Source organism: Panicum virgatum, chromosome 5N (assembly GCF_016808335.1).
Source record: "Panicum virgatum strain AP13 chromosome 5N, P.virgatum_v5, whole genome shotgun sequence".
Lineage (NCBI taxonomy): Eukaryota > Viridiplantae > Streptophyta > Magnoliopsida > Poales > Poaceae > Panicum > Panicum virgatum.
Genome location: NC_053149.1, coordinates 36,919,239 through 36,991,327, shown reverse-complemented (window position 1 = coordinate 36,991,327; position 72,089 = coordinate 36,919,239). Strand labels below are relative to the sequence as shown.

General features: G+C 47.3%; 1 protein-coding gene and 2 long non-coding RNA genes across 3 annotated transcripts; 1 reads left to right on the top strand and 2 right to left on the bottom strand.

Annotated features, from left to right (window-relative positions):
* Positions 1-38,708: 38,708 nt before the first annotated feature.
* LOC120676109 lies at positions 38,709-47,900 on the bottom strand. The gene is made up of 2 exons (XR_005675671.1): positions 47,741-47,900; positions 38,709-39,070 (listed from the first exon to the last, which is right to left on the bottom strand). It is a non-coding gene; the product is annotated as an uncharacterized LOC120676109 (long non-coding RNA).
* On the top strand, positions 47,386-67,994 carry LOC120676108. The gene is made up of 5 exons (XR_005675670.1): positions 47,386-47,584; positions 47,684-47,834; positions 66,705-66,797; positions 67,498-67,583; positions 67,750-67,994. It is a non-coding gene; the product is annotated as an uncharacterized LOC120676108 (long non-coding RNA).
* LOC120676107 lies at positions 61,222-61,788 on the bottom strand. Its single transcript, XM_039957330.1, has one exon. The coding sequence runs from the start codon at positions 61,786-61,788 to the stop codon at positions 61,222-61,224; it is 567 nt and encodes a 188-aa protein (XP_039813264.1).
* Positions 67,995-72,089: the final 4,095 nt, after the last annotated feature.

Here is a 72,089-nt window from a genome sequence, read left to right as displayed (position 1 = left end):
GGTGAAAACACACTTCATGAGTAGGGAAATACACTCCTCAGTTCAAGGCAAAATGCGCAACTACGTACAAGGATCAAATGGCCAACTAAATAGCCTCACATGAGAAGGAATGCAGCCCACAAGCAAGGTGACACGTCATCAATCCGTGGCAACACCCTCTCAACGAATTAGACGCATTCACGAGGATCCACGGGCCCACCAGAGCATCTAAACCACCTTAAGAGGGGCCCACACCCCTGGATATGACATGGGGGCCCACCTAGTAGCCTCCAGACCAAGTTTGAGGCGGTTCGACCACCTTTTCCGGTCGGCCGACCAACCAGGTCGCCCGACCTAAGGTCGGTTCGCCTCGGCCTCATCTTCCACGTGGAGATCCCTCATTCGATGCCAAAGGCGGTGCAAGGAGGCACCGGCTCAATCCTCAGCCGAAAGCACCATGTACCCCCTCTATAAATATGAGGGGAGGGGCTCCATTTCAACACAGCACCAAGTTGGAGTTCACATCCACCAAGTGCAACTCTAAGCCTCCTCTTTGGTTTAGAGTAGTCCTAGCTTAGGGAGAGGGTAGAGGTACTCAGGAGGGGCGCCGGTAATCGGCGCTCTTCTCCATTTTGTACCTCTACGAGAGTGAGAGATTAGTTCGGGAGAAGTGCTAGGGTGTCGGCTCTCTGCTCCCAGCTTGTACCTCTACGGATGCTGCTACATTCTTTGGGGTTTAGTAAGTATTCGTGATTCCTATCTCTAGTATTTTACTTGGTACAGTAGATGCTAGTAGTGCTTGTAGTTGAGTGAGATCAGTTCTCTTACTCGCGGGTTCGTCGCTCTGTATTCAAACAGAGTGCTGTAGTTTGCTACGGGACGTCATATATAGTTAGACTGCAGTAGTAATCAATAGCGTAGGCGTGGTGTCTAGGCTAGGGGTTATCCTTCATTTGCCTTATATCCCACAGTTTGTTAGAGGTAGGCCGTAAGTGGTGACAGCCCTATTGGTCCTTCGTAATCCTCCACGTTCGGATATAGCTTAGAGCTGTTGGCCGGAGTCGACTGGCAGACCAGTTGTAAGCCGGTGCCCGAAGCGAGTATTGTGCCCGAGAGATCGACCTTTAACTCAGCAGTAGCGCTATCTTAGGAATCCTCTCTACCCTTCTATCTATCTTGGTGTGTCCTTGGACTGACTAGAATAGAAGAGAGTGCACACACGTTCGCTGTGGATTCGATAACCCTTGGAATACTCTGAGGTGAAAGCTACAACGGTATCCGTGCACTTGCGGATTTATTCGTGACGCTAAAATACCCAACACCTGCAGCACAGCCACCTGCCGCCGACGTACGGTGGACGTCGTCCACGTCCATCTGGACACCCAGGAGCCCCCAAACTTGCCGCTTGGCACCCTATCTGGCCGTTCCCCCGCTCGCCACGCGTCCCAGGCCTCCTGGCAAGGCGACACGCCGCCCGCCATGCGCAGCGCCGCCTCCTCCAGCCGCCATCTCGCCACTAGGCGCCTTCGGCCTGGTTCGACCTTCCCCAGGCCCCGTTTTGCTTCGCCTCTAAGCCCTCCAGTCTATAAATAGGGGCAAAACCCCCGCCGTCGCGCGACCCTCTCGATTTCCCCTCCCTCCGCCGTCCGCCATCACTGGGGAGCTCGAGCTCACGCGGACAGGCCACCCCCGACCCACATTTCCCCATCTGACCTCACCAGCAGCCTCACCTAGCTCCAGTGAAGCTCACGCACGCCCAGAACCCCACCGGAAGCCACCAATCGCCGCCGCCCAATCACGCCGCCGCTGGTGAGCTCAAGGCTCGCCATGGACCGGCCGATTCCGGCAGCAACCGAGCACGACAGCTACCCCAACAGCTTCCTCACACTCTCGCGATGCTCGTGCGCTCGACGTTCGACTACCCTGAGCCCTCCTTCTGCCACAATGCCGATGACCCGAACACCACCGCCGCCATCCATGCCGGCAATCTCGATTTTTACCACCCCCAGCACCAAACGCCGGCATTGGTAGGTAGCTCTCGAACTCCTCTACCCTGCGTGCCTCCTAGTCGTAGCACTGGTAAGCCCTGCCTAGTAGAACACCACCAGCAAGGTGCGGCTGTGGAGAAGGCCAGCGAAGGACCCGGTTGCATTTTTTCTTTTTCGCTTAAGGGTCTGAGTGCAAGTTTCTCTGAGTTTGGCAGTGAACTTCAAAAATACATAACAAATCACAGAAAATCATAAAAATGCAAACTAAAATGTTCTGGAACCCTTACAATGAAATCTACAAGTTTTGTTACATGCAAATCTACAGAGTCCATACACTTTTTAATCTATGAAAAAGAATAGAATAAACACCTAATGTATGTTCAGGAAGTTTTGCTCACTGTATGACCTTAATTTTTGGATATGTTATTCCTGGTAGAGTAATAGGCTTATGTTAGACCTATTTGAATATGTTAACTTCCTTAAATAACAAGGACTCTTAGATCTGCTAATGAACTTCATGATTTAATTCTGGAAAACACGGACATGATCTAGCTTTGCAATTTTTCCTGGATGCATACGTGACCGAAATCTTGCTGATCCATAAGGTTAAGAAATGTTAGAGCTAGTTTGCTATATATTATGTTTAATGCTGGTTTAATCAACTTAATTCACCATATATAGTTATTTTGCTCAGAAAAATCTAGATTTATTTCTGGTGCCTTGTTTTAGTTCTGGAATCATGCCTGCAAAGTTTGAACTCTATTTACTGAGTATTGCTATAGTTATAAATCATGCTTAGTATATCATAGCTAGGATTGTTAGTTTTGTTCTGGGTAAAATAGATCATATCTGATCATGATTTTTGGATATATTCAAAGTAGATTCTTAGATCTCGAATTAATATGCAAGCTCATTTAAAGTTAAATGCATAAGTAATTAATCTAGAGGAAATAATGCTTGATAATTTTTCTGGAATATCTTTAGAATATATCTAGGTTCTGGTAAAATTTTGAAATCCATAATCCTTGTATAACTCTCTGTGGAATTTATCTTTTTTGATAGCTTGATGGTTTTGTTAATTTTGTAACTCCTGATGCATAAGTATATAAAATCTGAAAAATTTGCAGTACCGAGTTGATGATATGTTGATGCTCCTGTAAATTTTGTAGCACCAGAAAACATGCCTATCATTCTGTGCAAATTTGTGAACTCTTTATAGTGATCTGTTTGCATGATTTTTCATGATTAAATGCTTTATGGTTAGATGCTGAAATTTATACAGTAGATTCTAGATTGTCTGAGCTGTTCTACATTAAGTTTTCATCACTAGTTCATGAGTAGGTTTTTCTGTTATGAATTTGTGAACACATGCTATGTTTTAATTCTAGAAATGGAAACCACCCCACACACTCATTCGTGAAGATACTTAGTTGTAATTACTACTCCATAAATGACTGTCCAGTAAATAAACTCACAAAGATCATCATTAAGTTAACTTTTTATTGGACTACAACTTAATCGTGAAGGAAAGAAATCATTTATCCTATTGTAACCATGAAAATCTTGCATTGCATATAGACGAGGTTAATCTCGCCGACGGTGATTACGAATTAATTCTAGCAGATTCTCTTGCTGCGTCGGAGGTTAATCTTAACTGTGCTAATGTAAACCAAGACCTGGGCCAAGCCCCAGAGGACTCTCAGTTTGACAGTGCCCAAGAAGGCAAGCCCCGGTGCATAATCTCATTATTTTACGCATTATATTCATCTAACTATTTGTATATCTTGTAATAATTTTATTGCGCATTTATATTTTCTAGGCGTTGATCGAAAACCTTAGATGCATGATCCCTAGGTATCTATGTTTGATATCCAGATCTTTTTATCGACTAGTTGCCCCGCTAATTAGGAACGGTAGAAGTCGAGTGGTTTCCTGCCTCTCGCGAGCATATAGAAATTGACTGACTTTAAATTCCTGCTGAAATATAAGGACAACGGGCGGGGTTGTGTAGTTGTGATACCCCGCTGGTGTAGTAAAAAATGGTTAAGGTTGCGGTGCATGGCTCATTTCATTAAGCGTTTGAAAGTACTAGCCACATGCCGAGAAATATAGTAATCGGTAAGCTTAAGTACCTGATCGGACTAGCACATGGAACGTTGGTAAACCCTCTTGGTAGAAGTAGGTTTAATTTTTGTCTGGACGTACGTGTGCAGAGTGGTCGGACTTTGTAGTCGGGGAGGGCACCCCGTGTCCATGGACTGGAGAAGAAAGGGGAAAAGTAGCATGGGCGAAAGCGAAGTCGATCCCCATGCGTGTGTGTTAGGTTCCCCTAGCCAAGTTGAAATTCGATTCGGAATCGTCCGCCTCTCACGGCATGAGATTGCTTAATGTTTTCGGTCACACAGAGTAACAAGTGGAACATGATGATGCTAATCCTGCTGTTTGATTAAATGGTTGCTCTACCATGTTTGTGTAGAGTTAGATGCAAACTTAGAACGGTTAATTCAATTAGAGTATGGCAAAGTTAAAATCTGAAAATAAGGATCAACTCTTAGTGGCGTTTTTGGCAAAACAAACCCCACAAACCAAAAAGCCTTGCATGTCTAGTTATTGGACTATGGTATATCTGGTGACGGGTAAGTCTTGCTGAGTATTAGTATACTCAGCCTTGCTCGTGGCACTGTTTTCAGGTACTAACTTCGAAGATATGATTGCGAGTCTGACTTGGCCATGTACTTTGCCTCCGGGCTGGTCTGTTGAGTGGGATGGCCCTTCAGCTGGTGCTGACCACCCTCCCGCTGAGTGACGCTTTCGTACGGGCTTTATCGATGCGTCACACCTTTCGCTAGTCGTCGTTTACTTCTTCCGCTGCAATAATGAGACATGAATAATTTGTGTAGTTTGAACTTCTGTAGTGCTTTGCTACTTTGAATATGGTTTGTAATGAATTTACTTTCCGCTGCAAAACTCTGATGATGTAAGAAATGTTCTGTGTTGTAATCTCTGGGCTCACCTTCGTGTGAGTGTTGTCTGTGCATTCCTGGAAGAGCGTGGCTTTAATCGAGGCTTCACTCGAGGAACTACCGGTACGTGCCGATTTGGGTCAGAGTTGCCTAGCAACAAAGATCAGTGCACCCGGGCCCAGTCTTTTGGGTGGTTCCGCCACACCCCAGCTCGGAGAGCAACCCCAATAATCATCAATACCTCTGTTCAAAGTGCTTTCAAAAGATAATGAAGCTATGACCGATTTTGTGGTGGATACAGGACTCATAAAAGCTCAACTATGAGGGGAGGATCCTATCCGGATTCACCCAGGGGAAGGTAGAAAAGAATTTTATTGCAAAAGCCTCTTATTGGGCCAGAGTTGCTAAATATGCTACTAACGAGAATGTATGAGTTGCATCAATGGTATATGAAGCAATCTGCAGATGGATGTGTGATGTTCGCATCTCCAGTTCAAGATAGCCATTTATTTCGGGGCTAGCTGATGAACAGATTAAATTTATTAGTCTTTGGTTTCTATACCATCAAGACGCTCTAGACAATCCCTCGTTAATGTATTTGTTATGTAAACTCTCATTTCTATATTCTAGCTCTACTACATATGTGTTTTCACATCCCTTCTTTTATTTGTATCATGTAGGATGAAGCGTAAGAATACTGAAGAAAGAGGTACTATATGGCTTCATGGACCGGGATATTATAAACAAGAATAGTCTACTCAAATGACTGAGAGCAAAATATTTAGGGCCTTGGATAGCCAAATATTTGTACATTCATTCGATTGTTGTACAACTTCAAGGGAGTCCTTAGACTCTTTTTTCATCCCTCCACTTTGATAATAAGTATATCCTGTCAGACCCGGGGCAGCGGGACTGTTTATAGGCATAGAATATTCTAGAGTAAGGTATAGCTCATGGATGTACCTTATCTCTCTTGTAACTACCCAAATAGGCGTAGAACTAGCTATAGTACAAAGGAAACTACCCGATTGTGTTGTAGTAGGACTCCAACTGTACTCGGCTAGGACTTTCCATGTAACCCTGTCCCCCCGGATATATAAGGGCTGGCAGGGACCCCCTCAAAACATCATCAACACCTAAGGCAATACAAATAACCACACAGGACGTAGGGTATTACGCAACTCGCGGCCTGAACCTATCTAAATCTTTGTGTTACTTGCACCATCGAATTCCAGAGTAGTCGATCCCTACCTACAAACCTTACTGCTAAGGATATCCCTAAGAAGGCTTGGCGGTAAACACCGACAGCTGGCGTGCCAGGTAGGGGACTCGGCGAGTTCATCGGCGATTTCGATAGCCACTTTCGCTTTCAGCACCATGGCGCATCCTCAAGGCGCCACCTTCGTCTTCGGCTTGTGGGTCTATGTCGCCAATGGTTTGGGCGGCTTTGACAGCCACCTAACCAATTCCCCCACGCTGAAGGCAATCACGTCAGAAAGCTCCAACAAGTTCGCCGGATCAGATGATCATGGCGTCATGCTGCTTCCCGACCTCGCCAAGGAGATCGAGATGAAACTCGAGGACAACTCGAGTTCCACTCGGACTCATATTAATCTTGATCCGAATTCTACTCGGATTGAGACTCCTCTTGCTCAACCCATCTTCGGGTTGTGCAACACATCATCCTCTTACAAACAAATGATCAGATCCATCTATGAAAATAGCTTGGATCATCTTCTCTACGTCGAAAACCACTCAGTCACCGCTGGCAGGGAGGCACCTTTTTTTCGACGTATACCCAGATCCAGTTGAGTCGTCTCACGACATCCTGGATTTCATCACCAATGCGCTGGCAAAAATTCAACTCAAGTCTTGCCAAGATCATACACTCGCAGAACTACTCGATAACCTTCGAGAAGTTGCCAGCATTGATGATCTTTTGTTCTAATATGATACTCCCCTTGCAGCAGAGAGGAAAACTGGATCTGGAGAAACCATGCTAGCTGATTGTGAATTAGATCTAGAAAGCTTCTCACCCGAACACCTAGTTTCTGTCATCAACCAGCAAGGAGGAGGTGCTCCTAGCCAGCATGACCCTAATAAAGCTTTGGATCATATTTCAGAAGACAATCTGACCCAGGACGCCCCACAAGATGAGGACGAAGCTACCCGCACAGCTCGTCGGGCGAGAAATCAATGCAAAGGAGAACGCAGGGTTCGAGCTGCTGAGTGTGCTCGCCTTCCCCCGCGCAACCTTAACAACGAATTCAACAATGTCACGATCTAGTCTTCACTACTCCAATCGCCGCGATGATAGAAGCAACCCTACGACTCATGTAGATGCCTCACGTAGATGGAACGCGTCATAAACCTTGCCAAAAATGCTGTTGAACAACTCGAGAGACAAAACCCGTTGTCTTCACTTCATGGCACCCGGTCAAGGGCCACCGCAACAGTTATACCTCAAGCAAGCCATACCCCCGGAGGCCATCACCGTCAACAACAGCTGGAACAACAAAATCAAAGAAACCAAGAGGACCAGGAAGTCGCAAGCATCCATCATCCCAGGGGCGGCCAACCACCAGCAAACCAAGCTCCTGGGCCTCAACTGAATTGCAGCAACAACCGCAGCAACAACAGGGAAGAAGTAGCCCATTCCATAGTGGACGCACGGGACATCATCAACGTAAGACGCAGATTGCAGCTTGTAGATAATTCCGATCGCTTCCAAGCCCTTAGCAGAGTATTTGACAACGTCGAGTACCCGAAGGATTTCAAGCCAACGAACATCCAGAAGTACGACGGTAAGCAAGACCCTGCTCAATGGTTACGTTTATACTCGACCACTGTTAGTGTTGCAGGAGGAGACACTAACACCAAGGTCCTCTACTTCCCGATGGCCCTGGAGCCCGCACCCCTCATGTGGCTCGAGAGCTTGGTGCGTGAGCCCATACACTCATGGGAGGCTCTCAAGAAGGCCTTCATCGACAACTTCCAGGGGTCTCTACATCGAGTAGCTACTCGACACGCCTTGTCCATGTGCAAACAGGAGCAAGGCGAATCCATCAGATCCTACGTCAAGCGCTTCTTCGACACAAGAGCCACCATCCCCAACGTCGCCGACGACGACGTCATCGACTACTTCCAAAGTGGCATTACTGTCCAGTCTCTATACCGTGACTTCGTGCGCAATCGACCCAAAATGGTAGTAGAGCTACATGACATGATGCAGCGCTGGGCAGACGAAGAGGAGCAAGAGCATAGCCATTTCTCGTGCCATAACAATGACAATAACGGGAAGCGTCACAACAATCGTGGAGGGCCTAGTAACCAGCGGGATCCCACGCGCAAGCGCAAGCCCGACGATACTGTCGGTACCATGGATCGCACTCCGCGTGGTAAGAAGAATGGAAAGCTGCAGGATCAGTTTGACAAGATCCTTCACAACAAGAGGTGCCCAATCCATCCCAAGAGCAATCACTCGATGTGGGAGTGCACAATCCTACGCAAATCCTTCCAATCAACACCACCAGATGCTCCTAAGAAAAAGCAGAACAAGGATGATGAAGATGACAAGAAAGACCCTGACGGGTTCCAACAGCCACAAAACGTCGTCAACGTCATATTTGGAGGAGACCCTAGCTTCTCCAAGCGGGCCTAGAAGCTACTACTCAGAGAAATCCTTTCAGTCGAGCCAGTAATTCAGAGACCATTAAAATACAGTGAGGTCCCCATCACCTTCTCCAGAGAAGATCAATGGACCAGCTTCTCCAGAGAAGATCAAGGGTTTCGTTCTCGTCGGCGACAACTAGTACAAGCGCTCTGCCTCTAGCATCCTCATGAAATGTGTTACCCTTGAAGAAGGCAAAGACATCCTCAGGGAGATACACGAAAAAGTTTGCGGCAATCATGCCGCATCAAGGATACTAGTCGGCAAAGCCTACAGGTCAGAATTTTTCTGGCCAACGGCTGTATCAAATGCAGAAGACCTTGTCAGACGATGTCCCGGCTGCCAATTCTTCGGCAAAAAGACGCACGTCCCAGCACAAAATCTGATAACAATCCCTCCGTCATGGCCGTTCGCCTGTTGGAGTCTCGACATGATCGGACCTCTAACCATAGCTCCAGGAGGATTTAATCATGTGCTGGTAGTGGTCGAAAAGTTTACCAAGTGGATCGAGTACAAGCCCATTGTCAAGATCTCGTCAGATAGAGCGGTGGATTTCATCTCCGACATCATACACAGGTTTGGATTTCCTCATACCATCATCACAGATCTTGGCTCTAACTTTACATCGCAGTCTTTCTGGGATTTCTGCGATAATTCTTGCATAGAGGTCAAGTACGCTTCAGTGGCTCATCCTCGGGCAAATGGTCAAGTAGAGTGTATCAATGGCTTGGTACTCGATGGCCTGAAAAAGAGATTCTATGATGCCAACTCCAAGAAAGGCGGCAAGTGGATTCAGGAACTACCCCATGTGGTATGGGGGCTACGAACGCAGCCTAGCAAAGCGACTGGACAATCTCCCTTCTTCCTCACTTACGGGTCAGAGGCTACACTACCTGCAGGTATTATGTGGAAATCTCCAAGAGTAGAAGCCTATCAAGAAGGAGAAGCAGATGGAGCTCAAAAACTTGAATTAGATTCAGTCGAAGAAGTTAGGATCAATGCTTTGACCCAATCGGCTAGGTATCTTCAAGGAGTCAGACACTATCACGATCATGATGTCTAGCAAAGATCTTTCAGTATAGGAGACCTTGTTCTACGAAGGATCCAAGATGAAACGGGACTGCACAAGTTAAATTCCAGATGGGAGGGACCTTTCATCGTAACCAAGGTTACAAGACCTGGATCATACATAATTACTGATGCAGATGGTAATGAGGTTCCCAATTCCTGGAATATCGAGCACTTGCGCAGATTTTATCCTTGATCCAAGCAACATGGTGTTGTCAGTTGATCTCTTTAATAAATCAAGGGTTTTCCATTAACTGTTCGACTACGTTAGAGGCAGATTTCAACCTGGCAACATCATATTGGATTATTCTCTAACAGATTTTTTCCAACCAGGGTAATCTCTACATATTCGTACCGACTTGGATAACCTTATCAGGATAGCTTAAACAGTTTTCCATGGGGATAACTATACAAGCCACATCCTCATCCTCATTATAAGGACAAAAACCTACTCGCTAGCTTGAGAAGGTATATGGATACCTTTAATAGTTTGTCCAACTTGGGTAACTCGACGAAGTTCATCCTAACAGGTCAAATATAAGGAACTCCAGCCTTGTGAAAAAGGCAAAACTACTCGCTCACTCGAGTACATTTTGGATACTACTAAAATTAGTACTACTAGGGTAACTCGACGGGGTTCACCCTAACTGGTCAATCTTGGTAGTTACTCCGGTCTACATGATAGACACCCTACTCGCTGGCTCGAGTAGGCCTTGGTTATTTTCAAGATGGTTTCATCTTGGATAACCCGACGGGGTTCATCCTAACAGATCTATCTTAGAAATTACTCCAGTCCTTGGCCAGGACACCCTACTCGCTTGCTCGAGTAGTTTATAGATATCTCTATAAAGTTTTTCTATCTGGGTAGTCCGCGGGATTCATCCTAATTGATCAACTATGGAGATTACTCCATGTGAGCATTCTACTCGACTACTCGAGTAGTTTGTACTTATCCTACGGTATCAGATCATTATACCAACAGGATAAAAGCAATACATACAAAGACAAGATCTTACAGATGATGACAAGAGCTGTTACAAGCAGATTATTCTGCCAAGTTCTTCAAAATCTCCTCAGTGATTACTTCTGACTCTTTACAGTAGCTTCGGAATTTCTCATCAGAGCAATCAGGAGCTATTCCTTTAGCTATGGGAGCTAAGTTATGTTGAGGCCAGTACGACTTGACAACTCCAATCATATGGGTCAGATAGTTCTTGGAGGTGGCCGTCATGACATCGAAGAATTTCTTCGGAGCTTCTTCCAGACGCTCTACCAAAGACTTACTACTCGACGACTCCTCTTTAGAATCTACCATATCTACAATGGCCTAAGCTGCTGCTACTAGTCGAGTATGGTCACTTGAAGAACCTGATAAAAGGACATCTCAATGATTACCCAATCATTGACTAATTATTGTCAAGATAAGGATCAAGTACTTACAAGCTTGAGCAGACTGCAGTTGTTCCTGGAGTTTGGCTTTCTCTGCCTCCAGATGCTTGATCTACCGCTTTATGTCACAAAGTTCTAGATGATGCTTTCGGTTTGCTTCATAAAATTTGTTCTGGGCAGCAAGGGATTCATCAAGGCGTTTGGCAATTAATGCATTTTGCTTGGCCAAGGTATTCCAATTATCAACAGTCTTATACAAAGCCTGTGATTTCAAGAAGGACCGATTGGCAACTTCCTACAAGTGCAAAGCAAGATGGGTTAGATGTTATCAACTACTCGACATAGACAAACAGCAGCAGAAAGAAGGTTTACCTTGGTATATTTAAAGCTCCACTGCATACAATCTGCGAGCTTCTTTACATTGATTATAGACAATAATGGATCATCAAAGAGCTCCTTTCCCAGCTCCTCATGGGTAGACTGTGGCATGGACTGAAAGGGTACTACTCGAACAGCAGGATTTCTTGATCCTTCAGCTCCACCACTGCTAATTCCAGCAGCACTAGTACCTTCAGTAGCTACAGAACGAGTGGGGCGGCGGTGCTTCAAGATTCGGCTCCCCTGACGTCCCAGGTGTGTCTGCATTCGGGGAGTTAGCAGTTGAATTCTCAATTAACCCAATTACTAGTGACTCGGGGGCTGATCGAGTAGTTGTTTTTGGATCGTTCTGCATCCAGTTACGGAAATCTTGGATTTGATCCTTCCCATGCGCTAGAAGATATTGGATCCTAGCCAAGCGAGATTCAACATAAGAAAGCTGATGCAAACAAGATTTAATTTAAGAGGATCAGATTCTTACTGGCCACTGTCAAGACGGGGTATTTTCCTCAGCAACAAAGCTCCAGAGGTTGCCGTCCGTTTCTTGCTATCATCAGAAGGAGCAGCATCTTCCGAAGACGGAGGCATGCAATACCATGTCTTATAATTCTTCTGCAAAGAAAGCAAGGATTCATCAGAAGATCAAAATGCATATCTACAAGTACTCGACAGTGTTTATCAACACTTACCCAGGTATTTTCAGGAGGATTGACTGCAGAAAAGAGTGTTGGCAGTTTCAAGGACTTGTCAAAAGTATCGAGTACTTTACAACATCTCCTGATTACTTCAGATTGAGCCATTGCTTCTGGAGAGAGTCTAGTGGGATCTTTCATACCTTCATATCTAAAGGCAGGATGCTTCCAACGCTGAAGAGGTTGAACCCGACGGCTCACAAAGGAAAAGACCACATGGTCACCAGTGACTCCTTTGTTTTTAAAATTCGCAATGGCTCTAAGGATACATTCGACTTGCTTGCCACCAGGCCCTACACTCGACCAGTTTGCTTGGACTTGGGGGGCACCAGGAACTCTTTCTGGAAGCGGAGATTTGAAGTTCCCGACATGAAAACAGAAACTTTTCCACTCGGTTCCTTTACCCGATGGATCATAAACTAAGTACTCCTCTCGGGTCTTGGGACGGAGCACTAATTCACACCCCCAAACGACGTTGGGTTTCGCAGCATTTGGAATGGGTACAAGGGTAAAGAAATGTTGAAAAAGATGAAAGTGGGGAAGGATTCCAAGGAAACCTTCGAAGAAATAAGTGAATATAGAAAGATGCAAGATGGATTGGGGAGTCAGATGATGCAATTGGATTCCCCAATATTGCAGGAGAGCATGGAAAAATTCAGACACAGGAATGGCAAGACCACGTTCCACGGAATCACGGAAGATAACGGTTTCAAGGGTACCTTCGAAGGGATAATCTTCTCCTTCGCCCGTGAGCCATTGGATTACAGCTTGACTCTGGAGAAGACCCATATTCTCCAATTCTTGCACAGCTGCTTGAGACATTTTACTTTTGTGCCAGCCTGTCGAGAGATTTGCAACTGGTTCATCCTCGATCTTGGACTTGTTCTTTTTGGGAGCCATCTCTATGTCACGAGTTCATTCTCAGGGACTACGAGAGGGGTTAGTGGATGCCACAAACAATTGGAAAATGCAATTCTGAATTTAATGGCGGCCAGGAGTCAAGAGGATAAAAACACTAGAAGTTACTGCACGGGTTTATATGATCTTTGATGGCAATATTGTGAATACCTAGAAGTTCAACAGATGGTTTAATTTTCCGAGAGGTTTTTATCACATATTTTGCCACGAGTTTTTGATTCTTAAATCTAAATTAAGAGATTTAAATTCAAGACTCGGGGGCGGTGGGGTATGTATATCAGAGATTTATTTTCAATTTTTTTGAAAAATAATGAAGGAAAAAGACTGAAGTGACCCTCAGCCTGATTCTGGGATTCAACCTAAGGCTCGGGGGCTACTCCATATGGAGCGCGAGTACTTCGCGCGCCATATACGATCAACATTTCGGGGCTTGAGCACCTCACAGCCTCGGTGCAACTGGAAGTACTTGAAGGACTACTTGATGTATCTAAAGGAAGGACCAGAGGCAACCAGAAGGACGCTCTGACTACTTGAAGTACTCAAAGACGCCCTGCCAAGTACTCGACGCCTGTAGGACTCGACCACGAAGAGCTCGGGGGCTTGTCAGACCCGGAGCAGCGGGACTACTTATAGGCATAGAATGTTTTAGAGTAAGGGATAACTCTTGGATGTATCTTACCTCTCTTGTAACTACCTAAATAGGCGTAGAACTAGCTGTAGTACAAAGAAAACTACCCGATTGTGTTGTAGTAGGATTCCAACTGTACTCGACTAGAACTTTCCATGTAACCCTGTCCCCCGGATATATAAGGGCAGGCAGGGACCCCCTCAAAATATCATCAACACCTAAGGCAATACAAACAACCATACAGGACGTAGGGTATTACACAACTCGCGGCCCGAACCTGTCTAAATCTTTGTGTTCCTTGCACCATCGAGTTCCAGAGCAGTCGATCCCTATCTACAAACCTTACTGCTAAGGATATCCCTGAGCAGGCTTGGCAGTAAACACCGACATATCCAACGACATTTCATTGTATCAATAGTTTTCATTGAATCTTGCTCTTTATCGAGATTGATCGATCCTGAGTTGTGGTGTTTTAAAATTTGACTCTTTGAGAAAATCGATAACAAAATATCAAAACCTCATAGACATCCTCCAAAAACCGTGGGCTTGCTTCCTCAAAAAACACATAGGAGTCGCAGACAAGCCGTGCGATCCTGATATCAAACTTGACTTTCTGGTATGAATACATATCGCACATCTAGTGTTATTTCTTTAAACACTATTAGTATTTAAAAACCCATCTATATATAGTGTTTGAGATAGGCGCAAGGAAACAACTTATATAGCTACTATGTATGTGAATTCACTTGTTTTGCAGTGCAAAGAGAATAACACAAAAACAATTCGATGTATTTACAAATTTAATAACAATTTCTTGAATTTAATTCCGTATGTGTATTGATTTCAAATTATGTTTCTTGCATGTGACAGATTTGTTGAATGAAAGAAGACCTCATCGAACCGGAAAGAATCAGGGCAATTCAAAAAGCAATATGTGCATTCCTACTCGATAAGGTCATAAATCCCAAAGGAAAATTTTATGCAGATCATATGATAAGTGTAGGTCAACTCAGGTGAATGAAAGAAGACCTCATCAAACCGGAAAGAGTCAGAGCAATTCAAGAAGCAATATGTGCATTCCTACTCGATGAGGTCATAAATCCCAAAGGAAAATTTTATGCAGATCATATGATAGGTGTAGGTCAACTCAATTCAAACATGGACGACGATGAAGACCAGTCAGGAACATCTTATGTGGCTACTTGTAATACTTGATCCCAATGTGCAGATTTGAAGTACTTAAAATATTTGAAGTGTATATAAATTATATGTACATCATATATATATATATATATATATATATATATATATATATATATATATATATATATATATATATATATATAGTCTTTGCAATGCTAGATACGAATGCTAGTATACGCAAATGGATACGAATATGAATTTGAATTAAAACTAAAGAGGAAAAGAAAAGAAACATAAGCAAACAAATAAAAGAAGAATTTAGTACCGGCCAGGGGCGGAGCCAGCAAATGAAGCCACCGAGGCCAGCTCTCTGTCACAGCATTGTCAGCTCCACATATGAACAATACAAACAATGATGATTTTGCATAAAATCATCGATGTCAGCTGACATCAATCATTACACGTAGCTCCGCCCTTGCAACCGGCACTAAGTGTGCCCTTTAGTATTGGACGTCCCGACCGGTACCAAATGCAAGCGCCAGACGCAAAACCGGTACTAAACGGGGGTTTCCGCCCGGTACTGATACCCAATTCTCTGGCTGTGTTGATGGACAAAAGATCTGGTTGATGGAAAACAAAGAAGTGTAGATGGAACCGGATGACCTTTTGGACGCCACCACGGCCGATTGCAATGCATTATAGTCATGCTTTCCTGTTTCTTCCCATCCTTTTAGTTCGAGAGCTCGATCAGTGCACTATCATATTCTGATGCGTATTACCGACAGCGCAAGAATGTGTGCTCGAACATTCCCAAAGGACACATGACCTTGAACCCAATGAGATTGAGACAGGTGTTGGGCGCGGAGTTCACATATAATTAATCATGCATGGTATATGTAGCAGGACGACCGAACAATATATAGGCTGGTCATGGTCCGCCACTCTCAAACTAGAAGATCATTCTCTTCAACTTTGCAATGTTTTGAATAAAACTATTAAATATATAAACTAGTAAACAGTAGCAAATTTTCTTTTTGGATCGACAAAATTAAAGTAAGCAGTAGCACTACTGCTAGTAAAGAACTGATAGGTCACCTGCTTTTGAATCCATGGCCCGGCCCATGCGCAGATAGGTGTGGGTTCAAATAAAGTTGCAAGATGTGATCGGGTAGTTGCAGGGAGGCACAAAGCGCAGCCTAGGCATCATTCTGTTCCCTCTTCCTCCTCATCATTATTCCTGCAGATGGAAATTTTGTTTCTCCAGCATCCCACACTATACATTCATACCGAGGGCAAAAGTGATGTGTTGGGCCACTTGGAACCTGTTTTCAAATTCTATCTGGAGGTCAAATCGCCACCATGGCTCATGATTTCCAGCCACAAAAAGCGGGAACTGATGCGTATTCGGTCCACACGCAGATAACGATTCCTCAATGGATTGCAGATGCATCACGTTGGGTGTCCGTGTGGGGTCTCATTGTAGTCCACAAAGACTATATATGAACGAAATGGAATTGGAGGGGGATTATGTTGAAGCTTGGCACTAGCCAGGTCCTTTCTGGCTGGTCTCAAGCACAAAGCGTCACTGGATTCAACTAAGCAACAAAAGACTATCAGAGTGTTGCATACTAAGGACCACTAATGCAATGAGAACAGCCACTGGACTCTATCCATAAGGTCATTGCTCACCTTTAAGGACCACTGATGCAGTGAGACTCACATATACTACTTGGTGCCATGACTTAAATTTCTGCGAGTTGTACAAACTTAACATGCTGGGCTAAGATTGTGTTTCCAGAAAAAAAATGATTTGATGTGGTTTCTAAGGGCCGTGCGGCAGACAACTTTAATGTGCAATTGTGGATAGGTTATGCCAAATGCCATTGGGCCTTCCACAAAGTTATTCCGGCCGCCAAAGTCCCATTTACGGCCCACGCCACGATCAGCTGCATCCTAGCGCCTCCACTGCTCTCCCACGACCGTCGTCCCAGCCCTCTCGTCTCTCACACTCTGTCCCTGTCCAACCACGCACCATCGTCCCAAACTCTAAAGGTGCACCCGACTCGTTGCAGCTATATGCCGCGCGCGGACGTGCCTTCGTGACCCAGTGTGCTTCGACTCAAAGGTTTATTAATGAGTCCTCATGTTCCAGTGCCATCATATTACAGAAAAGTGCAGTCTAGGAGATACTCATTTTACGTTAAGTCTAGAGTAGCCCCCATCTAGGATGCCATATAATGCTGCCAATTAAGAAACGATGGTCTAATTGGTAATTATCTATAACTGCATCTCTTGCACTTACATGAAGGACGAGAGTTCAGGACATTTTGTTCATTGCAAATCTCTGGTCTTCTACACTTATTCATCCGTCACTCAACGAATTTAAACCTCATTGACCTATGACAATAATGGATAGACATACAATATTTTGTTGTAAAATATGTTATCGTACTTGTACTCATAGAGCTATTAATTAATTATCCACAATATTTTGACAGACTAGTACTATTAATTATAATAACTTGGAGCAAAACTTTATCACAGGGCTACAGGAAGCAGAGCTAAGTAGAAACTCGTCCATTGCCATGCTCCTTATTAATAAGCAATAAGAATCTCACAAGACAAACTGAAAAAAAAAAGATACGCATATCCTGTTCGAAAGTCTAAGCAACCAAATTCAGCATCATATTCCGAAAATACAACTCTCTATAAGCGAACTTACAAAATATGATACCCACCTCACCTTCATCTATTTCTCTGAACCAGAACATGCATCAAATAGCCCATAGCACTTCCACCATGTTGCCAATTACCCTGAAGCGCCTACTGCCACCATGCTGCAACCATGCTTGCCTCTCTGTTTTTTTTTTGTCTTTTTTCTGTAGCTGACTAGCAAAAAATCATACATAAACCTAGAAGGCAAGCTTGAAAAATAATAATTTTAAAGTTTTACTTTTCAATATCTCTCCTCTTATAGAAACCTAGAAGGAAAACATTTTTTTGCAGTAAGGTGGACATCAATCTGATTGTTGTGGGGATTTAGATAAGTAATTAAATAAATATGCATCAACACATATGGCAACACATATGTCAAAACTGAATTTGAGTGCACGCTAGGAACTCGTAAGTTGCAAATATAGTATACTGACAACAAAGCGGCAAAGAAGTAGCCTGTTGATAACCAATGGTGAAGGACCAGCACATTAATTCATAAGAAAGCGTATGTCTAGGACAAGAATACAGTCTCATCATTGCACTGAACTCATTGAACTCAAACCGATCTCTATACTGAACTCTAAACCTGAATATCCCAAGAGCAACTGATAGATATGGGACTGTACAAAACCAGCAAGCAAAATTGAAATGAAAAAATGTATAGCTTGTTCCCATTTCATAAAACATGTTGATGGCATCAGTTGTGGAAGCATCAATGCCAGCATAGGGAGTACAAATAAGAGTGCTGGTGTGTTGCAGGAGCAGAGGCATTGCAGTGGAACAAGAAGGCTATTGCTGTTTATTTGAGTTAGATGGAGGAGACAAGCTGTGGCATTACTCTGCTGCTCTTGAACCTGCATGGTGGGGAAAAGAATATAGAAGTGGCAAGAGGGGCCAAAGGATTTGACGGTTGCTACTGCTACCTATTGGGTTGGGAATTTGGGATGCAAATCGATTGGAGCAAAGGACGGTTGAGTTCGTGTTGCTTCGGGGAGGGGGGAGCAAAGGACGCTTGAGTTGTGCAGGGTGTCGATCTGCTGCTGCGATGCTGCCCCTATGCATCTTGTTTGAAGGGTAGAGCTACGTGGTGGAGCTGAATACCAGACAAGATAGGAATTTTCTATTTTAATACGAAATTATTCTGTAACTACGGAATAATACTCTAATCATGTGAAATACCAAAACTAGGTCCCAATCGTCTACTGGGTAGACCAAATATAAATTTTGTCCGTTTAGCAGACAGCAGACGAAATCTGCTATTTTCACCTAATGAGGCGAAGATACAGTATCCACTATTCAAGACCTTCTACTTTCAAATTTGTTTAAAATAGTCAACATAAAAATGTTGCACAAAATATGTATTTTGCAATGTAATAAAGTTCATAATAATAATTGAACAATGTTGTTGACATTTTTATAGTTCCTAAAGTTAAAAACAATTGCTGTTTTAAGACAGAATTTTTTTTCAAGTCTACGCTTTGTCATTACAAGTGGCTCATTTTGGACGTATATAAAAATTACATTACGTAAAATCTATGGAAAATTTTTTACCGAGGACGAGCAAAGACTAAGTATGGGGTGTTGTTAACGGCTTTCAAGTACCAATTTTAGTACATGGTCGTTTCATACCTTTGCAACCAAAGAGCTTGCACGGTACGAGGCGGGGCACTAAAACATTTGGGATTTACCATCCAAAAATCAGCATAGTTGTCGCCTTCAAAAATGTTGATGAATTAGTTTTGTTTCAACATTTCTTCAAGCGTGGACTTGCTGAGCGTTGTAAAACTTGATGCTTTGCACCTTTGGAAAGTACCAATTTTAATACATGGTCGCTTCATACCTTTGCAAAAAGGGTTGTGCGGTGCGAGGTGGGGCAGTAAAACATTTGGGATTTACCAACCAAAAAACAGCATAGTTGTCCCTTTCAATTAACCATTCTAGGTAAGCAACTATCCAACATCACACATTGTGAAATTAAATTAAACATACAACAATATTAATCACCATGATCATTGTTTCTGTTCTTACTTGAACCAGAACTTGATGCTAAAACTTGAGAGCAAGCAGAATGGTTTCTTCGAGGCGGGGTATTGACTGTTTTAGCCCATGCTTGAAGAAATGTTAAAATATTTGCACAAGGCAGGAGTGCGGGGCACACGTGTAGCCTCACCACGTCGATGTAAAATCTGTACGAATTACAAGGTTCTGTACGAATTACAAGGAACCTTGTAATACAAAAATGTGCTATTTTTTGTGTAAAACATCAAAAAGATGTTTAAATTTCTATTAAACAATAGCAACACAAAGCTGCTGGAGCAGACTAAATTTCATCCAATCAGTAGATGAAATCTTGTTTTCATCTACCCATCAGACGAAAACAAGTCTTTTTCATGCACTTTTGTCTACCGGTTTGACGAAATTTGATATTGTCAAATGATTGGATGAAAATACTATATTTCATTGCCTCGTCAAATGAAAATAGCAGATTTCGTCTGCTCAGAGGACGAAATTTATATTTCGTCTACTCAATAGATGATTGGGAGTTAGTTTTGGTATTTCGTAGGATTAGAGCATTATTTTGTATAATTACAGTATAATTTCATATTAAAATAAAAAATTGAGTGCGTGCTATCGGAGAAGAGCATAGCCGGTGGTGGCAGAGCTCGGTTGCGTTGTTGCTGCAGGGTTGGTCTCCGCCTAGGCCTCCTCCAACCTCCCTACGACGCGGCGGGCCGTATCATCGCCGTGGCCCGTGGAGCCACATGCAGGAGCAGAGGCTGTCGTGGCACAGTGCCTCCGGGAATAGGTACCCGCAGCTCCTTTTTGTGAGGTGGCTGGAGGTCAGGGATGAGTTGAGCTCACGGAGGAGGCCAAAGCTTGTTGGCGCAGGTCAGTAGCGGCAAATGGCGGAAACCTCGGGGAAGATGTGGCGGATGACCGATCCTGCACTCGTGGAGCACAACAACACTGGCATGACATTGCCGTGGCATCGTGTGCCATCGCACAGTGTGCGGTGAGGAGTGGCGGCGGGGAATGAAACGAGAGAAAGTAGAGCGAGGAATGGGGGAGGCTAGGGTTGAGGCTGCGAAGGGGCTTCTTTGCAAAATAGACTTATGGTGTTTCCTAAAATAATGATGACAATTATGATTTTTCACTTCTTAATGTTGGAATAAAGTTTCCTTTAGGGATATAATGAAAAATATTCATACGTGGTTTATGTGGCAGGTACATGAGTTGGATCATAGGTTACTTTTTAAAAACTATGAGGATCTTTTTGCAAAACTACCATGGAACACCAGTGGACACATGAAGGGCTAGCATGGACCACGACAGCTCTCGTGCCTCGAATCAGCCGTTGCCGAAGAAACCCGATACATAGGCTAAGGTAGCTACCCAATAAAAAAGGGCAAGGTTGACAAAACCCGAAACATGAAAGAAGGCATGATACATAGGCTATCATGCTTACATACATAGCTAGTGTAAGAACGAAATATCTGATTTGAAAAAAAGAGATATATTATTCAATGAATGTTTCATTCTCCATTCAAGCAGTAACAAAACAAACACGTGGGCATGAAATACGAGATGAAAAACTTTCTAGCCATGACCAATAAGCTGTTTGAATTAGGAGGGTTCTTTCAGAAGATTTTGGGGTTTAATCAAAATTTAGACTTTTTGTCATTCTGCATGAGTGCGATATTCTCGACATCTGTCGGAAGCCCAACCACAATGTGATTGGACACAGTCGGACAAGCGTGGTGCGTGGAACATAGAACATGCTCGGAAATAGATCAATGAGCATCGGCACATTAATCGAAATCTTGTTATCCGAAATTAGTCAAATATGCGAAATGGCACGTAGCCTAGTGGTTATAAGAGCCCCGGTAGCATCCTTAGGTTCTTGGTTCGACTCTCGTCCTTGGAAGCGAATATTCTGAAATTTAACGGCGTTGTGCATTCAGTGGTAGGCAACGTTCCCGTCGACAGCGAGGCGACTGTAGTGACTTCGTCAATCTCGAGGATTTGCCAGCTCGGTAGGCGACGTTCCCGTCGATAGCGAGGCGCCTGTGGTGACTTCGTCAACATCGAGGATTTACCGGCTCGGTCTTCGAAGATGCTCATAGGTGTAGAGTTTGTGTATGTGTGTTCAGAGGGGTGTGAGTGTGCGTGCGTTGTGAGTGTCTGAGTTGTACCATGTAATCTCAAAAAGAAATTAGTCAAATATATCAACTGTTTATATGTGTCAATAATGATTACATATATTTTGTTTAATTTATACGTAAAAGCAATTTGTAAAATATTTACAGATCTTACATTTTCTATCCGTCGATGTTCTATGTGACTTGTGAGTGCCCTGCTTCTTCGCAAGCTTTTACTGCAGTTGTATTTTTCTAAATCCATATTATGCTTTACAATATTGTTAGGAATTCCGATATTGTTAACTGGACCTGTATCAGTAAAACGATCTGGAAGTAATATGAAGCGGACGTAATGCCATCGCCTCATCGCTCTTCCGAGTCGCCACCATGAATGGGCAGTTTTTCAACACATGACCAAGGTCTAGCTCGTAGAGAATAGTGGGGCTGCAAGACAACTTGGGAAAACAAATTATAATAAGCACCTCTCTAGGGCAGCTTTTCAGTACATCAAGGCCCAGCTAGCACCTCTAACGGTCCATGGTCCGTTCAGAGAAACTGCATTGCTGCCTGTGTCGTTGCTTTTTTTTTCAGAAAGATCCTAAACATTGGGCTCAGCGTATATTCATAGGAAGAAGAGAATTGATCCAATTTATAAGTAAATCGGATTCGAAAACCCTAAACTCTATACAACTACACCTACAACTATGTCTGATTGGATTGGGACATCGACAGGGGCCATGTACACTGGTCGGTTGCATTCGGGCATCAACATGACCACATCACTCAACTTAAGAAACTGCCCGGCCATATTGGGACATCGACACGAGCCTCAACAGAACTCCGCCCGATCAAATTGGATCATCAACACGAGCACTCCTTTCACGGCCTTGCCTCCAGCCAAGCTCAACTTGTAGCACAAGAAGCAGCCAGTTTTCTCCAGCCACACCACCATAGCGTCACTAGCATTCATCGAAGCAAACTGACACCGGCACGCCACCACGGTGTAGCCGATGCACCCCTGCAGCTGGTCGGAGTGGGATTACACCATGACCACGTCTCCAAGATTGTAAATAGTGCCCGAGGGCGTTGCCGTCATCTTGCCGGCAAATCTGATATGTCTTTCGCCGATGATTGCCCACCTCCCAATCGAGCTAAGCAAAAAGCCCTCCCGCTGTGGCGCTTTGCGAGGCCCTTGCACCACCGCCTCGTCTGTGCGCAGCCGACTCCGCCAATACGCAGTCGCCGCACACACTACTACAGAATAGGCCTTTGTTCCAGGCCATTTGTCCCGGCAGCCTTTGGGCCCGGGACAATAGGTGGCTTTTGTCCCGGGTCCAACGGCTAGCCGGGCCAGCGGGGGACAGGGGCCTTTTGTCCCGGTTGGAGACACCAACCGAGACAAAAGGGGGGCCATTTGTCCTGGTTGGTGGATCCAACAGGGACAAAAGGCCCGCGTACCCTTTTGTCCCGGTTGGAACCACCAACCGGGACAAAAGGCCCCCATTTTGTCCCGGTTGGTGTCTCCAACCGGGACAAAAGTCCTTGGCCCCCTTATCCCCTTCCCTCTCCCCCCGCCCGAGCCATTCAGCTCACTTGTTTCTTGCTGTTCTCGGCTCGGGAGAGAGAGGAGTTCTTGCTCATTTCTTCACCAATTTGTGAAGATCTTTGATTCCCCGTCCATCCATCGGCGCTAAAGGTTTGGGGCTTGTTTTTCTCTTCTTCCTTGGCTTGTATAGCTCATTTCATGCTTTAGAAATAGAGAAAATGTGTAGCTAGCTCATTTCTTGGACATTTAGCTAGATTGCATATGTAGGTGTGATTTTCTTTTAGATTTAGATGAGTATGTGGATAGTAGAAATTTTTAAAATGAGTGTAGACACTTCATGTGATGTACTTGTATACATGACCATATTGTGGATAGTTGATTTTTGTATTCATGAATGAATTAATGAAATGAGTATATTAGAATTATTTGTATTATGAATGGATTATTCTGACACTCTAGTGATCGATGTATTTATTCAGGCTCACATTGAAACAATCTAGAAGCTAAAAAAAATCTTTATTTCAAAACAAGTATACGTCATTAATCTCCATCCAACGGTGATGGCACTATCTTTCGGGAATACACGATGCGCTATAAGCACGTCGCGAATCGGTTGGTCGCATCACCAGCACTTCCGATTGATAAGAAGACAGCATTTGACGCAGTCAGCATGGCCGTTGTTGTACTGAGAGCATATCAACGAGCATGCTGCCTGTGCCAAGTGCTGTGCCTATTAATCGTAAATGTTGGTGCTGCGACTGGCCGATTGGTGACATCCTTGTACCGCACCGTGTCCCCTCGAAAGGCAGTGTCATCACCGCAGGGTTGAGGTTACTGACATATACATTTTCAGAAATAAAGGTTTATTTTTCTTCTAGAGGGTTTCTGGATATTGAAAATAGTATACTCCTGGAACTGAAGGGTGTCAAAGTAATTAGAAGTTATAGAGAATTCTTTCAATTAATTAGAGATTTCTTGAGGATTAATGATACATTTCGTCTTTTTTATATGATTTCATTGTTATTTGCAAGAGTTATTAATCTGATCATTGTAATTGTAATAGTAAATAATTTTTGCATTGTAATGGTAAGAATTTATAATTTTGTGGAAAATAAATGTATTTTTCAGTAAAATATGGCTTCAGCAGCTGGAGAGAGTGGCGCCGGTGGGGGTGATCGTTGTCCTTCTGGAGAGAAGGGCACAACTCGAGTAGGTCGTCGGTCCAAAAAACCTAGTGCTTTTCATAGGGCAGCGCTCCGTTATTTGGAAAAAGAATATAGAAAATGTATGGCAAGGGGCGAGGAACCTCCGTTTGATCTTGAGGATTTATTGCGGCGTTACGGTTCGTCACCACCAAACTCGGAGGTTTCAGCTCCGCCATCTTCTTTTGCGCCAGCAAGAAATCCGTTAGAGCATTCTGCGTTCCAACGCAAGGACAGTTGAAAACCTATGTGTTGTTGACCGAATTTTTAAATTTCATGTATAGTACTCCTTTGTTAAGTTCTGTAATGGATTAAGTATTCCTTTTAATTAATCCAGATGTATGATGGATATTGCATATCTTTTAATTATTCAAGTTATGTTACATTTAGTTTAATTTAGGTTTGATATATTTTATTTATTTGATACGTGTAAAGAATTCAAATCGATTTATTTAAAATGCAGATGGACCGGCAATGGATGTACAATGCTGACCGACGTTCGAAAAAAATCATTGATGGCCTGCATTATTTTTTGTCTGTGGCTGAGGCAAACAAGCAGATTGGTTTTATGTGCTGCCCGTGTGTTCATTGCAACAATAACAAGAATTACTCATCTTTAAGAATCCTACACAGCCACATTTTCACAAATGGTTTCATGGAGAAGTATGTTTGTTGGACGAAGCACGGAGAACAGGGGGTTACCATAGAAGACAATGAAGAAGAAGATTTTGACGACCATTTTCCCGGGAATGCTGGAATCGGTGCATTCGATGACGATATTCCCATGGAAGAGCCCGAAGTAGATGTAGCAGAAAATGATCCCAGTGACGATCTGGGGCAGGCATTGCACAATGTGCAGGCAGACTGTGAGAGTGAAACGGAGAGGTTGAAGTTCCAGAAGTTGTTAGAGGACCACCGTAAGTTGTTGTATCCAGATTGTCAAAATGGATTGAAGAAACTTGGCACCACCTTGGAGTTGCTGCAATGGAAGGCGACAAATGGTGTATCCGATAAGGGATTTGGTGAATTACTCAAACTTGTTAAAAAAATGCTTCCTAAGGACAATGAATTGCCTACCACAACGTATGAAGCCAAACAACTTGTTTGCCCTTTAGGACTGGAAGTGCAAAAGATACATGCATGCCCCAACGACTGCATCCTCTACCGATGCGAGTACGAGAATTTGGATGCATGTCCCGTATGCAGTGCATTGCGTTACAAGATTAGAAAAGATGATCCTGGAGATGTCGAGGGGGAGCCTCCCTGGAAGAGAGTTCCTGCGAAGGTCATGTGGTATTCGCCTATAATACCACGTTTGAAGCGTCTGTTTAGAAATAAAGATATTCCTAAGTTGATGCGATGGCACAAAGAGGAACGCAAGAAAGACTCGATGTTGAGACACCCCGCTGATGGGTCGCAGTGGAGAAAAATAGATAGAACGTACCCTGAATTTGATTTGGATGCGAGAAACATAAGGTTCGGTTTGAGTACGGATGGCATGAATCCTTTTGGTGAGATGAGCAGTGGTCATAGCACTTGGCCTGTGACTCTTTGTCTGTACAATCTTCCACCATGGCTCTGCATGAAACGAAAGTTTATCATGATGCCAGTGCTTATCCCGGGTCCAAAGCAGCCCAGAAATGACATTGATGTGTACCTAAGACCATTGGTCGAAGAACTCTTATTGCTCTGGGGCGATGAAGGTGTACAGATGTGGGATGAATACAAACAGGAAAACTTCAACCTATGAGCATTGCTGTTCATAACGATCAATGACTGGCCTGCTCTTAGTAACTTGTCAGGACATTCGAACAAGGGATACAAAACATGCACACACTGTTTAGATGATACCGATAATATATGGTTGACTCACTATAAGAAAGTTGTATACATGGGTCATCGTTGATTTCTTCCCATCAGGCATGTAGTACGAAAGAAGGGCAAGCATTTCAAAGGCCAAGCGGACCACCGAACAAAACCGATGCACCGTAGTGGTAAAGACATCTTCAACATGGTAAAAGATCTAGAAGTTATTTTTGGAAAGGGATCTGGTAGCCAACCTGTTCCGAACGAAAACGGAATGGCGCCCATGTGGAAGAAGAAATCTATATTTTGGGAGCTACCATATTGGGAAGTCTTAGATGTTCGTCATGCAATTAATGTGATGCACCTCACGAAGAATTTTTGCGTCAACCTGATAGCATTCTTGGGAGTGTACGGAAAGACAAAAGATACAGTAGAAGCACGTCAAGAATTGCAACGTATGGAAGAACGAGATGCCTTACATCCACAACAGCGAGATAATGGACGATAATACTTAAGTCCTGCCAGCTATACTCTTAGCAAGGAAGAGAAAGAAACCATGTTTGACTGCTTGAGCAGTATAAAGGTTCCATCTGGATAGTCATCCAATATAAAAGGAATCTTAAATTTGGCAGAGAAGAAATTTACAAATCTCAAGTCCCATGACTGCCATGTGCTTATGACCGAACTTCTTCCGGTTGTGTTGCGGGGGATTCTGCCTGATAACGTCCGGTTAACCATTGTGAAGTTATGTGCCTTCCTCAACGCAGTTTCTCAGAAGATAATTGACCCGGAGAATTTGATAAAGCTACAAAACGATGTGGTGCAATGTCTTGTTGGCTTTGAGCTGATATTTCCACCATCTTTCTTCAACATCTTGACACATCTTCTAGTGCACCTTGTCAAAGAGATTGATATCCTCGGACCAGTATTTCTACACAACATGTTCCCATTCGAAAGGTTCATGGGGGTACACAAGAAATGTGTTCGTAATAGAGCTTGTCCAGAATGAAGCATCGCCAGTGCCTACGGAACTGAGGTGGTCATTGACTTTTGTGTTGACTTTATTGATGACTTTAAACCGATTGGAGTCCCTGAATCGCGATATGAGGGGAGACTAACCGGAAAGGGTACATTAGGAAAGAAATCTTATGTCTGCACAGATGATTTCTCATTCAAGAAAGCACATTATACGGTTCTTCAACAATCATCCTTGGTTGACCCATATAGCGAGGAACACAAGAAAATTCTGCTCTTCAATTTCCCGGAAAAGTCTGAGGCATGGATTACACGTGAGCACATGAACACTTTCTGCAGCTGGTTGCGGAAGCATCTAATGTATAACATGGATATAAGTGAACAACTGTTCTTATTGGCTAGGGGACCATCTTGGAATATCTTAACATACCAAAGGTACGAGATAAATGGAAACACATTTTATACGATAGCCCAAGATAAAAAGAGTACCAACCAAAATAGCGGTGTTCGTATGGATGCCACGGACAATAATGGAAAAAAAAGACACATATTACGGCTACATTGAAGAGATATGGGAGCTGGATTATAGTCCCAATTTCAAGGTGCCTCTATTTCGTTGCCAATGGGTTAAGCTATCTGGAGGAGGGGTAACAAAAGATGAGAATGGGATGACAATAGTTGATCTCAACAATCTTGGGTATAGAGACGAGCCATTTGTCCTAACCCAGGATGTCGCTCAGGTTTTCGACATTAAGGACATGTCCAGCAAGCCAAAGAAATGGATAAACAAGCAAAAGGATGAGCCTAAGCGATACATAGTTCTATCAGGAAAGAGAAACATCGTTGGAGTGGAGGACAAGACAGACTTGTCAGAAGAATATAATAATTTTGTTGCCATTCCACCTTTCAAAGTAAATGCTGATCCATGCATCCTGCTAGCCAATGATGATGCTCCATACTTGCGTCGTGATCATAATAAAGTGACATTTGTGAAGAGAAAGTTTGTTACCGCTAATCCTTCATGTACTTGAATCATTTTATATTATTGTATAAAAACATAATCGCAATTCGAATACTTTTATTATATATGTACTGTACAATTATACTTTATGTGTTATATATATTATTTTATATATTGTTCACTTAATTACCGGACTCAATTATAATTTTCATTCAATAATGGATTACTCAACTAATTTTATTTATTTCATGAAATTACATTCACATTAACACACTATACTCTCTCACTAACACACACAATCTCACTAACACAAACTATCTCTCAAACTCACACACTACTCATTAATATCATGAAATTGCTTAATTTTATCTAAAATTCACTTTTTAAACGTTAATATCGTGATAGAATCCACTTTCTGTCGAAAAGCAACCGTTTGAAAAATTATGTTCACCTAATATATTTTTGCATGGTCAAAATAACAAATATGATTTCAAAAAAGTTAGATATTTCATTGACCCAATCACTTGAATGAAAATTAATTATTTTTGTTGCGTGTATCAAGTTTATATAGAGATAAGAAATTTTGTTCCATAATTTTCGAAATCATAATTTTATTAACTGAATTAACAAATGAAAGCCAATTTTAAAAGAGAAGTAAAAAGAAACAAAAACAAACATAAGATTAGGTGGGGACGAGGGAAAACGGGCCCCTTTTGTCCCGGGTGGTAGATCCACCCGGGACTAAAGGTGGGCCGCGGGCTGGGAATTTTCCCGGCCTGCCCAAAAACATCTTTCGTCCCGGTTGAAGCCACGACCCGGGACAAAAGGCCCCCCCATATATTTCCTTCCTCCTTCGCCCTTCCCAAACACTTGGTCGTTTCATCTGCGCCTGGTGCCGCCGCCGTCCCCTACTCCCCCCACTGCGCGAGCCCAACGTCCCCGAGCACCGCGGCCGTCGTCGTCGCCTCCCAGAGTGCCGTTGTACCTGCGAGCGCCGCCGCCGTCGATGTCCGCCATCCCGGCCCGGACCCCGCCGCGCGAGCCCAACATCCCCGAGCGCCGCCGACCTCACGCCGCCGCCGTCGATGTCCGCCATCCCGGCCCGGACCCCGCCGCGCGAGCCCAACATCCCCGAGCGCCGCCGACCTCACGCCGCCGCCCAGAGCCCCGCCGCGTCCTCCGGCTCGCCCCGCCGTCACCTGTGCGCGCCCTCGCCGTACGTGCGCCACGCGCCGCCCTGGCCCTGCCACTGCAGCACCGAGCCGGCGCCGCCGCCCTAACCCCCTTATGTGTTTAGAAATTAGTTTAAATATGGATTATTTGTTTAAATTTGAAAATATGGACTATTTGTTTAGAAATTATGTTGTAAAATATAGATTATTTGTTAATTCATTTAATTTTGATGACAAATAGGGTGTTAATTACTTTTGAAATTATATTATTTATAGTTCATGTTATTTAGAGTGAAATCATAATTTGTTGTTTAGAGTGAAATCATAATTTGTTGTGTAAATAAAGGTATATTTACAAATTTTTAAATGTATGAATGTGTGTGTATGTATGTATGTATGTATGTATGTATGTATGTATGTATGTATGTATGTATGTATGTATGTATGTATGTATGTATGTATGTATGTATGTATGTGCAAAGTGAGTTTAAATTTCTTTTAAATATTTCATGTATATTTCTTGAATTACTTAGAGAATATTTCTTGACTTCATCCATCGATCGTTACTTAGTGAAAAAACCGTCTAGAATATTTCATATATAGATGATTTCAAGTTTATTTCTTGAATTACTTAGAGAATATTACTCGACCTCATCCATCGATCGGTACTTAGTGAAAAAACCATCTAGAATATTTCACAGTCGATACTTAGTGAAATTATAGTTAGAATATTTCGTGTATATTTTTTGAATTACTTAGAGAATATTTCTCGACCTCATCCATCGATCGGTACTTAGTGAAATTATCGATAGAATATTTCTTTTATATTTCTTGAATTACTTAGAGAATATTTCTCGACCTCATCCATCGATCGGTACTTAGTGAAAAAACCGTCTAGAATATTTCATATATAGAATATTTCAAGTTTATTTCTTGAATTACTTAGAGAATATTACTCGACCTCTTCCATCGATCGGTACTTAGTCAAATGCTCGCAAATATGTAGATTATTTAGAGAATTTTTTAAGGGTTTTATTTGTATTCATATTTTAGTTACGATGGACCCGCGACACACAGACGCGGAAGACGAACAGTTCCTGTTGAATATGATTGGCGAAGGTCAAGGAGATGTCCCTGAACAAGCTGATGATGGCAGCAATACCTACATATATTTGAATATGTCCGGTGATGGAATTGAGCCACCATCTATTCTGGATGACGCTGCTGCTGAACAAAGTGCTAATGTATATATCACAACTATACTTATTTGTAGTGACAATCATATTTTCATCTGAATCTATATAAATACTATGAATGTTTTTTATAGCCGTCTGGATCATCGTCGCAGCAGAAAAAGACGAAGCGAGGCCCAACAAAAAAACTGGAAGGGCGGTTCATTATAACAGAAGTTTGTCCAGATGGCGAACCGATCGCTCCAGAAGCTGCCGCCAAAAAATTCATAAGACAATCCGGATGTATTGTCAGGGACCACATCCCGATCAGCTTCAGGCTCTGGAAAGCTTCCAATCCAAGCGAGGAACGGGATGCGGTACCCGAAAGAGAAAAAGAATGGTGCTGGCGGGAGCTTAAGAAAAACTTCACGGTTCCAGCTGAATCCGAAGAGATATGCAAGCACTGGACCCTGAGTAAGATGGCTGAATAGCTCCGATCATTCAAGAAAATTTTGACGAAGAAATATATCAAGACCGGGACCACACCCGTATTTACCGGCGAGCTCGAAAAGCTCAGGGGTCACTGGGATGCATTTGTGGAATACAAGTCTTCAGAGCTTGGGCTTGAGAAGGTGCAGAAGGCCAAAGACAACGCCTCGAAGAAAGTGTACCATCACACTCTAGGCCAAGGAGGATACAAGCTTGCAGTACCCAAATGGGAGAAGATGGAGCAGGATCTGCTTGACAGAGGCATCCAACCTGCGACCATGAACTAGCCTGAAAGGTCAAGGATCTGGTTTTATGGTCACGGGGGAAGCTTGGACCCATTGACTGGTGACTGCATCTATGGGCCAAACATCCAGCGAGCAGCCCAGAGACTACAGGAGGCCATATAAGCAGCGGCCGAGGGAACATTCCAACCGGATAGAGAGAGGGACGAGCTGACTTACGCCCTTGGGAATCCAGAGCATCCGGGCCGCACAAGAGGCAAAGGCGTGGTTCCGTGGAAGTATGGGTTCAGGGATTACATTGAATCATATAGAAGCCGGCAAAGAAGAAAGAATGATGAGCGGGAGCACATGCGAAGGCTAGAGGAACGGCTCATGTCACACGATCAAAGACTGGAGGAAGAGGTTCAACGTCAAGTGGCCATAGCAATGAGCCAGCAACAGCAAGCCCAAACGGTGCCTCCAAAGCCTAATGTCGCAGCCGATCACCTGTCTCAGCGGAAAAGCAGCTGCGCTTCCATAGACGTCGCCGTCGCCGAGCCAACGGGGATCCAAGCCGCCGTTGAAGCGTCGGCCCCGCAGCGATTTCCAGTGGATGAGATCACCCAGCGGACACCTTGTGACCTGCAGACTGCCGTTAAGAACTTAATGTTCACTGTATCGTACGGTACCGCCATGCCAACCCAACCAGGAGACGTGTACCACGGGCAGCAAATTCCGCCTAGATACACAAGAGTTGGCGTGGAGCAGGTGTGCCAGGGTTGGGAGACGCTCGAGCTTGATATTCCTGGAGGCGATGGGGAGAGGACACTAGCAGAAGCCATTCATGGCTACATCCTATGGGATAAGCGCTACATTGTCCTAAAGTCGGATGATCAAACACCAAGACCGGCATCTCAGCATGCCTCTCCAAGACCGGCATCTCCGCAAAACTCCCCAAGGGCAGCACTGTCTCGGCAAGGTTCACCGGCACATTCTCCATCACCATCATCTCATGCGCCGATGAACACTCAAGCGTCACCGTCGCCTCCATGGTCACCCTCTCCGCCGCCGGCAAAGAAGCAGAAACGGCCGCCGGCAAAGAAGGTAGTTGTACCGGCTAAGGAGCCTCCAAAGAAAAGGAAAAGGAGAAGAAAACCAAGGAGGCTCCTATTAAACCCTGGGACATGAGCCTTGAAGAATGCGATCGGATAACTCAAGAAAGAGTTAAAGAGCACTTCAAGCCAAAGCCGAAGCTGGAGCCCGAGAAAGTGATAAATCCAATAGATTTGAAATTTTTTTAGTGAATGTGCGAAGCAAATAAGAGAAAATTCATTTCGAGAGACCCCCCCTTTAGACTATGAACGCACAATTGTCAAAACTACTGAGAAAAAGAAGAGGCAATCAAAGTCGTCGTCGTCCGACGTTCCGCAGCTCGGAGCCCAAAAGAAACAATCAATAGAGCCTCTCGTAGTGGGACAGACGACGCAAGAACAAGACTTTGTTACATTTTTGAAAGAATCAAACCTGACGGCGGTTCAGATTGCAGGGGGAGAAGATATTCCAAAGGCCGATGTGGTCGTCAAATGGACGTTTGAGATCGGCAAAACTCTTGTACCCTCCGAAGTAGTGTTTGTGCTTCCAACGCAAATGTATAAGCTGCACCAGCACTATATGCGTGCGATGGCCGATTGCATCTTCATGCAGGGCGCAAAGATTAAAGATGACAATTTCTTATGGGGGAGGCCATTATATGGATAAACTGGGAAGAAATTTACCAACTATTCCATCAGGAGGCCCTCGACATCTCTATGGTCGGCTTGTTGGTTCTGTAAGTATTTTACTCTCCTTACGTATTATTTTGCATGATCTCAACATACTGATCTCTTGATTTATTCGGTATCATGTAGAATGGAGAAACATACTTGCAGAAGAAAGGGATACTCTCACCTCGGCTTCATCAACCCAATTACTTGTAATTGGAGACTTCAACGTGACAATTCCGATGAGATATTCCAAAACTTGTTCAAGTACATAAGCGTTCATCACAACAAGCAAATGATATTGTTTCCTTACAACTTTGCGTGAGTGATTCCTTCCGTCTAACTCTTTCTATTCTGTAATCGAATTGTTTAAACCTTAACTACCAAGAACTGCCTCCGTATAATCTTGCAGTGAACACTGGGTCCTAATTGTCATAATTCCCGAGAAGAGCCTACTCGTGGTTATGGACTCATTGAGGAGACCTCCAGAACAATACGAAAATCTTCTTAACATGATGAAAAAGTAATTCTACCACTACTCCGTCGATGACCGATAATTTGAATCACTTTGTTACTTGACTATAATTGTTCTAATCATGCACAGGATTTGGAAAGAATTTGCTAAAAATCATCCAGGCAAATTTGACAAGGAATTGAAGATCAAGACAGATTTTCCGGTACGCACTTGGATGATTCGTTGCATGATTCATTAGTTTTATTATATATTCATGTAAATACCTGATAATTTCTTCTCTCTTAAAGTGTATGAGGCAGAAACAAGGCACTGTATTGTGCGCATACTATGTATGCAAGAACATCCATGGTCTGGTAGGTCCTCCAAAGGGCTGGACAGATTGGGAGGAGGAAGTAAGTAAAAAACTTGTTAATATTTGAACTCGTATTTTATTTAGTCGAAATTAATTATCCCCTTTTTCCATAGGTCGGGGAGATGCGCGATAAACTCATACCGGAGGAAAAGATTATGGCGATTCAAGAACAATTCTCCGGATTTATTGTTGAGCAAGTCCTCGATCCAAAAGGCGAATTCTACTATGATGGAATATCTAATATTGACAATCGCAGCAAATATGACAATATACGCGCATATATGTAATTAAGAACGAATATACCTATGTAAATATATATGTATGTGTATGTATTAAATTTCTATTTATGAGTATGTATGTATTAAATTTCCAAAAGGCGAATTCTACTATGTAATTAAGAACGAATATACCTATGTAATTAAGAACGAATATACCTATGCAAATACGATGGAGTATGTATTATATATATAAGCACTCCAATAATATATGTGTGTATATATATATATTTATATAATATTGGTCCTAGACATTTTCATATGTAAAGGAATTCACATGTATAGATATGTGTATACATATATATATATAAGTGAATTAATTTATATATGAAAACTATTTAGGACAAATATTATATAAGTAACTATATATATATGTATATATTAGTGGAGATCATACACACTGAATTCCAATACATAAGTTTAATTGAAATGCAAAAGTATAATTGAAATAGAAAAAGAATTGAGAAAAAGAAAACATGAAGAAAAAAAAGGGACCTTTTGTCCCGGTTGGTAACCGGGACAAAAGGGTGCGCTAGCCATGTGGGCGCTGGCAGCACCTTTTGCCCCGGTTGGTGTTACCAACCGGAACAAAAGGTCCTCTTTTGTCCCGGTAGCCAGACCCAGGACAAAAGAGCACCCCATTTTATCCCGGACTGGCGTTCCCGGTTGGGAAACCGGGACAACAGGGGTTTCCCAACCGGAACAAATCAACATTTTTGTAGTAGTGACAGTGGTGGATCTACAGGGTATGCCGCTTGGTCCACGGCATACCCTGCAAATCTTGCCTAGGCTAGACAGCGCATGTGTAAAAGAGCAAAACTTTCAAACTTTGCGTCGCTGCGGATTGACATCTAGTTCCAGTCCGCGTGTTCTACTCACCCAAGCTCCCGACGAAAAAAGCCGAACCCCGATGTGAGTATGTGACTCATCACGTTCCTCCGATGACTGCCATAATACTAGCTACCGAAACCAGCAAAATATGAACGTTGGTCTATAGGCTTCCGCTAACAAGTGACAAGCATCGGTGGCGATCGTGTTAAGTTCAGAATCCTAAACATTTCATTTAGAAGGGCATTGGTTAATGAAAAATTTCAAAAATAGTTTGATTTAGTAGCTAAAATAACCAACATCAATTTAGTTGAAATGAGTGCTCACTTTAGATGGAATTTACATAAAATACGGGGTCTTTACAGTTAGATCTATGTACCTCCACAAAATGAACTAAAATGCTCCCTTTCGCCACAAATTGATTTGGAAACTAAAAATTCCTCTCAAGATAAAGATTTATTTTTGGTTTCTCCAAAAAAAAAGTTATCCTAACAAAAAATAATCTAGTCAGGAAGAATTGGAAGGGGAGATCAATTACACATCTCCGTTTTGATTGTTACCATGCAAAAGAGATTTGGAAGATAGTCTATTTAGCTACTTGGTTAACCCCGCCAAGATCGATTCCCATATATTAGGAAATTGGTTCTCAAATTTTGATAACAACGAGAGGCGTGTCGTTTTGGTGGGGGCAGCTGCATTGTGTTGTGCTATTTAGAGATGTCATAATGATATTATTTTTAACAAAACCAAGTATTCATCATTTATGCAGGCTGTTTTCAAGGGATCTACTGATTGCGCTTATGGGCGCAACTGCAGCATAAAGACACGATAAAGGTGATGTTTCGAAGGGCAAGTCTTGCATTGGAGGTTGTCGCCTTGGAGATAGCAAATCATGGGTGGAAGCATAACTTTAGAATTGGTTTAGATGATTTTTCCTTTGTTCATTCCCCAGCTAGCTAATAGACGGCTATTTTTATAATAATCATTGAGTTGTGTACACTTTGTAGAGGTCGGAACTCGTTTCTATTTTCTAAAAAAAAAAGTGACAAGCATCGGTGCCCGTGATGAATTGACCAAAATAATCAAAATACTATGCTCAATTGCCTTCAACATATCTTTCGTAGTTTTTGATCCACTTGGTTCCCGTGCTCCACGGTGAGCATCCTCTCTTTTTGTTTGTTGTGTAATTTTAACATAACAAGGGGTCCTTTAAATGTACTATGAAGCTTTTAGCTATGTTTTGCTTGTTTACCAAATTACACTGCAAAATTATTATCAAAGTATTTATTAGATTAGATCAAATTATATATTGGAGTAGTAGCATGGCATACCCTGAGTTAAAATTCTAGAATTATTTATTCAATCATGCAGTCATTATTCATGATGTTAAATTATTTGATTGTTCTGAATTCTAAATTGTTTGCTTGTACAAGTAAGTACTGATGTGGATGGATTATTTTTCATGTATACAACCATGTTTTTCACGTGTGAATCCATATTGTTCACTTTCTATACACTAATGTGTTCCGTGTTAAATTAAATTGTTTAGATTTGTTGACTTATTTGTTCGTTAGTGGACTCATTTGTTTCAAAATTTGACTAATTTTATTTCAGATGTGGACTTATTTGTTATATTCTAGGTTGCTCTTGGAATGTGCAGTCCTGAGAGCATCTCCACCAGTCTCCCAATAATTTTTTTCCAATAATTAGTATTGGGAAATGTCCCAATAGCAGTTTTAGGATTATTGAGAGAGTTGCTTTTGCAGTCTCCCAATAGCCTTCTCCCAATCCAACTAATTTATTGGGAGAGTCACAACTTCCCCTTTATTTAGGGAGAGATGAGGTGAATTATTGAGATGTCCCAATAACTATTAGAGAAAGGGGAAGGTTTTGGGAGACTGTTGGAGTACTAGTTTTCTATCTACTCTCCTAATACGGTAGTTGGATTGGGGATTGGGAGACTGCTGGAGATGCTCTGAGGGCGTGGAGAAGGTTGTGTTGGCGGGAGGTGCTGCGGAGGTGCAAGCATGGGTAGGTGGCGGTCTTGCGGCGGCAGCGTGCGGCGTGGTGCCAGCTGGCAGGGGCTCTGTGCGGGAGTAGGGGCGTGAAGGAGGTTGTACGGCGACAGTAGCAATTTTGTATACCTAGTAGATAAAAAATAATTTAACAACTCAAACTAATTCTGCTTACAAATCAACAAAATATGTACACATGGCAGACAAGTCAGTATAAAAAAGAAAAACAGAATGAAGATAAAAGAGAAAGAAAAAAAAGAAGGGTTAACAATAGATTTGGATTATCATACAATAACTTTTTGCTATGAAAACATTTTTAGGACAATAAATTTTTCACTATCGAAACAATCAAATATTTGTGTACTAACATTCAACTATAAGAAATAAAGATGGATATGAATTATAAAAAATGAATTACTATCCAAATAAAGTATATTGACACAAGGATTAGAAAGAAGAAAGAACAAAAGAAAAATAGAAGAGAAAAAATTAAGAAATATATATGGCAGAATTATAAGGGAAACTCAACAAAGAAAGAGATAGAAAATAAATGGAAGGAAAGAAATAGAGAAGGAGAAAGAAACATAAAAAAAATTGGGGGTAATAGCCTAGTGGGCCGAATCAATTTCACATCTGCGTCATGCGACCTCGATAGACGGGCCTCCTATAATCTCTCATCTTCACACGTCCAGTGGATTGAAACGCATTCATGGGCCTCCACCTCGGCATTTCTATTGCCTCCCATGTCCTATGTGTTGCAGACCTGCTGCCTGCTGCGGCCCACGCGCTTCTGGTGACAAACGAAAGTTTGTGTACGTGCCCGCGCATTTGTTCCTTGGCTGTCTATTTCATTTGGTTTTGGGCGGTTCGAGATTTTGGGCAGCCCCCACGGGCTGACCAGCAAAGCAAAGCAAAGCAACGCGCTCGTTCTCTCCGCCTCCGATCCGAAGGCGCGCGACAAGCATGGGCGTTTGGCACCCTTCCGTTTGTCCACGGGAGCATGCCGTACGTCTCAAACATATCCTTGCCTAGGCTCCTGGTCTCACATAGGAGTAATAGCAAATAAACAGGATGGATGTGGCTGGCCTTAAAAGTTCAAACCAGGCTATGGGTTAGGATGACCCTCCCCTCTGAAATTTCATGAGCGCACCAGATACGGTGAGCAAAGCAAGCACTGTAGACGTGATGGTGTGCCACTGTGCCAAAATTATTTGCCAAACTATATACTGAAAACTGCATAGTAGCCATCTAATTTCCTAGCTCTTGCCGGGCTGCTCTGCTGTCCATAGTTGCCGCCACAATGCCAGCCATATATATATAGACAATTACTTCTGTCCAAAGCACATGCTCCGTGAGTCATGTCAAATGGCTTTGGCGAAGTAAGTGAGCACTACTTGGCCTAAAAAAGGTAGGTGACATTATAAAAAAAATGATTTGCAAGAACATCTCTTTTTTTTAAGCTAGTTGAAATTGCGTCTCGCTTCCACAAATACGAGCTGGTTATTGTAGCTTACTCCAGCGCCCCATCACCGCCGGTTCAAAATGGCTATCACCGCCAGTTTGGGGGCATTGGATTTAAGTCGATGGTGATGGGAGGCACATCACCACTGATTCATAAACCGTTGGTGATGAGTCCATCAACCATTGGTGATGGGTGCTCATCACCGCCGGTTTGTTTCTTGAACCGGCTTTGAAGACCTTTTTCCCATCAAAAAATATTCATATATTAATATTACACCATCATTACAGCATATATAATTATAGCAGTAGAACTCAACTAAACATCTCGTACATCAAGATTAAATGGAAGTCCATACTTCATGATTAAACGAAAGAGTCCATACATCAAAATTCAAACGAAGAGTCAATACATCGATATTAAAATAAAGAGTCCATACACCAAATATATTGTAATGTTTGATAAGAACGAAGTCCATACACCAAATGTATTGTAATGTTTGATAAGAATGATATGATCTATGTATTACACCTAGATTGTGTACTTAGCTCCATCACCTTGACAGGAGCGACGGGCTCACCTAATTCATTGAGCTCGGTAATAAGAGACCGACCCTTGGGCACCTTGTTCCGACCTCGTTTGGGCCTACAGGCAACTGACGCCGTGGTCTCTTCCTCATTCGGAGCTAGCACCTGCACATATATTAAACAGTTATTTCCTACAATTGATCCAATTAGAAGAGCTCACATATATGCGTCAGCCCTGCAAACGGTTTGGATGATAACAAGTTTAACGGTTTGGATTTTACTTTGGACTTATTTAGTCTGGTGCTACACGGGCCAGCACTGAAACAATTTGATTAGGTTTGGGCTTCAGCTCCTAGCAGTTCGGGGCGAGGTTGGTGCGGATGGTACCTTTTAATTTTCTATGGGCTGTAACCTTGGGTTCTAACCGTGGGTTCTCATGTGGCTCCAATGCTCTCTAGCCTCCTGCCTCCGGAAAAGCTATTTATCGCACGCGCGAAAAATAGCGGCGCTATCGCAAAAGGGGGGGAGAAGCCCCTGTTCTTCTTCTTCCCCGAGCTCGGCGGCGGTGGGGGTGGGGGGCCGGAGAGCGGTGGTTGGTGGGCGGAGCGGCCGCCGGCGAGGTCGCCGACGGCCGGGGTGGTGGAGGGCGGCAGCGGCCTTATGAATCCGGGTTGGGGGGTGGGGCGGCTCCAAGGTCGCCGGACCTAGAGTAGGGCTCGGCGGTGGCGGTTCGGCCGGCGGAGGGCGCCGCCCCCGGTGGGCGGTGCCGGCGGCGGGGCGAGAAGAGGTGGCGCGGTGGCGGCTAGACGACGAGCTTGGTTGGCGTCGGCAGCGGTAGAGTGTGGCGGCAGAGGCGCCGGGGGCGGCGTGGAGCCCGGGAGGTGGGGGAGCAGGGCGGCTCTGCCTTCTGTGATGTGCCGCGCCCCCTCGCATATGCGGGGAATATATCCCCCTGTCTCCGCCTCCCTTCCGCCGCCGCATGCGGCACACCCACACCACGCCTCCACCTCCCTTCCACAGTTGTGACTCGCCACCACTGCACCACGCCTATGCCTCCCTTCCGTCGCCGCTGTGACAAAACCGCCAAGTTAAACGGCTTAATTAAGCGTAATGGCCATCAATTGAACGCATCAGGCGCATTAGCTTAATTAAGTGTAACCTGACAGCCTGTTTCCAACCCACAGGCCGATCGAAACACACCAGAAGTCTCGCGCGATGGCGAGCACAGACGGTACCGGCATAATATAATTTCACAAAAATAGATAATAACATAAATATTTACAAAACAGCTTTAAATTTTGAATTTACATAAAATAAAGAATATGACCTGAGAGAAGGAAATTTGATTGAGAACCAATAAAATAAAACAATAACTATGAACACGTGAGGACGTCACATCGAGCCCACTGATGCGAATCCTGGTTAGATTCTATACCTGAAACAGGGTAAACAACAAATCCTGAGTATACTAATACTCAGCAAGACTTACCCGACTTTTGGGTATACTTAGCCTACATATCTAGACATGCAAAGCTTTCTGACTGGTGGATTTATTTGCAGAAAAGCATCTAAGGGTAGATCCTTAATTTCAAAATTTTAGCTCCACATTATAGTTATAAAGTTGCTACACATCTATGATTTGCAGATCCATAACAATCAATGTGAAAACATAATTGATTAAATAAAATCAACATGTATCATATCATTTCGTTTCATTTCCTTACTACGATGTGACTCGAAGATCAAGGTGCTCATGTCCGAGAGCGACTGACGGCGAATCGATCCGATTTAACCTCGCAAGGTGGACCTAACCAACACGGCACGTATTAGCCCCGTCGGACCATACGGACCAACCATTCCCCTCCCCGCCTCGAACTACAGAACCGCCCCACCTACATATAGTCAGCCGGGCTCAACGAGAGACCACCAAAAGTAAACATATGCATCCCAATTCTCCGCGACTACCCGACTTGCCCTAAGGGGTGGTGATGAAGTTCTGTACTTTCGAAACAAGGCAGTACTCGGCTTACCGGTTTCGACTACCTCCTACTTCCGGTATGCGGTTAGTACAAATCAAACATGATCAGCAGGGCCGACAACGGCACGGTCCTTAACCGACACAGACGGCTAGACAGTTCCCGTCCGGTCTCCAATTCTTTTCCTTTCCTCCATATTCCAATATTCCATAATCAAATCACAAAGACATCCTATATCTCGCGAGTAACAGGGAATTACTCGACTTCTAGCGAATCCTATTTTTAGCATGGCAAGGATAACGACATCCACATACTAGTATTCCGACCAATGGAACCTAGGAATCATGCAACTATGGTTTCATCCAACGCCTAGAAACTTAATGCATAGTCAAGTAAATATATATATAACATTTCATAAGTTAAAATAGTAGGTTATGCTCCGGGGCTTGCCTTCCTGGGCGTAATTGGATCTGGGCTCTTCCGAAATCGGGTTCGGGTCTGTAGTAACTTCAGTTAGATTCACCTGAACTTCATGCTGCTCACTCTCGGACTCTGGCACCAGCTCGTATGTTCCGTCAATGAGAGTGGTAGTATCTATATGAGATGCACATGGGTGAGTTGTTGTGATGATAACAACTTATAACTTGCTTCACTATAAAATTGTAATTCAAACAAAACCCGAAATTAAAGAGTGAAACACTTCCATTCATATTTTACTGGGCAATCGTTTATAGAGTAGTAACTCAACATATCTAACTGCATAAGACATCATGATCAACAGCACAAGAAAGCTATACTAACTTCCTAAACAAGTGGGAGTAGTTTCCTATAGCAATTAAATCATGGTTGGTTAATAAATCAACAACTCAGTACACATACAGTATTAAATTAAAAAAAATTACATCAAACATAAGGTAAATAGAACTAACTATCCTGCAAAATTCATTGCAAAACTTGTAGCCAATTACCCAGAACAATTCATGTAATCAGACAACTCCTAGAACAAGATTCAATTATAGAGGTTAGACCAGAATATAAAAGAAGCTCAAAATTTAACAGTAGGTCTAAAAAGGCATGATTTAGCTACTGTGAATTTTTCATGATTTTATCTACAAATAATTAATTCTGAGAAAATAAACAATACAGACATCATATTTACAAGATTAATTTTATCTCCTGTTCTATTCATGAATTGGGACTCAAACTTCATGGACAAGCTAAACTATTCAAAAAGAACACTCATAAATATTTTTATAATTTATCATCAAACTAAACTATTTATCATAATTAAAGTTTACTAAGCAAGGATTGAATCAAAGAATTAGCTACACATGAGAACTAACCACGAAATTTTTATATAAATACTATAGTCACATGAACATCTCACCATCAAAATTTCACAGCAATACATGGCTTCAAACATTAGTTAAGGAAAAAATAAAACAACTAGTCTTTATGTACCTAGTGACACAAAACAATTTGTACAGCAAAAACTTTCAACAAACACCCATCATATTTTGATTCTACTGTATAGAGCTTTTCATAAGGATTCTAGAACAACTGGATTTGCTATTTTACGAATTTTCTACGAATTTCTATTGAATTTCAAAGTTTATAGCTAGAAATTACAAAGGGGTCCTTAAAGCACTATTCATCTGAGTCCCAGTCTATTCAAATAACCCCCTGGATTTTCTTGAATTTCAACCCGAGGTCCCTGGCTGGGGTTTGAAATAGGGGAGGCGGCGGTGGCCGGATTCCGGCGCTTGGGCTCGTCGGCGACGAGGGCCCGGTGGGGGAAAAGCAAGAGGAGGACGAGCTCTACCTCGGGGTGGCTTTGGTTGGGGCTGGGATGGCCGGAGCGGGCGGCGCCGCGGAGAGGGGCGGCCGGCGGCGGACTGGGCCTGCGGCGGCGGCGTTCCGGCGGGCTTGGGCGTCGGCGAGCGGGTCGGGGAGCTTCAGGGGGAGGCCGTGGAGCGATTCCCGAGCTCAGTTTGGACGAAGGGAGGCCGGAGGTGGAAGATCCGCAGCGGCCTAGGGAGGGGCGGCGCTAATGGCGGCTCTGGACGCCGGAAGGCTTGGCCGGGCGCCTCGAGCAGAGACGGGGAGTAGAGGGGGAGGGAGGAGACTCGTTTGCGAAGCACATGGAAGGGAGGAGAGCCAGCAGAGGGCGCAAGCGAGCGGCGAAACGGCGCACATCACGGCTCGGCGCGTTCGTCGTCGTGGCGTGTCGACGGCCGTCCTCGGCGTGCGTGCAAGGAGATGGCGCCGCGTGGAGAGGCCGAGAGGCTTCGGGAGAACCAAAGACGGGGCGTGCCGAGGGCACGGCGCGTGGCCGGCGGCCTTGACTCGGACGGCGCCCACGGCTCGGCCAGCACAGAACAGAGGAGGGAGAGAGAGAAGAGAGAGTGAGGGATTGACAGGTGGGGTCCACATGTAAGGTTCAAATTTGAATAAAATTTTGTATTTCCATTTGAATTCAAATTTTTGGATTGTTACAATCCTTCCCCCTAAAAGAAATCTCGTCCCGAGATTTAAGTGGAGAAGAAGTAAAGAAGAACAATCGATAAACTAAGGACAAGGATCAGTCAATGTGGGTGCTAGTTTCTAGAATAATCAATATAGCTGATTTATTGGTATAAATATTGCCAGCTGATTTGCTAATTCCTTGCTTGATATGGTTCTGGAAGACATAAGTTGCATAGCAACCAAACTGTTATTACCTAATTGAAGATTAACCGTGCCACGGTGTGAGCTAATCAATTATTTTTCCACACTAAAATGCTCCAGGGCTTCAGCTTTTGCAGCAAGTGACTGTGGATAATATATGTGGACACAATCACCATCAGAATCGGTTGAAAAGGGCCGGTTGACTATTCCCGTGCTAGCAGAAAGTAGGATTTTTTACAAAGAAGAGATGTTCTAAGCTTCTCAACAAATATGAATCAAGGAGATTTCTGAGAAGAATCAAATTCTCAATTTGGTGGTGAATCTAGATAGAACAGACATCAAAGTGAGTTTTTAATGAACTCTGGGAAACTGAAAAGAAAGGGCATCAAAGCAAGTTTTTCTCAAGAATATTCTTGCTCGATATTGTTTATTAATGGAACTGCATGATGCAAGATGCATATGTTGCCATGCATGTTAGTATACTACTATCCCAGAAACTCAAACCTAAAACAAGCCCGTTCGCGTCGTTATTTGTCTAGGGCCTACCCCCTTAAAGAGGACGAAGTAGAGAAAAATATTTTATGGGTTGCATAAAAAGACAGTCGTAACAGTCCATGTCCCTCCGTACTTAAGCGCCAGCGCGTACCCAGCGGCACAATCGTATGCGTCCATACGAGGCACTAGGTCTCGTCGCGGCACTATAGTCCGAAAGACAATCACCGCTACGAAAGAAAAATCAAAGAAAGCAATCCAAGCAGCACAAATTCAGAGAGGTTTTTCATATTTCAAAAACATCAAAAGTTCTACGTAGACATACGGGACACATAACGTTAGTTAGCCTATCATCCGGTTTCACCTTGTTAAACCCATACCTAAACAATGTATGATTATGCAATGCAACAATATTGCATTCCTATTCATGCAAGATGACTATAATGTAGGTGATTAAAATCTTTAACTTATTCACATTGATTCGAGCAAGAATGCAAGTGAATCCATATTAAGGGTAGGAATCAAAATAATTAAGAATGAAGGATATCAATACTCGAAGAACAATAGAATGTCTTTAGTCATCAAGGATAGTTGGGATGGATTATCTTCGAGCATTTGAACGAATGGTCTAGAGGCAAATTAATGTTGACCAATACTAGAAAATATCATTGTTTGGATCAATTGGAAAGGTCGTTGAGCCACTAATCAGTTAATTGTAGTTAGTTATGGTATGAAAGTTATACCAAAATAACCAACCAAGGGTTTCACCTATGGACAATATCTTTATTTGGACTTTCGAAGATAATGAGAATGTTAAGAAAGACCTAACCATTACTACCGCGTCGTAACTATAAGCATCGAAAGCACTTAATTAAAGAGTCAATCTTAGTCTAGGGATCCACCTGAACATTTCACCAAGGTCGTTAAAACTTCTACAGCATGTAAATCTATAGTTTCTCACATCTTTCTCCTAACTAAGTTTTACAGGAAAAATTATTTGGATAGCTAGAAGTTGGACCGACAGTAGTGCAGCGCAAAATTTCAAAACAGCGATATATGCTCTTAGTGAACGAGTGAGTATTGGATGCACCAGAAAAACCACCCAAAACTCCACACATGATGATATGATGATGCACGCTCGTCTAATTTAATCCTCTCCACAATTTGCCAACATAATTATATGGCAATATACGTGAATACTCGGTGGCATACATACGTACTCTCCCTATTATATATCTAGTCGTTTTGTACTCGTTCTAACTCACGCAATCATTTGTTAGTGTACCTGCAGAAAATCACATGATATACATATATATATATATATATATCCACGACTGGACCCTTCGTGCCAGCACACACGAACGGCCCCCATGTGTCCTACGCCACATGGGTAACGCACATGCAGTTGCCCACATATTCACACATACATCACCATCCACTATAGAGATGGCGCCCATGCGTTTAACGCTGCATGGACAGCGCTGCATACGTTACCGAGGCAACGTATTCACTTCCCGTACAAATCGCCTTACGGGACACCCAATGGTAAACGTGTCCCAAGGTACACGGTCATGGCCAATCGCATGACAGATTTACATCTCGTAACATTGCCTTACGAGATGGCCGTGATTGCAATCACACGGCAGGAAGTCCGCGCTCCATATCGGGCGGCAGATAGCGATAGGCTCATTTGAATGGAGCCTTATCACCTCCTCGTATGCTCATCATACGGGACCCGCGCACGTATGAAACACGTGGGCTATTCTAAGGACTACCAAGAATGCTTACATTGCTTACCTTAGCGTAGGTGTGTCGTTACAATATTAAATAAAGGTTATGCAAGAAAGTAAGTTTTGACATAAATGTAATGTGCTGGAAGTTAGTTGTTAATATATAGAACCAATAAAACAAAACAATAACTATGATGAACCAATAAAACAAAACAATAACTATGAACACGTGAGGACGTCACATCGAGCCCACTGATGCGAATCCTGGTTAGATTCTATACCTGAAACAGGGTAAACAACAAACCCTGAGTATACTAATACTCAGCAAGACTTACCCGACTTTTGGGTATACTTATCCCACATATCTAGACATGCAAAGCTTTATGACTGGTGGATTTATTTGCAGAAAAGCATCTAAGGGTAGATCCTTAATTTCAAAATTTTAGCTCCACATTATAGTTATAAAGTTGCTACACATCTATGATTTACAGATTCATAACAATCAATGTGAAAACATAATTGATTAAATAACATCAACATTAGTTAAGTAAAAGATAAAACTAGTCTTTATGTACCTAGTGACACAAAACAATTTGTACAGCAAAAACTTTCAACAAACACCCATCATATTTTGATTCTACTGTATAGAGCTTTTCATAAGGATTCCAGAACAACTGGATTTGCTATTTTACGAATTTTCTACGAATTTCTATTGAATTTCAAAGTTTACAGCTAGAAATTACAAAGGGGTCCTCAAAGCACTATTCATCTGAGTCACAGTGTATTCAAACAACCCCCTGGATTTTCTTGAATTTCAACCCGAGGTCCCTGGATGGGGTTTGAAACAGGAGAGGCGGCGGCGGCCGGATTCCGGCGCTTGGGCTCGTCGGCGGCGAGGGCCCGGTGGGGGAAAAGCAAGAGGAGGACGAGCTCTACCTCGGGGTGGCTTTGGTTGGGGCTGGGATGGCCGGAGCGGGGGGCGCCGCGGAGAGGGGCGGCCGGCGGCGGACTGGGCCTGCGGCGGCGGCGTTCCGGCGGGCTTGGGCGTCGGCGAGCGGGTCGGGGAGCTTCAGGGGGAGGCCGTGGAGCGATTCCCGGGCTCAGTTTGGACAAAGGGAGGCCGGAGGTGGAAGATCCGCGGCGGCCTAGGGAGGGGCGGCGCTAATGGCGGCTCTGGACGCCGGAAGGCTTGGCCGGGCGCCTCGAGCAGAGACGGGGAGTAGAGGGGGAGGGAGGAGACTCGTTTGCGAAGCACATGGAAGGGAGGAGAGCCAGCAGAGGGCGCAAGCGAGTGGCGAAACGGCGCACGTCACGGCTCGGCACGTTCGTCGTCGTGGCGCGTCGACGGCCGTCCTCGGCGTGCGTGCAAGGAGATGGCGCTGCGTGGAGAGGCCGAGAGGCTTCGGGAGAACCAAAGACAGGGCGCGCCGAGGGCACGGCGCGTGGCCGGCGACCTTGACTCGGACGGCGCCCACGGCTCGGCCAGCACAGAACAGAGGAGGGAGAGAGAAGAGAGAGTGAGGGATTGACAGGTGAGGTCCACATGTAAGGTTCAAATTTGAATAAAATTTTGTATTTCCATTTGAATTCAAATTTTTGGATTGTTACAGCCACCACGCCCCCGCCTCCGCCTGAGCTTCCTCTCCTCGCTCGCGGATCTGCCACGGCGCGGCGCTGCACCACCACTCCGCTCGGAGGTGCTGCCACGGATCGCCTGGATCTCCAAGGAGCCAACATCCCGCGCCCTCTGCTCAAATCCTAGCGACTGGGGCAAGCAGCAGCAAAGGCTGCCAGATCGTGGTTTTTCTCGGCAGGTCCAACACCTGCTTCCCTCCCCTTCACTTCTTGCAGGTCCTTTTCAGATTTGTCCTGTTTCTACTGGTGCTGATTTTGGGGGTGTTCTTGATTTGCAGGAGAAGGTGACGTTTGAGAGGGCGGCGACCCAGGAGGAGGAGGAGAGGCTGCGGTACCTCTAGTTCGTACAGCAGGTGGCGGCGCAGGCGCTGGTGATGGCCGCTCCGCCCCGGCGTCGACCACATCGAGGGCACCGTCAAGGCTGTCGTGGTTTGTGCAGCTAATTTTGTTGCATTTTTTACCAGGCACATGCTTTCAAATCTGATATATTTTCCATGTCTGAAGTGGTCAGTACTTTGCGTTGGTTAACCGCAGCTATATATATTGATTAGATTTGGTGTTGCTTTCACTGAAAAAGGGCTTGGCTGATGGTTTGGCATGCTCTGCACTGCACACTTCAGGAATGGTCATGCATGGCCTAACGATTCTTGAACTGATTGGTCTGTCGACACTTAACTATTTAATGAAAGAAACCATTAGGCTTGTTAAGGTTGTCAGACATTCCTGACTTTTAATTGCAGGCTTAGCCATCTTGTGAAATAAATAGGTTACAGACTTTCCCTCTAACTATTAACTCTTTCATTTAGGAACTGACAGAGATTCTTCAGCTGAACATGCTGAATTATTTAACACTTTAGTCCTGCATATGGGAGCATGTGATACTCATTAGCTTCCTGCTGTGGATATTGCCGGGCCAGTGCTGATTCGTCCTCCATCAATTTTTGAGGGTCTTGCTAGTTCGTAGATCCTTGGATAAGATGCAAGTACACAAAAATATGTATTTAACTCAACTGGTTGTTTTATGTTGCGTCTGTCAAAACTATCATACTTTATTTGGGTACTAGAGGATATTTTGTAAATGGCCTCCCATGTGCAGATTCATTGTGAGCTACCTAAAAAATGTCTGCAACCACATCCCACACAATTGATAGCTCTGGAACCGATGATGAGCATGATTCATCTCAACCATGTGTTAGGAGATCAAAGGTATGGCAATTCTTTGAGCAAGATTTGGTGATGGTAGATGACGTTTGGAAGGCAGTTTGCAAGTATTGTGGGCTGAGACTTGGGACTCAATCGGGCACTAGTAGTCTTAGAAGTCATATTGCTACAACTTGCCCGGCTATTGGGGATACTGATAGAAACAGTTTTTTTAGACACCATAAAGAAAAAATCTTCAGATACCTTTGTGTTTGACCCCGTCTTAAGTCGTGAGCGCATGGTTCAGTTTGTCATACATGCTGAAATCGAATTCAATAAATTTGAAGACCCTTACTTTGAGCCATGGATGGAAACTCTACAACCAACAATGAAATGTGTAGGGCGCCAAACCGTTCGTAATGATTGCCTCAAGATGTATGAGAAAATGAAGCAAGATATTCACAATGAGTTTTCAGTCTTAGACTCTCGTGTGTGCTTCACATCCGATATGTGGACTTCCCTTCAGAACTTAGGATATATGGTCATAACTGCACATTATGTGGATGCTGATTTCAAGCTTAAGAAGAAAATCATTAGTTTGAAGGAAGTCAAGTATCCTCATACCGGCTATGCTTTAGAAGAGGCTATTGTAAGTAGCCTAACCGAGTGGGGTTTAAGGGAGAAAATGCTTACTTTAACCTTAGATAATGCAGGCAACAATACCAAGGCATGTGAACTAATTGTACAACATTACAAGCATGAGTTGTTATGTGAGGGAGCACATCTGCATGTTAGATGTTCTCCACATATTTTGAATATTCTAGTTCAAGATGGAATGGAACTTATTCATGCTGCAATAGAGAAGATTCGTGAGTTGTTGAAGAGCATAGAATCTTCACCGTCACGAATTCAGAATTTCAACTCAATTGCAACTAATAAGGGCCTTAAAGCAAAACGTGGCATTTATCTGGATATACCAAACAGATGGAATTCTACATTTAGAATGGTACAAGAAGCATTAGATTACAAGTCTGTACTTAGTATTTGTCGGTGTCCCGACCCAGGGGGCCCGGATCCTAACTAGTAAATGCGGCGTGCTTCCTCGTCCCAGATGATGATGATGCAAGAGGCAACACAGCAACGCGCGGTTTATCCTGGTTCCGGCCGCGGGGCCGTACGTCCAGCAAAGGGGGTGTGCGAGGGCACTGTATTATCTTGCACCCGGAGTGCTTGTAGCAGGGGATACAAGCAAGGCAAGAGAGGGAGGGAAGCTCCCAAGTCTCTGCTAGAAGTGGAGTCGGCTCGGATGAGTGCTCAGTACTCCCTGAACGTCCTCTTGGAAAAGAGAAGCCAGAGAGAGAGACTAACCAGCCAGCCGCCCCGGCTAAAGGAAGCCCGCCCCCTCCTTTTATAGTCACAAGGAGGGGCGGGGTACATAAGTGGGGGCATAGAAGTCGTCGTTTTCCCCCTGAATCGCGGGGTACAGTGGTTGGATACTGTAGGAAGTACACTGTGGGAAGGCGGCGCACGTCGCTATCGTCCTGGATTTCGTCCTTGGTTCTGCGAGGATTGCGCCGGCCGTCCTACAGTGTCCCTGTAGGCGGCGTGGTCGCCGCTGATGTATGGTCTCCTATATACGGCGCGGTGGCATTCGGTGGGCCCTACGGATTAGGGTCCTGCTTGCACCAGCAGCAGTGGTAGCGAGGCGCGCGGCGGCCCTGGACCCCCTGGTCGGAGTGCGGGCGTGCACACTAGGAGGTCCGGGGGACGCGCGGAGGTCCCGGACTCCACAAGGAGGGAGGTCCGGGGCCCCGCCCGCGCGTGCTGAGTGCCCCTCTCGGAAGGACACGTGACATCGCCGGACCCCTTCCCCAGCGGAGAGGTGAGTCCAGATGGTCGGTGTCGGCAGAATGGTACGGGAGCAGTGCCGAGCCTGTCCTATCCCGCGTTACAGGTCCCAAGGTGCTGCTACAGCATCCGGGATGGCGGAATGGTGACCGGAGTCAGCGGATGGGACCCCGGTCACATCCACTGTGGAAGTGGCAGCCTGACGCCGCCCGTCCTTGGTGCCGTGGCGGAGTGGCTGGCCTTTAATGCCTTCGTACGGTGGTCGGTTGGGCGGCGGGGTTGTTTGTCCCTTGTGCCGAGAGACGGCCTCGAGCGAGGCGGAGATGAGTCACCCGCTCGAGGATAGGTCCGCTACCCTCGAGCGAGGTGGAGGTGTGTTGCGCGGTCGAGGGTCCCGAGGGGAGCCCTCGAGCGTGGCGGAAAATGAGTCACCCGCTCGAGGATAGGTCCGCTACCCTCGAGCGAGGCGGAGGTTGTCCGGCGGGCCCGAGGGGGATGCGAATGGGCCGCATGCTGGGCTTCTTTGAGCCATTTCCTTTCTTCCGGATGGGAAGCAGGACCGTGGGCCTTCAGTGGGCCTAGTTGTCCTTAACAGGTGTTTGTATTTTTAAAGCGATCTTAGTACCCCGATTAGGGTGCCCCTAATCGTGGTACCCGACAGTAGCCCCCGAGGCTTTGGTCGAGTCAATGGATTCGACCAAAGGGTGATTCGGCGATTTCCCCTTTGACGTGATCAGTCAATGCTGCGCATCCGCCAGACGCGCCTGAACGCCAGTCCGGCGGATGTGACAACACGCCGGTCGGGGTAGTACGCCCGCTGGGGGAGTACTTCGAGGTGCGCGCCTCTTTATTTGTTTGAAGGACAAGACGTGTCCGCGCGCTGGGGGGGGGCCAGGGCGACGGTGGCGCCCGCTGCTCTGCAGCTGGTACTCCCATTGCGCTGTCACGCATGTAGAGCCTTGGCCCCGACGTTCCTGGTTGCTTTGCGGCGCGCCGTTCGAGGGCAGCCGGCCAGAGCCAACACTGCCCCGCTTAGCGTCCAGGGGCTCAGCTCTGCTTTATTTCGTTTGGTCATGTCTCGGTGCGGGGACCGAGGACATCCTTTGCTCGTGGAGGGCCGCTTCGTCATGGGCGATACAAGCCTCCGCTCTTTAATAAGCTTGAAGCTTTGTGCCCGGCGCAGCTATAAATAGGGGTCGTGGGGTTCCCTTTCTTCTCCAACCTCCCAGCTCTTTCTTCCAGTATCGCCCTAATTTTGTAATGTTTTCTCTGCCCTTTTGTGACCGGCCCCCGGATGGGGCGGCCTGGCTTTTTTAGACTTTTGGCGCTAGAAGAAAGCTTGCGAGCAGTGGGGGAAGACCGGAGTGGGCATGCGCACCATCCCTCAGCTTCAGTGGGATCAGCAGAAGAGCATTGGGCCCATGGGGTCCTGCTCCTGCAATGTCCCCTAGCCTGAAGGGGGATGGAGACGCCTGACCGGGGCGCTGGCGCCAGGTCTGGCGGCTGTTTTTCGCATCGTCCCCCCGGGGACAAGGTTGCTCTCGGGGAGATGGTGCGGAGGGCGTTGTCTGCCAGCTCGACCCCCCCGCGTGGTCTTCGGTGGAGGAGACGCTAGAAGAAGGCTTGCGAGGAGAGCGTCCCGCTGGACCCGTGAGGTCTGGGGGCTGCTTCTTGCATCCCTAGTAGCCTCGCTGTTGTGTCAGCCAGGGGCCTGGTGCCTTTCTTCGTTGCTCGCTCCTCCCCAAGACAGGGAAAATTGCCACGTAGGTGGCAACGTGTTTGTATCTTTCGATGGCTTCGCGCCGGTAACCCTTTGTAATCTTTATTTGCATTTGAGCAATAAAGTCCCCTTTCTCCTCTACGTGGAGGATTACCGAGGGTATAAGGGTGTACATAGAGTTACGACCCTCGAATATGTATGAAGTCTCCTTCGCGGGGGCGCGTCAGCGCACCCGCGGGTGTAGCCCCCGAGGCCTTGGAGGAGTGTTTGTGCTCGTCCAAGGGCTACAAACATTGTCCCACTGGGTAGCTTTACTGGGATGGCCGTCCAACGTCTTTTTCAGCCGGCATCGGCACTTTTTCAGCCGGCCTCGGCACTCTCAGTGCTGGTACAGCGACCCGGCGTTCAGCTTAGCCGTTAGGGGAACGTACGCTAATAGCGGGGGGTTCGGTTATACACATGGAGCTTCATAAGTGACGGTTGTCGATTTATTCGAGGGTGTGGTTTTGAACCGTGGTGTGCGAGGAGCCCCCGAGCCCAGGCCCGTATGAAGGCGTTCAGGGGAACCCTCGAATTTTGATTACGACCCTCGTCGCCCTTCCGCAGGGAGGAGGGGTGAAGCGCACCATGCTACCCATGCCCGGGCCGCGAGCTATGGCTGCTTCAGTGAGCTATTGGCGGGTTGTTCAAGCGGACGTCCGTGCCCCGTTCGATAAGGGTTGGCTTGTGGTCCATAGACACGTCACATAGAGCACTTGCGAAGGTTCGCTAGGCGGGGCTCGGACCCATTCGATAGGGTCCGAGGGCTCGATGCTCTCCCTCGATGGGATCCCCCGTCTAGGCACCCTCGACTGGCCTTGAACACTGCGTAGGATGTCTCGAACTACTGCGTTCGAGGGTAGCTTGTACGGCACATCCCTGTAGTCCCTGACTCTGGTGATCTGGGGCGCCTGTCGAACCCCCTGAAGGGCCAGGCTTCGACCCCCTAATCAGTAAGGCCTCGAAATGCGATTCCTTCGAGGGTAAAGAGACCCTTCGAAGGAATATTTCGTCGTGATTCGGAAACGACACAGAGTCGCGAGTTATGCGCGCGGGTCTTCCGCTGGTGGTGGGCGACGTGGCCCGATCTGTGTGGTGCAGCGTGGGCGCGCCTTTTCAGGCGACAGCCTCGGGTAGATGAAGCGGCGTGGGCGGCGGCTGACGGATGGGATAGCTCAACAGTCACGCCGTGCCCGCCGGTTACCGTGCCGTAGTTATTACTGCGTGCGCGCGTGGGAGACTCCGCGATCATGGGGCCCAACCGTCAGCGAGAGCAAAATCTACCGCACTCAATGCGGTAGATTTGGGCCGTGGCTGCGCCCGTCGTGGTGAAATAAAATGAAGAGGAATGGGTTGTTTGGGCTCACCTGGCCATTTGACTTCATCCCTCTCTGCCTTCTCCGCCTCCTTTGCATCCTGAACCCATAGCCAAGAGCGAAAAGGAGGAAGAAGGAGGAGAGAGAGAGAGAGAAAGAGAGAACCTTAGCCGTTTCGGAGCCTTCATTCCCGCATCCCCCCTCGAATCGAAGACATGTCGGACATCCAGGAGCCTTTGCCGTGGGGGAAGTCTTCCGCCACCGTGGCGGTCCTACAGCAGTTGGTCGCCGACCGGCTGCTGCCGCGGATTACCGACTTGGGGGCGCCGGCGTGGATTTCACCGCATCCGGATGAGACCGAGCCGAAGCCCCCACAAGGCTACGTCGTGAGCTTCGTGCGCCTTCACGAGCGAGGCTTCGGCGTCCCCGTCAGCAGGTTCATGAGGGCTTTGTGCGAGTACTACGGAGTGGAACTGCACAACTTCAGCCCCAACTCCATCTCGCAGGCGGCGGTCTTCGTCGCCGTCTGCGAGGGGTACCTCGGCATCGAAGCCCACTGGGACCTCTGTGTCCATCTGTTCCGCGGTGAACTCTTCGTCGAGAACGCGCGGGGCCAACCGAGGCAGTTCACGCGCGCCGGTGGCCTGACGCTCCACGTCCGCCCGACCCGGAGGAATTTTTACATCACGAGCAAGATGACGACAAACAACTCCGGGTGGAGCCGAGGGTGGTTCTACCTTCGGAACTACAAGGGCGCGCTCCCGGCGTTCACTAACAAAGTTATCCGGGAGCGTCCGCCGAAGTGGGACTGGGGGATGTCGCCCCCATCGCAACAAGCCAAGCTCGAGGGCCTCACCGACGCGCTGGCGTGTCTGGTGAGGAAGGGGCTGATGGCAGCGGCCGTCATCGTGAACTTCCACCGGCAGAGGGTTATCCCTCTCGTGGAAAGGGCCCTGCCGATTTTCGAGCTCACCCCCGGGAGCAAGGTGGAGGGCTCAAGGACGTCGAAAGAGCTGCTATCCCACACCGCCGCCGCCTGTAGGGCGAAGTACGCGGTGGCTGACTTCCCTTAAAATCCCGAGGACCTCTGGAGGATCAAGATGCACCCCGAGCTGGGGTACATTTCTCTGGTAAGTTTTGATTTCGAATCCGCTGTATTTTATTCGTCCCCTTTTCCTGACCCTGTCTCGGGCGTGCTTTGCAGGGGTTGAGGTGCGGCACCTCGAAGCCCCCGGTCCCGGAACAACGCCTGATCAATCGTCTCCACGCGGAGAAGATGAAAAGGCGGAAGGACGCGACGGAGGAAAAGGCCGAGAGGAAGAGGAAGAGAAAGGGGAAGCACGACAAGGAGTGCAAGCTTGCTCGTGCGGAGGGGAAAGCATGGCCCGCCACGCCCGAGTCCTCGGAGGAGGAGGAGGAGGCCTCGGATGCCGAGGACCACACTCTGAGGAGCGACGGGGAAGCCGCGGGCACGAGCCCCCCGCCGTTCTACCTGTGGTATGATGACGAGGGGGAGCCGGTGGCACCGGAGGTGACGAGGGCCATAGCAGAGTCCTCGGTGCACCCATCCCTCGGGGGGGCTGAGCTGGGGTCTTCGCCTCTGGCGGCTGGTGAGGAGACGCCTGCGCCCCAGGTGCTGGTCCTTGGCGACAAGACTGCGGCGGGCGAGGAGTCGTCCGTGCTGGCAGCCTCGAGTCACCAGGCCGACACGAGGGGGCGCCCTCGGGGCAGTCTTCGAGGGGCGGCACGGCGACTCGGACCCGAAGAAGCGCCTCGAGGAAGCGGAGCATGAGTGCTCGATCCGGGTAAGCAGACCTCGCTTTCGTTTTTGTTGCGTGTTTGGTGGGTTTCTCGATCCTATTGTCCTCAACTCATGTTCTTCGATTTCCAGCCCCGGGGCCGTCCCCAAAGATGCGGTGCAGCTTGCCCCGGCCAAGGCTCTCAAGACCGGGGCACGCAGTACGCCGCACACGGCGCCGCAGCCCCGCCTGCTGTGGACCTCGAGGCGGCGGCCGCGAGGCTACGGGAGGCCATGGCTCGGGGTGCCCAGGCAGCGCAGCAAGCTCGGGCACAGGAGGAGGAGGGTGACGCCGGCCAGAGCGGTGCCGAAGCAGCCGCTCTGGCTGCCGACGCCGGGGAGACCGGCCAGGGTGGTGTGGACGGCGCCACCCTGGCCGTTACTGAAGTTGAGGCCGGTCAGGGCAATGTGGCTAGCGCCGCCCGACCAGACACAGGAGGAGAGACCGGCGGGGGCGCGCAGGAGCGCCCTGCTGACCGTGTGGAGGAGGAGACCCTCGTCTTCGAGCCCCCGAGGGCCGAGGGCGAGGGCATCACAGAGGAGACGGCGCAAGAGGCACCGATGGTGGAAGGAGCTCCCGTCCTGGGGCCCGCGGAGGCCCGGGACGAGGGTACTGTCGCGGTAGTGCCCGTGCCAACGGCGCAAGTGGGTGTGACGGCGGTGGTGGAGCTGCCGGACAGCAGTGAGGAGTACGGGGACTCGATGGACATCGACCCCGTTGCTGCGGCAAGCGCCGCCGCACACATCGCCGAGTTCGCGTCAGCCAGCGCGGGCATGCTCGAGGCGGGGACGTCCGAGGGGGGCCATCTCGGGGCGATCATTCCGACCGGGGTCCCCTCGGAGTTCCTTCGCAAGGAGCAAGAGGAGGAGGAGGCCTGGAACAAGCAGATGGGCGTGGGCCACGAGATCTTGCAAGCCCTTGACCGCGCCTTCACGCTCCACCAGAATGCGGATTACCAGGTCAGCCAGGTAAATGCTTCCCCCCCCCCCGAAAATTGCTCGGATTTGGTTTAACTTTTAGGCGTCTTCACCCACGTCCTCCCCTTTGTAGCAGCTGAGGGAAATCTCGCGCGAAAAGAGCGCCGAGATGAACCGGCTGTACTCTCAGCTGAGCCAGCTCGGGCAGCACAACGCCGAGCTGGTACTCAAGAACATTGACGCCAACGCGAAGATGGCGGATCTGGGAGCGCGTCAGCAGGCGCTGGAGGAGGAGCTGGCGCGGGTTGCTGGTGAGCGGGACGTCCAGAGGGCGGCAGCGGAGGAGAAGGCCCGGGAGGCCGAGGCACAAGCTGCCGAGCTGCAGCGCCTTCGGACGGCGCTCGAGTATAGAGCTCGGGAGGCTGAGGTCCAAAGCGCCGAGCTACAACGTCTCAGCACCACGCTCGAGCAGCAGAAGGCTGAGCTCCTCCACAGGGAGGTAGCTGTGGTTGCGCTCACCGGGACCCTCCGGGAATAGGGCGAGGCCCTCGAGGAGAAGGGGGTGGCCCTCCAGAACATGGGGGCTACCCTTATGGAGAAGGAAGCCTCCTTGTCCTCGCTCGAAGAGGCCGCTCGAGCCCAGAGGGAGGAGGCGCCGAGGAACATCACGGGTGAGTACCTTTGATTTTTCGTTGATTTGTTACTTTTCACAACTGACGTTGGTTTCCTTTGCTCAGAGCTGAGGCAGAAGGTGGCGGACGAGACCGCGGTGAAGGAAGCGGTCCACACCGCGCTCACGGCGGCGCAGATGGAGTTTGCTGAGCTAGAGCAGACCGCCGTGAGCGTGTGTCAAGAGCTCGAGGGGGAGGGTGCCGTCTCGGGCAGTTCGGTGATCAGCCGCCTGCGCTTGCTAGGCGGCCGGATTACCGAACACGCCAAGAGCACCTTCCGTCTCGGTGTCCTGCGGGCTCTCGCCGTGGCCTCGACACACTACCTCATGGATCTCCAGAGGGTGTCGTCGGGGTACGTCATTCCCGATGATGCGGATGCGGACGCCGCGTCGGTCATCATGGATGAAGTTGACGCAGCCGCGGAGGAGTTCGCCACCGTCCTCGCCGAAAAGCTCGAAGCAGACATCCCTCCCATCACCGAATTCGATGCCCCTGAGGGCCCGCAAGGGGGGATGGTAGCCTGTAGGAAAAGTGGGCCTCGAAGCCCATGTAAATAGATTAGTGTTTATCATAGTCGCGCTTTGTAATCGCATCCTATGAATATAAGAGATTTTATTTTCGTAATTTGAATGTGTGGCCCGTCGAGGCCTTGTGAGTTCGAACCTATATTTCTTTACTTTATTTCCGTGTTCTTCGTATGCGACTTAGATAAACATCTGCGAGGAAGTTCGCGTTCATAAGCAACGTAGGCGTAGGGTGGTGAGGGGGGTGCCGTGTCCTGGAGGCGTAGGCAGCCCCACGACTCGGCCAGCCCCGTACCGTAGTTGCTTACGCCTCACGTCCGTTTTTTCCAAGGATACGAGAAGCTTAGGGTCGAGACGGAAATATTTCGAAAAAACATTGGCGACTTTTTGGGGACGTTCGGGGGTTCCCCCCGTAGTAGACCCCGAGGGAGGCTCGGCTTTGCCGAGGGTAAAGCCGAGCGTACCTCAATGTTCGTGTGCACCCGAGCCCTCGAGGGTCCGGAAGGTTCCCAAAAAGCAGTAAGTAAAGCGTACTTCCTTATTATTTCGGGAAATTGAAAATGCGAGTACGAACAATATACAAATAGCTCGAAATGCTAAGGATAGAAGTGATGTAGCTGTTGTATGTTCCAAGCGTTGGTAAGGACTTCGCCGTTTTCGTTCGCCAGCTTGTATGTGCCGGGTTTGAGCACCTCGGCGATTATGTACGGCCCTTCCCATGGAGGTGAGAGCTTGTGGTGGCCCCTGTTGTCCTGTCGGAGCCTCAGCACCAAGTCCCCTTCGTTGAGGTCTCGGCGCCGGACCCTCTGCGCTTCATACCTTCGCAAAGACTGCTGGTAGCGCGCAGAGTGGAGGAGCGCCATGTCTCGAGCCTCGTCCACTTGGTCCAGCGAGTCTTCGCGAGCTCGCTGGTTTTGTTGCTCTTGGTATGCCTTGAGCCTTGGCGATCCATATTCCAAGTCAGTGGGGAGAATGGCCTCAGCGCCGTAGACGAGGAAGAACGGGGAAAAGCCCGTGGTTCTATTTGGGGTCGTCCTCAGGCTCCAAATGACCGAGGGTAGCTCCGTGAGCCACCTCCGGCCAAACTTGTTCAGCTTGTTGAAGATTCTCGGCTTCAGTCCCTGGAGGATCATGCCGTTGGCACGCTCCACTTGCCCATTCGTCTGTGGGTGTGCCACAGCCGACCAGTCCACACGTATGTGGAAACTGTCGCAGAACGCCAAGAACTTCTTGCCTGTGAACTGGGTGCCGTTGTTGGTGATAATCGAGTTCGGGACCCCGAACCTGAAGACGATGTCGGTGAAGAATAGAACTGCTTGCTCGGATTTGATCTTGCCGATGGGTCGAGCCTCGATCCAATTGGAGAACTTGTCGACCGCCACCAGCAAGTGGGTGAAGCCCCCGGGCGCCTTCTTCAGCGGACCGACGAGGTCTAGTCCCCACACGGCGAACGGCCATGTGATGGGGATGGTCTGCAGAGCATGGGCCGGGAGCTGTGTTTTTCGCGCGTAGAACTGGCAACCCTCGCAGGTTCGCACAACGTCGGTGGCGTCAGCGACCGCGGTGGGCCAGTAGAAGCCTTGCCGGAACGCGTTACCCACGAGAGTGCGCGGTGCAGCGTGATGGCCGCATATGCCGGCGTGGATGTCGCGGATCAGCTCCTTGCCCTCGGGGTCGGGGATGCATCGCTGCATGACGCCCGAGGGACTGCGCTTGTATAGCACGTCATCGATTAGAACGAAGGACTTGGCCCGCCTAGCGAGGCGCCGCGCTTGAGCACGGTTCGAGGGTAGGACCCCTCGAGCCATCCAGTCAATGTACTGGACGCGTCAGTCTCGCGAAGTGGGGGCCTCGTCGACTTCCATTGCTTCGGCCTCGTCAGCGGAGGTGGTCCCGAAGTCAATGTCCATGGGCTCAACCCCGTCCGCCGGGGGGTTCCCTCAGGGGGACCCGGTGGTCGAGGGGCCCGGTTCCGCCGGATCTTTGAATTCGGCGGAGGGCTTGGTGATGTCGCGAGCGAAGATGTTCAGGGGGACGGTGGTCCGCCCCGACGTGATCTTGGCTAATTCGTCGGCGTCCTCGTTGTACTTGCGCGGGACATGATTGAGCTCAAGGCCGTCGAATTTGTCTTCGAGGCGGCGCACTGCACTGCAGTATGCCTCCATCTTCGGGTCATGACAGCTAGACTCCTTCATGACTTGATCGACAACGAGTTGAGAGTCGCCGTGCGCGTCGAGGCGTTTGACGCCGAGCTCGATGGCGATGCGGAGGCCACTGAGAAGGGCCTCGTACTCCGCCATGTTGTTGGAAGCAGGGAAATGCAAGCGTATCACGTACCGCATGTGTTCTCCGAGGGGTGAGATGAAGAGGAGGCCGGCACCGGCGCCGGTTTTCATCACCGATCCATCGAAGTACATAGTCCAGCATTCGCTCTGGATTTGTGGTGAAGGTAGCTGAGTGTCCGTCCACTCAGCCACGAAGTCAGCCAAGATTTGGGACTTGATCGCCTTGCGGGGGGCGTAGGTGAGTGTTTCTTCCCATCAGCTCCACAGACCATTTGGCAATTCTACCCTCGGCTTCCCGGTTACGGGCTATCTCTCCCAAGGGGAAAGACGAGACCATGGTAACGGGGTGAGCCTCGAAGTAGTGGCGCAGCTTGTGCCGAGCCAAAACCACTGCGTAGAGCAGTTTTTGAATCTGCGGATATCGTGTCTTAGTTTCAGACAACACCTCGCTGATGTAATATACCAGTCGTTGGGCGGGCAGAGTATGACCCTCCTCTTGTCTTTCGACCACGATCACCGCGCTGACCACTTGGGTCGTCGCAGCTACGTACAGATAGAGGGGCTCGCCGCCCATAGGTGGTGTGAGAATGGGGACGCGAGTGAGCGACGCCTTCAGCCTTTCGAGGGCTTCTTGGGCTTCGGGGGTCCACGTGAAGCGCTCGGTTTTCCTCAAGAGTCGATACAGGGGTAAGCCTTTCTCGCCGAGACGTGAGATGAAACGGCTAAGGGATGCTAGGCATCCCATGACCCTCTATACCCCCTTTAGATCTCGGGTCGGCCCCATCCGAGTAATGGCCGAGACTTTGTCGGGGTTGGGTTCGATGCCCCGCTGGGAGACAATGAAGCCCAAGAGCATGCCTCGAGGCACCCCGAACATGCACTTTTCGGGGTTGAGTTTCACCCCTTTGGCCCGTAGGCAATCGAACGCGATTTTGAGATCGGCAACCAGGTCGTCCGCCTTCCTGGTTTTTACAACGATATCATCGACATATGCCTCTACGCTCTGCCCGAGATGGTCTCCGAAAACATGGAGCATACACCGCGTTTCTGAGGCCAAAGGGCATCGTAACATAGCATTACATGCCGAAGGGTGTGATAAAAGAAGTCGCGAGCTGGTCGGTCTCTTTCATCTTGATTTGGTGGTAACCGGAATAGGCATCAAGAAAGGATAGGAGTTCACATCCCGCAGTAGTATCTACAATCTGATCAATTCGTGGCAAAGGAAAGGGAACCTTCGGACATGTCTTATTTAAACTAGTGTAATGTACACACATCCTCCAGTTTCCACTCTTTTTCTTCACTAATACTGGATCAGCTAGCCACTCGGGATGGAATACCTCTTTGATGAATCCGGTCGCCAGAAGTTTCTGCAACTCCTCGCCGATCGCCCGGCGCTTGAGCTCGTCGAAGTGTCGCAGGCGCTGCTTCACCGGCTTGGAGTTGGGTCGGACATCAAGGTAGTGCTCGGCGACCTCCCTCGGTATGCCAGGCATGTCCGAGGGGCTCCACGCAAAGATGTCTGTGTTGGCGCGGAAGGAAATCGACGAGCACCACTTCCTATTTGCCGTCGAGGTTGGCGCTGATCTGCAACGCCTTGTCGTCGGAGTGGTTCGGATCGAGGGGCATCTTCTTGATATCCTCGGCGGGTTCGAAGCTCCCGGCGTGTCGGTGCGTGGAGTCCAAGGCCTCGCTTGCCATTTTGTCGAGGGTGGCTGCGAGGGCCTCGTCCTCCGCTTGAGCTTCTGCGCGCTCAACGCACTCAACGTCGCACTCGTAGGCGTGCTCGAATGAAGAGCCGATGGTGATCACGCCCTTTGGACCCGGCATCTTGAGCTTGAGGTAGGTGTAGTTGGGGACGGCCATGAACTTGGCGTAACAAGGACGACCCAGGATGGCATGGTAGGATCCCCGAAACCCCACCACCTCGAAAGTGAGTACCTCCTTGCGGAAGTTGGCTGCTGTGCCGAAGCACACAGGCAGATCGATCTGGCCGAGGGGTTGGACTCGCTTCCCCGGCGCGACGCCGTGGAATGGCGACTTGCTGGGGCGAAGCTTGTCCAGTCCGATCCCCATGAGCTCCAAGGTAGGGGCGTACATGATGTTGAGGCTGCTGCCTCCGTCCATGAGCACCTTGGAGAAGCGAGTGTTGTAGATGATGGGGTCGACAATGAGCGGATACCATCCTGGATGCAGGACGTAGTCGGGGTGGTCCTCGCGGCCAAAGGTGATGGTATCCTTCGACCAGTCGAGGTAGGATGGCGTGGCTTTGGTGACGGAAAAGACTTCGCGGCGCTCATGCTTGCGCTGCCGAGAAGTCATATTCGTCGTTGCTCCTCCAAAGATGAAGAAGGCGTTCTCCACTGGGGGGAACTCGTCATCTCCACCTTTGTCACCAGCATCCTTCTTCTTGTCCTCGTCGCGATGCGCGACACGGTTGTAGTATTTCTTGAGCATTTCGCACTGCTCGAGGGTATGATTGACCGGGCCCTTGTGGTAAGGGCACGGCTTCTTGAGCATGTCGTCGAATTGGCCACCACCGCCTCGAGGGGGGCCTCGAGGTCCTTTGCAGTCTGGGGCGGCGGCGAAGGCCTCCTCGGAGTCCTCTGCCTGCCCTGACCCACGCTGGTTCGGTGGGACCGGCTTCTTTCCCTTCCTCCCCCGCTTCTGTTTCTTGGCGGGGGCGTTGGGCTTGGCGTTGCTACCCTCCGCGGGCGCATCGTCCTTGCGCTTGCTCAATTTGTCGTCGAAGATGGCACCAACGGCTTCCTCGCCGGCGGCGTAGTTGGTGGCAGCGTCGAACAGCTCATTGGTGTTGACGGGTCGGCTTCTTACGAGCTCATGCACCAGGTTCCTACAGGTCGTACCCTCAAGGAAAGCGTTGATGACCTCGACGTGGGTGACGCTGGGGAGCTTGGTGCACTGCTTGGAGAAGCGTCGCACGTAGTCATGCAGGGACTCGCGGGGCTTCTGGCAACACCCTTTGAGATCCCAGGAGTTCCCAGGGCGCACGTACGTGCCTTGGAAGTTGCCCACGAAGATGTGGACCAAGTCGGCCCAGTTGTGGATCTGATCCGCAGGCAGGTGCTCGAGCCACGTTCGTGTGTCGTCAGCAAGATGAAGAGGAAGGTTGCGGATGATGACCGCGTCCTCCGTCGCGCCGCCTAGCTGGCACGCTAGGCGGTAGTCATTGAGCCAGACTGCAGGATCAGTCTCGCCCGAGTATTTGACGAGGGTGTTGGGTTGTCGAAAGCGCGGGGGAAAAGATGCAGTTCGAATCTCCCGGCTGAATACCCGGGTGCCCGGAGGCTCCGGGGACTCACCTCTGTCATGCTCGGGGTCAAAGCATCCACCCCGTCGAGGGTGTACCTCCTGCCGTCGATGACGTTGCGGGCGTCGCCGTCGCCAGCGTGCCTATGAGTGTCGCGGATTCGCTCCCTTACGGGAACTCTCCCGATGCGCTCGTGCACCGAGGGCGCCTTCGCACCGGGCGTTACGGCTGCCTTGCCCTTCCCAGCTGGGGGTGTGTGCACAGAAACCTCACGGTCCTGGTGCGCAGTCCCATCACGCTGCTCCGGGGCCTTCGAACGCATACGAGACGCAGAACTCTCGGCCTGCTGCACGGTAGCTTGCTCGATGAGCTCCTGTGTCTCGCGGCGCAGGTTGCGGCCCGAAGGTGTCGATGGCTCGGGCATAGCTTGGAGTAGGTAAGCCACAGCGACGAGCTTCTCGCCCGCCGTCTTCAGCTCCAGAGATTTGTCGACGTTGTGGTCGGCCAGGATGCGCTCCCGTGCAACACGTCCCGCCGCCTGGGCGTGTGCACCACGCACGGTACGCTGCTGCTCGAGTGCGGCGCGCAGCTCCTGGGTTTGTTGACGCTGCTCGTCGAGCTTGGCTTGAAGCTCATTGAGCTGTGCCAGCTGAGCTTGGCGCGCCGCCGAGCTTGACGAAGAAGGGGCTGCAAGCGGCACCACCGGTGGGTTTGCCTGCGCGTCCGCCCCGCCGTCCTCGTGGTTGCTCGGGGCGTTGTCATTTTGCTCGTCCGCGAGGTCCGCCATGAAGCACTCTCGGGAAGGATCAAAATCCCCCTCGCTGGAGTCTTCGGAGCAGGTGAGGCAGTAAGCCGTCGCTAGCTGGAACGTGCGGAGAGCGTCGGGGTCGCGGACCCCGGAGTAGTCCTCGGCCTTCTCGGCCGTAAAGTTGTTCATGAAGAAGTTGACGTCGTCGGCGATCGAGCTCGCCGTCTCGGGGTAGGATTCGTCAGAAGACGACGCGATGAGGCTGTGGATCGACAGAAGATGATGACCCGGTAGATCCTCATGCTCGATGAAGTTAGCGCTGGTTGATGAGGCGTGGGCGGTAGCGTTGCGCATCCCAAAGGGGAAGGGCGACGCCGAAGTCGAGCCCCCCTGGGAGGCACTAGTGCCGCAGCAGGTGACGATGTCGGCGCAGATGACGCCGAGGCACGTGATGACGAGGCGGTGGCCCCGCTAGTCGTGATGCTGAGCAGCGACATGCCAGCCTCGACCCACGTGGGGGAGTTGTGGCGTGCCGCACGACGCCGCTCCACCTGCGCCTGTCGCGAACGTTGGCCCGAGCGCCTGTTGCGCCGGGCTGGTGAAGTCGGGGTGACGGGGTTGCGTCCGGGGGAGAGGAGCTGCATGAGGTAACCGTTGCCGGTTGCCCTGAACTCGAGACTCCCAAACGAGATCATGCGTCCCGCTGGAAACAGATCCGAAACGCCTATGGGGTATGGGTTGGATCTGCCCGCCATCCCTGGAGATCAAATGGGAAAAAGAGAGAAAAATGTCACGCCGCTCCCCCTACCTGGCGCGCCAACTGTCAGTGTTCCGACCCAGGGGGCCCGGATCCCAACTAGTAAATGCGGCGTGCTTCCTCGTCCCAGATGATGATGATGCAAGAGGCAACACAGCAACGCGCGGTTTATCCTGGTTCCGGGCACGGGGCCGAACGTCCAACAAAGGGGGTGTGCGAGGGCACTGTATTATCTTGCACCCGGAGTGCTTGTAGCAGGGGATACAAGCAAGGCGAGAGAGGGAGGGAAGCTCCCAAGTCTCTGCTAGAAGTGGAGTCAGCTCGGATGAGTGCTCAGTAGTCCCTGAACGTCCTCTTGGAAAAGAGAAGCCAGAGAGAGAGAGAGACTAACCAGCCAGCCGCCCCGGCTAAAGGAAGCCCACCCCCTCCTTTTATAGTCACAAGGAGGGGCGGGGTACATGAGTGGGGGCATAGAAGTCGTCGTTTTCCCCTGAATCGCAGGGTACAGTGGTTGGATACTGTAGGAAGTACACTGTGGGAAGGCGGCGCGCATCGCTGTCGTCCTGGATTTCATCCTTGGTTCTGCGAGGATCGCGCCGGCCGTCCTGCAGTGTCCCTGTAGGCAGCGTGGTCGTCGCTGATGTATGGTCTCCTATATACGGCGCGGTGGCATTCGGTGGGCCCTACGGATTAGGGTCCTGCTTGCACCAGCGGCAGTGGTAGCGGGGCGCGCGGCGGCCCTGGACCCCCTGGTCGGAGTGCGAGCGTGCACACTAGGAGGTCCGGGGGACGCGCGGAGGTCTCGGACTCCACAAGGAGGGAGGTCCGGGGCCCCGCCCGCGCGTGCTGAGTGCCCTTCTCGGAAGGACACGTGACATCGCCGGACCCCTTCCCCAGCGGGGAGGTGAGTCCGGATGGTCGGTGTCGGCATAATGGTACGGGAGCAGTGCCGAGCCTGTCCTATCCCACGTTACAGGTCCCAAGGTGCTGCTACAGCATCCGGGATGGCGGAATGGTGACCGGAGTCAGCGGATGGGACCCCGGTCACATCCACTGTGGAAGTGGCAGCCTGACGCCGCCCGCCCTTGGTGCCGTGGCGGAGTGGTTGGCCTTTAATGCCTTCGTACGGCGGTCGGTTGGGCGGCGGGGTTGTTTGTCCCTTGTGCCGAGAGACGGCCTCGAGTGAGGCGGAAATGAGTCACCCGCTCGAGGATAGGTCCGCTACCCTCGAGTGAGGCGGAGGTGTGTTGCGCGGTCGAGGGTCCCGAGGGGAGCCCTCGAGCGAGGCGGAGGTTGTCCGGCGGGCCCGAGGGGGATGCGAATGGGCCGCATGCTGGGCTTCTTTGAGCCCTTTCCTTTCTTCCGGATGGGAAGCAGGCCGTGGGCCTTCGTGGGCCCAGTTGTCTTAACAGGTGTTTGTGTTTTTAAAGCGATCCTAGTACCCCGATTAGGGTGCCCCTAATCGTGGTACCCGACAGTATTTATGCTGAACAATATCTTGAAGTTGCACCAAATGAAGAAGAGTGGTCAAAAGCCGAAGCGATATGTGTATTTCTCAAGGCTTTTGAAGAAGCCACAAATCTAGTATCGGCTGACCAAAAACCAACTTCGCACAAATTCTTACCATTAGTGCTTTCTATTCGATATGCTTTGAATGATCCAACATGGCAAAATAATGAAGTTTTGGTAGATTTGGCTGCTGCAATGAAGGTTAAATTTGCGAAATATTGGGAGCCTAAACCAGTACCTAATGAGTCTAGCCTCCGGAGAAGGAAAGAGTACGATTTTAACGTTGTAATTGTCATTGCCACTATCTTAGATCCAAGAAGAAAGTTTGATTATGTGGTATGAGAAAGTATGTAGCAGTTTCGATCAAGCTGATAAATGTACGAAATCAGTACAAGATTGGCTGAAGAAGTACTTCAATGAGTATGAACGATTTGCAAGGAGTGATGGCTCAGCATTTGTGTCAAGTTCAAGTGGAAGCATCTGTACTGTTGGTTCACCTGTGCTTGGGAAAAGGGTACTAGAAGAAGAATTAGCTGATTTCAAATCTCGTTGTCGAGTTGTTCGTAGGCCAAAATCTGAGATGTAGGAGGCTTTAGTTAGTGCGAAAGATTGGCTCACTATAGTCCAAGATAAAGATAAGGACGATGAAAGTACCCACTGTTTCTTTTACCTTCAATGATCACCAAATTCTTATTTGAAATATGCAGAGATGAGAAGTTGTTGCTCTTAAGCCAAGTTCCTCTCTTTTTTGGATGCAGGGATCTTAAGTGAAGTTGCTGGGGTTGGTGCAGGGCAAAATGTGCCACAGGTGGAATCAGCTGGACCGGTGGGGGCTTAACCGATGGAATTAGGTATGTTATAACTATGACTCCATTTGCATCTCCCTAGAACAGGGTATATGTTCTGTCTTTCTGTCTCTCATGGCATGACTGGTTTAGCCATCTTGTGAAATTTGTTTTAATTAATTTTGTACCTGAATCCAAATTTCATACTTCGTACCTGAATCTTTTGGATTATGTGCAATAAATAGGTTACAGACTTTCCCTCTAACTATAAACTCTTTCATTTAGAAACTGACAGTTAGAGATTCTTCAGCCGAACATGCTGAAATATTTTCAATTTCCTTGCCGTGCATGGTACTACCTTAATTCCAAGGAGATATTTGGCTTTAGCTTGTAAACAAATCAAAAGGCACATGTATACTTAGTTTTATCTAAGGTCCCGTTTGTAATCTTGTGTTGTGAGTGATTAGATAGTGCCTGGCTTTCATATTAATTGTAAGTGAGAACTGAATAGCTGTGCAGATTCTGTATGTATAGATGGATGTCGACCTTCAGCTTTACATATTAGTTATAGGTCAGGCCACCAATATCGATAGTACCCATGCCTTAATTTGTTCTGGCATTCGCGAGCCTCCTTAAAGTTTCTTGCCATATCAAGTTCTGTACTGATACCTTTCTAATGTTTATCCTCAATACCCTGCCTGACTACAATGCAGCTTTACCTGTTTTTTTTTTACACATGCATCATCCAATTTCATTTGAACTACAGCAATCATCTGTCTATGACTCGATGGAATTTGATCAAACAGTTTCATTTGGCGCAGCCATGTGCGTCTATTCAGGACTCTTTATGAGGTAAGCTTACTGCAGCGCTGAATTCATTTTTCTTCTTCAGTCATCCGCATTGCAACATCATATTTGGTGAAGTTTCCTATATATATAATGAGGCATCCTTATGTTCCTTGGGCCATACTGGCCGAATAACTATATGCAACTCAAATGGCAAAGCTGAATTTGACAGATATATGGAGAACAAAGAACCGGAGGCTCAGCAGTAAAAGAAGTGTATAAACCTGCATTTATTTACCTTCCCAATAAGAGTGACCTGCAGCAGCAGCAGCTTTACCTGCCGGAGTCTTATTTATGTTGTATCTAGTGGCACATGTAAGCATATGTATGGCCATATGGCACAATTCACTCACCGCCAAAACCTGTGTGCATACATTGTGATTTTTTATTTGGATCCACTCCCAATTCGACGTGATATCGCCCCCTCGCCAAAACCTGTGTGGATATGCTGTGTGCGGGGCATGTGGGGGCATGTGGGTAATCCATGGTTTTTTAATGGGTGGAACCCATGGATAAAGCATTGGTTTGGTTAGATATAGGGGTGAAAGGAAATCATGGATTGGTGTGGTTTGGATTTTGCATATCAACTAACAGGTTGGGGTGGGTTAAATAATCATCTGATGTTGCATATGGGCTGGGGTGGGTATAGCGTGGATTCCAGCCCATTGGCAGGGTGATATATGCGATAATGAATTACCTCATCATTGCCATTGAGGTTTAAGTATGCAGAAGGGCTCCCATCCCCTTCTCCACCCTCACCAAGTCACCATTACCACAGGCCCCTCCATCATTCTCCGCATTAATCTCAGCTTGTTTTCCACGACGAGACTTGAATCATGAAAATCACCCTATTATGCATGCATATATGAGTAAAGAAGCTTGTTTTGCTCAAATTCCATTTTTGTATGGCAAATCATAGAAAGGATAGGTAGAAATAATTTGAGTGTGACTGTGTTGACCTCACCAAAAACATTACCAAGTTTCTGTTAAAAATAAATCATAATATCCTTTCAAAGATCAACACAAATGGCACGGCACCAAGTCAACATGTTCATCCAAAAAAAAAGCAATGACACCCCACGAACAAAAAAAGAAGGCAACACAAGATTCCAAAAAATTGTCCATAATGTATTTCTGTTCTAATTAGTACCACAGAAATAGAGAAATTAATATTGTGCTTCCGTGTCTAAACCTAATACTGTGATATTTCAGAGCTGCTGTTGGTCTTGCTGCCCTCCTTGTCCCTTGCATTTGTGGCAGGTTCCCATCCATCAGTTTAGGACAAACTTGCATATACTATCAATTTGTGTGGTTTCTTAGTCTGATGAAACAGTGATCTCTTCTAACAAACAGTAACAAACAGATCTCAAAGGGAAGAAGTAAAATGAGCATCACTGTCATTTCAGCAGCAGCAAACTATTTGATACATTTGGCCTGGAAGCAGCATCACTATCAGTCTATCACAGTAACAACTAGATTAACACATGTTGACCTGGAAGCACGAACTCTTTCCTAAACATTTATGGGGTTCCAAAGAGTCCATTTGATACATTTGGAGGCATGGATAGTTTTGCTCAACCAAACCATTTATTCATCATATTACAATTAGGAGATGAAGGCTTAAGGTGCTCATTACTAGAGGACTGGATGTATGCAAGTCAAGAAAAACAACTCAGAGATGCCTGTAAAGCAAAACGGTACCACAAGAGCTCCATGCAGATAACTTGAACTGCTCATGACTCAACATTAAGTTCTCGACAGTAACAATTCATTCATAATTGAGAATCATAAGCAGCAGTAGCAGGTAGCAGTGGCTCCCTGTGCATTTATTATCTGCACATAAAGACTATATAGGTATACTCTTTTACTCAAGACTCTGGTCAGCAATCTGCACATGAGAAAAGGATTGCAAGAGCTGCTGCCGAGGCTCTATGCATAAACAATTTATACACAAACTATTTCAGTGGTCCTCATTCTATTTCTTCAGTAAAAATTATATGTATAGGAAGAGCATCGAAATAGCCAAAACTGATGAATTAGGGAACCGTCTCCTGATCCTGAACCAATTTGATTTAAGAAAGATGGTGCAATCCTAGATCAATTAAAGGACGCTAGCACAAATCGATGTCCAGGCCAACGAGATTGGGGGGAGGGGGAGGGGGGCGGGTTACCTAAGGATTACCTTGATCTAGATTAAGATGCAGGCACGTAAAGGAGCAGAGCAGCGAGTAGGAGGCCAGACCTCCTCACGACGGCGGCAGGACAGCTCCTCGCGACGGCGGCGCGGCAGCTCCTCGTGGGGCCGGCGCTGGCATCGAGGGAGGCGCCGGGACTCAGGGACGGCGGCGCGTGCGGCACGGGTCGGCACGGGGGCTCAGGGAGGAAAAGAACATATGGGGTGTCGCTTAAAGAAATCCATTTATGGATTAAAGCAAGCCTCTAGGTAGTGGTATTTAAAGTTTGATGAAACCATAAGGAAATTTGGGTTTAAAGAAAATGAGGAGGACAATTGCATTTATGCAAAGTTCAGAATTAGAAAATTTATTTTCCTAATCCTGTATGTGGATGACATTCTACTTGCTAGTAGCGATGTTGGTCTGCTATTGGAGACAAAGAAAATCTTGTCCTCAAACTTTGATATGAAAGATCTTGGTGAAGTTTCATTTGTTTTGGGAATTGAAATTCACCGAGATAGAACAAAGAGGGTATTGAGACTATCACAAAAGGCATACTTAGAAAAGGTTCTAAAAAAGTACAGTATGCATATGTGCAAGCCTTCACCTGCTCCAATAGTCAAGGGTGATAGATTTGGGAAATTTCAATGTCCCAGGAACCAGTATGAGATCGATCAAATGAAAGCAGTTACATACGCTTCAGCTGTCGGAAGCCTACAGTATGCTCAAGTTTGTACACGCCCTGACTTAGCATTTGTTACCGGGATACTTGGCAGATATCAAAGTAATCCAGGACAGGCACACTGGATCATGGTAAAGAAAGCTTTATGTTATGTGCAAGGCACAAAAGGCCTCATGCTAACATACAGAAAATCCGATTCCCCTAGAGATAGAAGGATACTAAGATGCAGATTTTGCGGGGGACATCGATGACCGAAAGTCCACGTCCGGTTATGTGTTCACACTCGCAGGGGGAGCTATATCGTGGAAAAGCTCCAAACAAAGCGTCACTGCATCATCGACGATGTACGCTGAATTTGTGGCATGTTATGAGGCCTCGTGGCAGGTTGAATGGTTAAAGAAATAACTCCGGAAAACCCTAGCCCGATCTGAGGGTTCGCAGAAGCAACGGGAAGCCGCCGCCTCTGCGCCACACCAGACGTCGTCCTCGACTCCACTGGCGTCTCCACCGCCGCCGCCGCCATCGTCCTCGACTTGTCGCCGTTGGCGCCGTCGTCCACGACAACGCCGCCGCGACTGTGAAGCTGCTGCGTCACTCGCCGCTGCCCTAGAGCAGATCTTCATCAGCGAACCAGAGATGGCCGCCGGATCGAGTTCAAGCGCTGGTGGTGATGGTCTCTCCCTCTCTCCCTCTGTGGACTCTATTTTCTAGATCTAGGACCCCTTTGTACTCATGAAAAAGAAAGAGAAAGGAAATACCCGCTCGATCCGTGCACTAGTCGATCCTAGAAGTATTAACAACCCTTCTATTTGTTGCCTAATCGGTTCAAACAAGGAAATGATATCATAGTGCACTAAGTGCAGGTATCTATGGTTTGGTGCAGTGGTCGTCCCTAAAATGAAAGAATGCCAAATCTTCACATGAATGGATCTGTAAACTAGCTTGGAACATGCATGCAGCACTTGGGTTTGATTGTGCATGCCAGAAAGTTCTGTAAAAGTTGCTCACGGAAACAAACCCTGATATGGTAGTGGCAAAATTTTTGGTCTAATGCTGGTTTGAGTGACTCGGAGTTTTTGAGTCTGAAGCCTTCAATGTTCTGTAACTTGAAAAGCTCAAGATTTGTAGCTGTTGACTAGTAGATGTTCTTTTGTATGCTGGTTCCTTGTCTGTTGACAGGTAGATGTTCTTTTGAAAAAACTCAGATTTTGGTGCTCTTGACATGAAGATGTTCCTTGTCTACTTCCCAGTGGATGTTATTTTGTTGAGGAACTAAAAGTTGTCCGGTTTGTGGAAATCTTGTTCGATTGAATCATCCCTTTGCTAGCATAAAGGTTATATTTACATTTACCTGAACGTGGTATTTGAATATCCTGCCCATGGATGGTACCTTGTGAATGAAAGAGTGGGTGGTCTCAAGGTTTTTATTGCCATGAAAATTGAATCTTACGCTAGCAGTAAATTATATTTTTATGAGACAAGTGGTTGAGCAACTTATTTTGTCAAATTATTTATATTTGGTCAAGCGCCAGTTTATAAAAGTGCAAATTATTTATATTTGATTAGGTGTCGGTTCATTTTTTTTGGAAAAAGGAAATTTTATTAATTTCAAGAAGTTACATCATGCTAATACAATAACTTGAATCTTTTCCGACC

What these genes read in the sequence shown, in the direction of transcription:
- LOC120676107 (XM_039957330.1), bottom strand. Translation starts at nt 61,788, where the DNA reads ATGGACGGAGGCAGCAGCCTCAACATCATGTACGCCCCTACCTTGGAG.